At 34.9% G+C, this 72,089-nt stretch overlaps 5 protein-coding genes and 2 non-coding genes across 9 annotated transcripts; 3 read left to right on the forward strand and 4 right to left on the reverse strand.

Moving 5' to 3' along the window:
- The first annotated feature begins 5,598 nt into the window (after window positions 1-5,598).
- On the forward strand, window positions 5,599-15,118 carry APC2 (anaphase-promoting complex/cyclosome 2). 3 transcript variants are annotated; one of them, XM_029275088.2, is made up of 17 exons: window positions 5,599-5,969; window positions 6,038-6,130; window positions 6,217-6,451; window positions 7,225-7,517; window positions 7,630-7,701; window positions 8,239-8,483; window positions 8,895-9,311; window positions 9,422-9,623; window positions 9,820-9,934; window positions 10,025-10,107; window positions 11,368-11,487; window positions 11,620-11,708; window positions 11,782-11,863; window positions 12,197-12,388; window positions 14,124-14,192; window positions 14,307-14,483; window positions 14,679-15,118. In XM_029275088.2, exons 1-16 carry the CDS (start codon window positions 5,739-5,741, stop codon window positions 14,427-14,429), a joined length of 2,661 nt encoding a protein of 886 aa, XP_029130921.1. In that variant the 5' UTR covers window positions 5,599-5,738; the 3' UTR covers window positions 14,430-14,483; window positions 14,679-15,118. The 3 variants fall into 3 exon arrangements, with proteins under 3 accessions (XP_029130921.1, XP_029130920.1, XP_020237402.1); XM_029275087.2 differs by having other exon boundaries at window positions 14,682-15,118; XM_020381813.3 differs by having other exon boundaries at window positions 6,220-6,451; window positions 14,682-15,118.
- An 829-nt stretch (window positions 15,119-15,947) lies between these two features.
- LOC109816704 (uncharacterized) lies at window positions 15,948-19,610 on the reverse strand. Its single transcript, XR_014432844.1, has 2 exons — window positions 17,834-19,610; window positions 15,948-16,337 (listed from the first exon to the last, which is right to left on the reverse strand). It is a non-coding gene; the product is annotated as an uncharacterized LOC109816704 (transcript).
- Window positions 19,611-20,267: 657 nt separating this feature from the next.
- Window positions 20,268-22,419, reverse strand: LOC109816725 (thaumatin-like protein). The gene is made up of 2 exons (XM_083071356.1): window positions 21,975-22,419; window positions 20,268-21,304 (listed from the first exon to the last, which is right to left on the reverse strand). Exons 1-2 carry the CDS (start codon window positions 22,117-22,119, stop codon window positions 20,610-20,612), a joined length of 840 nt encoding a protein of 279 aa, XP_082927482.1. The 5' UTR covers window positions 22,120-22,419; the 3' UTR covers window positions 20,268-20,609.
- Window positions 22,420-26,591: 4,172 nt separating this feature from the next.
- On the forward strand, window positions 26,592-30,549 carry LOC109816702 (uncharacterized). The gene is made up of 5 exons (XM_020381788.3): window positions 26,592-26,848; window positions 27,082-28,901; window positions 29,398-29,599; window positions 29,692-29,885; window positions 29,968-30,549. The coding sequence occupies exons 2-5, from the start codon at window positions 27,113-27,115 to the stop codon at window positions 30,051-30,053; spliced, it is 2,271 nt and encodes a 756-aa protein (XP_020237377.1). The 5' UTR covers window positions 26,592-26,848; window positions 27,082-27,112; the 3' UTR covers window positions 30,054-30,549.
- Window positions 30,550-30,664: 115 nt separating this feature from the next.
- On the reverse strand, window positions 30,665-33,144 carry LOC109816710 (Concanavalin A-like lectin protein kinase family protein). Its single transcript, XM_020381796.3, has one exon. The coding sequence runs from the start codon at window positions 32,919-32,921 to the stop codon at window positions 30,921-30,923; it is 2,001 nt and encodes a 666-aa protein (XP_020237385.1). The 5' UTR covers window positions 32,922-33,144; the 3' UTR covers window positions 30,665-30,920.
- Window positions 33,145-64,154: 31,010 nt separating this feature from the next.
- TRNAR-CCU (transfer RNA arginine (anticodon CCU)) lies at window positions 64,155-64,227 on the forward strand. Its single transcript has one exon. It is a non-coding gene; the product is annotated as a tRNA-Arg (tRNA).
- A 672-nt stretch (window positions 64,228-64,899) lies between these two features.
- On the reverse strand, window positions 64,900-69,214 carry LOC109792417 (ribulose bisphosphate carboxylase/oxygenase activase, chloroplastic). Its single transcript, XM_020351830.1, has 7 exons — window positions 69,020-69,214; window positions 67,952-68,280; window positions 67,550-67,655; window positions 67,370-67,455; window positions 66,163-66,635; window positions 65,227-65,545; window positions 64,900-65,131 (listed from the first exon to the last, which is right to left on the reverse strand). Exons 1-6 carry the CDS (start codon window positions 69,197-69,199, stop codon window positions 65,265-65,267), a joined length of 1,455 nt encoding a protein of 484 aa, XP_020207419.1. The 5' UTR covers window positions 69,200-69,214; the 3' UTR covers window positions 64,900-65,131; window positions 65,227-65,264.
- Window positions 69,215-72,089: the final 2,875 nt, after the last annotated feature.

The raw sequence follows: 72,089 nt of genomic DNA on the forward strand, positions 1-72,089 counted from the left end.
CTAAAAAATTACTTTTTTGGTGTAAAAAAATCACTTTAAAGTATAAAGAAATAAATAAATTATAAAATAAAATTATATTTATATGTTCAAATAGAAAATCATGTATAGTATTAGAGTTGATTTAGTAGAGAAAATTTAGAATGGATGCACAAGTTTATTATGGTAAAAATAATTTTAGGTAAATAAAAAAAAATTATGAACTTATAAATTATAAATTACTTTGTTATTAAATGTTACCTGTAAATGATTAAATAATTATGTTTCTTAAATTAAAGACTGAATTTTCCTTTAATTCTAATTAAAAATACTATTTTATCATTATGGAACTTATACATCCTTATTTAATAAAAAAATTACTATAAATAGTTTGAAAAATAAATTATAAACTTTTAAAATAAGATTTTATATTAAATAAATTTATTTTCATGAAATAACTTATATGTAATATAGTTTAAAAAATTATAAGTTCTTTAAAAGTATTGAGAACCACATTATTTTAAAAGAAATATGTTTTAAAAGAATAGGAAATAAAATTTTGAATATTTCTATAAACATCCATAAACATCTTAAATATCTACTAATATGCATTGAGAAATCTCGTGTACACACATTATTTGAAGTTTACAACATTTGAATAATTCACATATAAAATATAATAGGTTCGTAAATTTTACCCTAAAATAAAGGGTACAATACTGATAATCAAGCAGTGGTCATGCAAGACGATTTAGCATAGCATTTTCTTTCCTATATTTTTTTTTTCAACTCCAAACTTTAAAGTTTAAATTCTATAAATAATATCTCCGAAAAGGATTTTAAACTCTTATTATGTGATGTATATATAAATAAGATATGAATATTTTATAGGTGATATGACAATCACATATATTTTCTATGTTTAGATATACAATCCAGTCATCAATTTCTTTCCTTCAACTTTCTTTGATCTTAATAAGCATATATCACTATCAATCTTGAAACTCGTTCATAGGTTGTGGTTGCTTCAATGCTCAATTCAATCTCTTCTTTTAGAATCAGTGGGGAATGACAACTAGCTTCTTTGCAAACCACACACATCTAACAAGTTTTTATTCTACTAAGTCAATAGTTCTATACCAAATTAGAGAATCAATCATATTAATATTTCAATAATTTGCAATCACCTATCTATATGATATTTTAGACTCGAGGGTTATTATAATTTCCTAAGCTAGAATATTGTAAGTGGGGTCTAGTCTATGTCACGTGTTAAAAATTGGGGGAAAATGCAATAGCAAACACACGGTATAATTGACAATTCATCTTTGCATAAAGTTTGATTTGACACCAACAATATTTCATTTTTTTTTTTATTTTTATTTTTGCAAATTAATGACTATAATTGGTTGATTTTGATAATTAACCACTGCACAATAGATTGATAAAATATATAATAATTGAAGTTAAGGGAGGCATTTTGCACCACTTCATTGCCCCTTCTGATTCCTAATTGGTTTAAGAATGAAATTAGACTTGATAATTTGTTTACTTTCAGAAATGATAAATTGCTGTTTTCAAGTCAGGAAAAATATGAATACTTATTGGACAATTACCATATGTACAATTGGGGCAAGAAAAAAAGTTAGGCAATTTGCATTTGGAACATATATTTGGTGTAGATGTTTGTTTATCAAATACTTGTTCTAGAATCGCTGAAATTCTAAAAATAAGTCCAATTAATTAGTCCCAAATGAAAAACCAAATACTAGTATTTTTGAATCCTAATTTACAAAATCTATTATTCTGATTGGTATTTGCAAAATAGAGAGGCAAACTCATTGTGTCTTAGTGCTACAGCTTATCTAGTTTAGGTTAATCCAATATTTTCGATGAGGTCCAGTTTGTTCACTGTCTTCCCCCCTCTCTTAAATTTTTTTTGTCGAAATGAGCTAAATATTCTTTGTTTTTGCCCCCTCCCGGTCTTGTCTAGTTAAATCGAACATTTTCTGTAGGGTCCAAAAATTGTTGCTCTTATCTGTCTTTCTTTTCAGAGAAAGAATAAGAAAAAACAAAGTGACTTTCCCCTATTATAAGTGCCAATCTGTGTTCCTATTTCCTTATTTTATGGATATCTAAATCAATGCCAGTAATAAGTAAATAAAATTGAAAATTTTGAGATATTTAGTTAAATCTCTTTATTTTTATTAATTTGGATTTAGGTTTATGTTTTTAAACAAAATTGTTTATGGATTCTTTTTATTCGAATTAGTCAAAGTTTTCAATTTAGATATGTTAACTACATAGATATATGTTAACTACATAGATACATGCATAGTTTAAGCATTGTTGGAACACAAAATATTTTTTTTTTTGGATTTTAGTTCTAATAACATTTATTTAATCAAATTAGTTAAGGCTGAATTATGAAATTGTTTAACATACCAAAATCTCTATGTATTTTTCAATAAATATCATACAATTGAATTTATGGATATAAATGCTTAAACAAATTGAATGAGCAATGCATGTGTTTGCAACAATCATCATATCCTTAAATTTGAAAATGAGTAATTGATTACAATACACAATGATCGCAATGTAGTACATAAATAATAAAATAGACTAAAACTATCCTAACTATGTAAGAATAAGAAAAAGAAACTAAGAAAGAAAAAGTTGGCCTATAAACTATACTCAGTCATCTCGTGTACGGAAACCATGGAAGTGGGCATCGGATGTAAGGGAGCGCGTAAGTATCAAGTTTCTAACCTTTACGAATGAGTTTGCCTCATTTATTTATAGAGAATAGGGAAAAATGGTTATTTTTGCATTAGTTCGACGTTGGAAGTATAACCACTCTACACTAGGCAACGTGGGTAATCCCTCTCAACTGTTGTTAACTTCTCGCAACTGCTTACTACGCTTTTTGATTATCGAATAATTTCTTCGAAGCCCTTAGCTTTGACTTCGAGAAACGGTTATTATGCGCAAATCTCCTATGATATATAACTGTTCCGTTCTTTACGCAATGTGGGTAACTCCCTTTAACTGCTTGTAACCTCCCTTCGACTTATCAAAAAAACATCTTTTTTAGGCCTTCAGATATAGTTCTGGGAGGTAGTTACTCTGTAGGTTTTATGCGATTCTTAACTTTTCTACATTTCGTGGGTACCTCTAGACCGTTTTATAACTCGTTACTCGACTATTGAAATTGGTTACTCGGGGGCCGTTTATATGATAAGATGATCGAAATTTGCTTCATGTCTTATGCCACTCGCATGTCTTATTTGACACATCTATGACTGCTCTCCCAATTATCGAATCACTTATTGAGACTATTTTTTGACCCTTTGTACAAATTCCTTGCTAACAAATTGTACATGATTTTTTAGTGTATTGTATCCTTTCATACATGCTTGTATTTAAGATGAAATAGGAGATTTGTATTCCTACTAAAAATCCTTAAAGAAATTGGTGATTAATTATGACTTTGTATGAAATTGTGACTTATCTCAATATAATTTTAAGTTGGTAGCATAGGTGAATCACTCAAGTTTAGCGTTATAATAATAAAAAAAATATATATGAATTACATGAATGGTTAGAATATACTTGAAAAAATAGTGAAAATTAAATTATGAATAATTGATTATTATTGTAATTGATTATAATGGTAATAAAATTTTATTTAGATAAATTTACCGAAAAATAACTTTTAGATATTTAATTTTATTTCGACACAATAAAATAATAAGTTTTTATGTAGTAAATCATCTTAAAAAATTTTGTTAAAAAATAATATAAGCTTCAAATTTTCAACTTCATAAAAAATAGTTTATTTTCCAAACAAAAATTGTAATGTAAGTTAATGACTCAAATATACAATTTGTTTTGCAAACAACATTTTTTCCCCGTGAAAAACAGTGAGAGTAAAAAAATTAATCTTTTTCAAGCATACTCTTATTACCACAAAAAACATTTTGCAATTTTTTTTATCGTTACAAACTTTAAAAAGTGGTATTTTATTTTTTATAAAACAAAGGATTTCAGTTACTAGGCTAAGATAAAACAACATAAAAAATATACACTCAACAATTATAATAGTGAAAATAATGGTAATAAAAACGATATTTTTGATAATTTGAGAAGCATACAAAACGAAAGACTTTTAGTGAATAATAAATTTGAACACTGTGTGCTGTTAATGTTAAATTTTAAGGTTGATATTCCACGTAATTTTTTTTTTGTTCTTACATTTGTTTATTTCTATTATCGTACATTTGTACATTATGTTATGCTATTTTATATTACAAAATAAAAATAATAACTTTTGTTTTAATATTGTTATTAAAACAATTAAAAATATAAAATATAATACATTGCTTCTATATTTTTTGTTTGTTTTAATTTATAGTGATTAAAAACATTTTATTAACTTGTTCTTTAAACGTTAAATTGTTTTGATATATATATATTTTTTTTATATTTTAAAAAAGTAAGTGGTTCATGGGCCTTCACCTTTAGCCTTCAAGGAGTCAGCCTACCAAATTCCAATCCACACTTTATTTTTTTTGACAATTCAACCCAGTCCAATTTTTATTTTTATTTTTTAATTTTTGACGAGTCAATTCAAAAATGTTAAACAGATCTAAATGAATAACTTTAACACCTTATTTGGTTGTACGAAAATGGATGAGTAAAAATAAAAAATAAAAAATAGGTAAATTCAGATGAATAATAAATAGAATGAAATTTAGAGTGTTTAATTTAAGAAAAATAAAAGATAAATGATAATATTGATTATAGAGGTGAACTTCAACTTCAATAGATTGTTCTAATTAATTAAAGTTGGTCATGAACATGTATATTGGCCTTGCTTGATAACGGTAGTTCCACGGCTTAGGGTTTATTGTTTATTTCCATTCAAAGCAACAAAGAAATGAAAATAATTATTGAGCTCCATCACTTTATTATTTTCATTATCAATTCACTTTATTTTTCCTGTATTCATCTCCACTATTTCTCACTGTATCAAATAAAGTACACATAATATCATAATGTGTCATATGTTTAACAATAGGTTTGATAGTTTTATTTTCTTCTTCTTTTGCAATGGAAACTCATTTGACAAAAAAGGAATTATTCGTTTTTTAGTAGTATAAATTAGACATAATATTAAGTAATTTAAAATGATTTACATACATTATTCAACCAACTTAATACCACGAGACCCTTTAATAATTTTGTCATCATATTTGTATAGAAAAAAGTAAATCCAAAATGTCGATATAATCTCATTTTTCTTATTCTTTTAGCTAAATGATTATTTACACCATGCAATTACATAACAAAGCCCAACCAAATTATAATTGGCCAAAATCACATACATTAGTTAGCAAATTGTTAATATATTATATGACTATTTATTTATTCATTTATTTTGTATTTAAAAATTGTTAAAATATTTTTATTATAATATTTTAAAAATCAATTTAAATAATATACTCACAATCAACAAATTAAAAAAAATGAAAAAACATATTAAATTTAAAAATAATCTAAAACATACTTGGGATTTTACAAAATTAACATGTATATCAACTACAATTGTTGGTAAGAGGGAGCTACAATTGCATAGAAGAGGGAAACATGAAACATTGTATATGTGCTTGTGTGTTCAATTTCAAACATTGGCAGTGGCAGTGAGCACTTTTCTGAATTGAGTTCACATCACTCACTCTTGTAACTCCTAAAAGGCAATGGAGGAACCCAACTCGTGTTTCTTCAACCTAGAAGTTTTGAATTCCCTCACCCAAGACTCGCTGTGCGAAATCATCGACAGCTACAATGGCTTCTGCAACGCTTCGCAATCCCTTCTCGCCGGAAACGGCGATCTCTCCGTCGGCCCCGACTTCGTTGCTCACATTCACGCCCTCTGCAAACACCGCCTCCATTCCCTCGTTCAGGACCACTTCCTTCGACTCCTCGAGGTACCCCACAATTTATTTCCCAAACAGTGCGCTAAAGTTCGAAACTTTATGGACTCTCTTGGTCGCAGGAAACGTTTGAGCGAAATGGGGCGTCGAGATTTTGGCGCCATTTTGACGCCTACGCTCGTGTTGCGGGTTTGAGCAAGAGCGATGACCTTGATGTGAGTGTTTTTGAACCTTACTAGACTTTTTATTTTTGGTGTGGTGGTGATTGTTTAGTAGTGGTTGTGCTTGTGAACGGTTGAAGCAGATTGATGAGGATGAGATTCAGAGTGTGTTGTATAATGCTTTGGAAGAGGTTACTTTGGAGAAACAGTATCAAGAGAAGTGTTTGTTGATGCTGGTGCATGCTTTTCAATCTTACAAGGACCAAATGTCGGAGGATAAGCATGGTTTTGAAGGAGAACGAAGTTACCTTACCTCTAAGTATCAATGGATTGTCTCTTCTGTACTTATGGCCACACTTCCCCGGCATTTCCCTGGTTTGTTTGCAGTTTATTGTGTTTTTGTTAGGTTAATGAGGGCTTTCTATAAGTGAATTGATTGCTTTGTTTATAGAATCTTGTTTACGAGTCTCTTGGTTTTTACCATATGTGATTTGGACAAAACTTAAGTGCAGTTCTTTGGGTATAGTTGGTTTTGTTCTCTAATTAAAATTGGAGTTTTAACTCAGTAATATGCATTTACATTTAATGCATACTTCAGTAATATATATTTACATATATTACCAAGACAAAACCTTGATTTTGATTGGAGAACAATATTGACCATGCCTAAGGAATTAGACCTAAGTTTTGTCCATGCAATTTGACATCAAAGTTTGCTGATTTTAGCTCTAATATACTGGCTAACATAGGTCAGTTCATAACACAACATTTTAAGCTCTTGATTTTTTTGGATTTTGCTCTTCTAGAGTATGAGTAAAGTAAGTAATTTGTATTGCTGACGAAACAATCAACAATTGATGTTCCAATACATCCACAATTTGTTAAGCATATGCATGTAATATTGACTCCTCAATGATCGAGATTTGTTACCTTACCTTCCAAAATGAGTTGCTCACTTTAGAGGAGCTAGATCCTTTTTTTGACCTTTGTAAAAACATTCTAGTTGCTTATAAGTTGTGCTTATTAGGAATACAGTTATGGCCTTTCTTGTTGTCATTAATTTCTCTTGTTTGACTTTTGTTTCTTGACGGGCTTACTGATTCCTTTCTTTTTGGTCTTGTATGTTTTTTCCCATTTGCTGCTATTAGTTATACTGCATTGGTATTTTAAAAGAAAACTGGAAGAGTTAAGTACGATCATGGATGGGGAGTTCTGTGATGATGCATCTCAAAATAAGGATGGCATGGATTTAGATGAAAAGGCGAAAATATGCAATAAGGTTGGTGAAATGGATGTCGATGAGTGCTATAATGACCATAGGTTCTCGGAAAACAGTAGACTGGTGAAGAACATTGGAAAAGTTGTTCTTGATCTTAGGAATCTTGGATTTACTTCCATGGCTGAAGATGCTTATGCTTCTGCCATATTTTTACTACTGAAGGTGAGAAGTTTCTTAAGTCCAAAAGCCTGGCTTTTCCTGTTTTTGTTGCACTTATGTGTCTGTGTGAATCTATCTTTGGATGACATTTGTTTTTCACTCATGTGAATGACAGGCAAAAGTATACGATGTAGCTGGTGATGATTTTAGGAGTTCTGTTTTACAATCTATTAAGAGCTGGATACAGGTTTGTGGTGCATATAGAAGCACATCACTGACTTGAACGCAAATTAACTGCAGTAATTTATTCTTTTTCTAATCCTAATTATTTTTCAAATTTGAATTACTATTTTTACAACTACAGTGAAACAAAATTTTGATTCTAAATATATTACAAATGTGAATTTGTTTCCAATAGTAATAATTATTGTTGTGGTGCTTCTCACCATTTAGTTAGCAATTTATCAGCTTTAGATGTTGGGATTTGATAAAAGAGACTGGTTGATAAAATGATGCCCAACCCCCAAAAGATTTCCAAATATCCAATTTTGTCAAAATTTTATGCCACAAACTAATCTCCCTTCACTTGTTTTCTTAATAGCATTTTTTACTTTGTAGTCTTGTTGCATCCTAATTCTTGTAGAACTATGATTTCTTTCCCCATGAGATATATCAAGTTCATTTAAATATATCGCATGGATTCTGTTAACTAATTTTTTTTATGATGCTTTCATTTGGCCATTCATTTGAGATATATTAAGTTCATTTTACTGGAATCATTCAGGCTGTTCCTCTTCAGTTTCTGCATGCGCTTCTTGTCTATCTTGGTGACTTTGTTAGTTATGAGAGTACATCATCAGGTCTTAAATCACCACTGGCACCACAACCATCTTCATGCTGTCCTGGAATTGATACTCCCTCTGAAGGGCTTGTTAGATGGAAGTTGCGTCTGGAATATTTTGCATATGAAACACTACAAGATTTAAGAATAGCCAAATTATTTGAGATAATTGTTGATTATCCTGAGAGGTACTTTGTTAATTATAATTATCTTCTGTGTATTAATTACCCTCAAGTCTTGTTAGCAAATTGAATGACCAGATCAATACCCTTGACTGAAACATGTTTACTGGTTATAGCTTCCTTCCATAGCAGAGAGATTGACAATTGTTATATGCTTTAACCTTGGTTTTGGTGACTTTGTTAGTTATGAGTGTTTCTGCATGACTGAACAATAAATCTTGAATTTGAGTTATCAACTCTTTCTTCATACAGTTGCATGCTTTAACTTTGGTTTTGAATAACTTTCAATCTCCAACATTAAGCACTAGTGCCATTTGACTTGTCACAACAAATTAATTCTTTGCTAGATGGTAGCTTGTTTGTTCATGTCATGTCTTCTGATAATTTATTTTGCTTTCTCTCTACCAATATTGGAAGCTCTCCTGCGATTGAAGACTTAAAACTGTGTCTTGAATACACTGGACAACATTCAAAGCTGGTGGAGTCATTTATTTCAGCCCTGCGTTATCGCTTGCTTACTGCAGGCGCATCAACCAATGATATATTACACCAATATGTTTCAACTATTAAAGCACTTAGGACAATAGACCCTGCAGGTGTTTTCCTTGAGGCAGTTGGTGAACCCATAAGGGATTATTTAAGAGGAAGGAGAGATACCATAAAGTGTATAGTGACCATGCTGACAGATGGGTCTGGTGGAAACTCAAGTTCATCTGGAAATCCTGGAGATAGCCTTCTTGAAGAGTTGAACAGAGATGAAGAAATTCAAGAGAATGCTGGTGTTGATGATGATTTTAATACTGATGATAGGCAAGCATGGATCAATGCCTCACGGTATATTTGTATTTTGGATGATGATCAGCTGTTTTTAATTGTTCTTTCTGATTTAGCCTGCATGGCATATTATAAATCAAGGTTTTTTTCAATTGGGCTTTTCCAAGCAGATGGCAACCTGACCCTGTGGAAGCAGATCCATTAAAGGGAAGCAGAAACCAAAGGAAGGTTGACATACTTGGGATGATTGTTGGCATTATTGGTTCAAAAGATCAATTAGTTCATGAATATCGAACTATGCTTGCTGAGAAACTTCTAAATAAATCAGATTATGATATTGATTCAGAGATCCGTACTCTAGAACTCCTCAAGGTACTTATTCTAATAAAAACTCATGAAACCTGTTTATATGATGGGTATGATGTTAATATATATATATATATATATATATATATATATATATATATATATATATATATATATATATATATATATATATATATATATATATGTTGTGTGTGTATTCATTCTTGATTTTGTATTGTTATCTAAGCATTTGTTTTTGTAGATACACTTTGGTGAGAGCAGCCTACAGAAATGCGAGATTATGCTCAATGATCTAATTGGCTCAAAGAGAGCCAACAGTAACATTAAAGCTACCATAAATCAGCCATCTCAGACAAGTAATTTCCCATGTTTGTGATCATTGCCAACGACAATTATAACTTCATAAATTTTGAAGTCCTTACAAAACATTGGTGTTGCAACCTCAGGTGTCGAAGTGGGAGACAGTGCAATTTCCATGGATGTGATTTCTGCCACCATCATATCTTCTAATTTCTGGCCTCCGATACAGGTTTGCAAATATGTGTTCCTCACTGTCACTATGTTTGTGTATTACATGTTGAGTTACTCGGTTCCTAAACTATGGAAATATCAAGTAGGTCCTTAAACTATATATTTTTTTTTAATTAGGCTCCTAAACTAAATATGTAGGTCCCTGGTGTTAGTTTTTGGTGGCTTTAAACCGCAAAAGAATGACAATTTATGGCGGTTTTTAAAAACACTATAGACTCAATTAAAGTTTACACGATCAAGGACCCAATTAATGATTTTAGTTTAGGGATTTCTTTGAAAATTCCCAAATAGTTTAGGGACTAGTTGAGCAATTTAACCTATATTATATTTAGTCTCAGTGATAAGGCTTCTCATAGGAAAGTACCAATAAATATTCTTCTTCAATAATATGATGATTATTATTATTATCTACTATTCTATATACTCTTCACTATCTAGCAGTACCTAATTACACCTTTCTCCAATTTAAGGGTTAACCTTTCTTATTTTAGCCAGGAAATGTAAATCATTTTATGTAATTTATCCTGACCTTATCTTAGCAAATCGAATCCAAAATTTGCGCAAACTTTCCTTTTCCTGCTATTATCACTCATTGGTGGTCCTTTACCTTTTGCTATTGTCACTCATTTTTCATTGTTTTCATCATTATGTCGAGGCAAATTTATATTCTCCAAATGTGTAAATTTACTACTCATGCATATGAAAAAAAAATGCAGCAAGATATTTGAACTTTTCTTTCAAAAAGGTAAAGTAGAAAATAAAAACATATAAATCAAATAAAGTTTAGTGTTGATTCACTTGATTGGGTCATTTCAAGCTGCTTAAACAATTTCAGTGTTTTGTGGTATTCTATTTCAGTGTTGTTTCAGGTAATCTAATGGAGATTTTCTTCAAATTAGTGATAGTTGCTTTACATTTTTTATATTAGTTTTCTTTTCTAGAAAGTTCAGTTAGCACTGCCTTTCTCTTCTGTTTTATTTTGAGTCATTTTCAACTTGAAGCATAAGAGCATGTTTGGACACAAGGGAGTGCTTTCGAGAGCTTATCTACTGGAAATGAAGAGTATTTTCTAGTAGAAAAACTCTTAAAAACGCTTCTCAATTTGCATCTAAACAGACTCTAAAACAAGTATAATATGATAACATAATATAGTCTTATTTAATATAACAAATTGTCTGACCAGAATAGATTTTTAATGATTTCATTGTTGTCCTGCAAAATTGTCTCTGTACTATATTAACTTTGGAGAAAATTACAGGATGAGCCCCTTAACCTGCCTGAACCTATTGACCAGCTCCTGTCTGATTATGCAAAGAGATTTAACGAAATAAAAACTCCCCGTAAGCTGCAGTGGAAAAAAAGTCTTGGAACCATCAAGGTTAGTTGCTCAATATTTGTTCTCTGCAGATTTTTGACACAATTTTTGAACTTGATGAATATGTTGCCCCTTTCCCACCTGTTACTGTTTTACCTCTATTTTCTTCTAATATTATCATTTTTAATGGTTTAGCTGGAGTTGCAGTTTCAAGATAGGGAAATGCAATTCACAGTAGCTCCTGTTCATGCATCTATCATTATGAAATTTCAAGATCAACCAAGGTATCGTCTGCAATCTATACATACCTTTAGTCTGTTGTTTGATTGTATAATGATATTATATTTCTTCTTTCAGTTGGACCTCTAAAAACCTTGCAGCTGCTATTGGGATACCTGCAGATGTTTTAAATCGGAGAATAAATTTCTGGATAAGCAAGGTAGGTCTGATAGGTCAGTTCTGCAAGTTTTTGTTGGTGTTATTTTTGGTATTACTATTTTGCAGCATGATTATATTTAGTTTCTGTTGACAAGTATTATTATCATTTTTGAGTTAGCTAACTTATGATGTTTTTTTCATAACAAAAGTTTTCATTTATTTTATTGTTGTTCATTTATGTATGATGATTCTAATCTTTCAATGACATGACTTGCTGTTCAATTGAGTACATGTTTCACGGCTATGAATTTTCTTGTTTAAAACTGTAGAAGTCTTAACTTTAAAAGTGAAGTTGAAACTAACTACTCTCGCTGTCTTTTTTTTTTGTACACAGGGAATCATTGCAGAGTCACAAGGGGAAGATTCCTCTGATCATGTATACACCATTGTGGAAAACATGGTTGAGACAAGTAAGAACGGAGGGAATACTGGTTGTACTCAGGAACTTCTAGGAGGCGATGAGGAGGAAGACAGATCTGTGGCCTCCGTGGAAAATCAACTACGTAAGGAAATGACTGTATATGAGGTATGTCAGATAAAGTAAAGTAATGGTTAGATGATATTTGTGACTTGCTTTCATGTTTTTAATTGGTTAATTGTTAACAAAAAAATTAACTGCCAAGACTTGAGAATCCTTGAATTGTATATTACTATATTTAGTTGCACGAGACTTAAAAAGATTTTATCAATAAATATTAAGTATTAGTAAGTGTAATGTTATTAATTTATAGAATTATTGTCTTAAGTTTGTTATAGTGAAGTATATGTTTTTTTGATTATTGATTATTAATCTTGTAGAAAATTAAATAATTATAAGAAATAATAGTTTAATTTAATTATTAATCTAATCAATACATAAATTAAAAGTAAACATATTTGTAAGCATAATAATTCCTAATATATCATATCTTTATGAAGAATTCTTGATATACAATATTTTTAGTAGTGTAATTCTTGGATATTTTATTTAGTGATTAAAATTTTTAAACCAAACTTGCTTGTATCAAAAAAAATTCACATGTACGTAAATTTTTATATATAATTAGAAAGTTGTCCATCCTGAGGTTGTTAAAAAATTAAAATGCTAAAATATATAATTAGAAGGCTATCCATTCTGAAGTTGTGGTCGATCCCAAAGTATTTGTGAGGTATTCCAAAGTCAGTGTACTCATGAATTTTTAACATGATATAAGAATACATAGAAGAAATAAAAATAGATTTTTTATTTCTCCAAAATTGTAGAAAGTTTCACTGGAATGAAGATATATTTCACTAAAATAATTTTAAAAAATTGGAGAGAGAGAGACTTGAGTGGAAATGAACTTTCATTAGAAATGTTTTCACAACTCAAAACATCCAGGCAGATTTACCACACACCCTAGTTTCACATGAAACCCTATATATAGGTGATTTCCCGTCCAAATTTGAACAAATTCAAATTTGAAACCTCTCCGATTGCCTACCTGTTTAGGGCATCACCATCTAATGCTAAGGGATTTGCTGGTGCTCATTGTGTAGAGAAATTCTTCATCCCAAAGGTTTCCATTATAGTGCTCCAAAATGGGAAACATACATATGGGACGATCTCCTTTGCTTTCCCGTAGTTTTGGTTTACAAAATGGCTCTGGTAACCTGCTAATTTGAAACCCCACATCCCCATTTTGCATGGAAATGTATGCAGCGAGAAAGAAAAGACAAAATGAAAACACCACTTTTTTTTCCTGTTAACATTCCAAGGCCATGTTGGAAAACCCTGATACATAGGGTTGCGGAAGCACAAAGACCAATGTTGTGGACTCATAGTGACGATTAGAAGAAGTTCCTTTGGTTTTTTGGTGACCAAAAACACATAATTTTTTAATCTAATATGCTATAAATGGTTCTGCAAAAGTTGATTTTTTGGTTGGTTTGTTACTGTAGTGACACGCCTCAAAAGTTGCTGTTTGTGCTTCCTCAATTTGTTATATTATAGATTTTAATTTTAATCTTTTTATGTTGTAACAATTTTTAATGGACCATTTACAACAAAAGGGCTTCCATTGGGCAGGAGAGTTATATAATGAAGGAACATTATGGAGAATGGATGTTCCCTGGATAAATAAACAGTTCTTTTTCATTATCATATCAGCCTGTTGTTCCTAGTTTTTGCCAATGATGATGGTTTTGGCCTGCACAAATTTCTTTAATTTATGCATCTTGAGGTATTTAAACACTGCAATGCACATCATTAAAGATATCTAACTTCTGTAGTTTCATGTCAGAAATTTATCCTGGGGATGCTCACAAACTTTGGCAGCATGGCATTAGATCGAATTCACAATACTCTCAAGGTAAGAATGGTTTTTACAGTTGTACCCCTTGAAAAGAAAGTGTTACACCTATATAAATGTTTGGACACAGATAGCATGATCAGTTAGATTAATTACATGATTATGTTATCGCAGATGTTTTGCATTGCCGATCCCCCATATGACAAGTCACTCCAACAACTACAAAGCTTTTTATCTGGTCTAGTCTCTGAGGAGAAGTTAGAACTTCGGGATGGAATGTACTTTCTAAAGAAGTAGTTTGATTATGGAGTTGAAATGAAATCATTCTGATCATGAGTTTTGAGAAAAGAGGTGAAATTTCTAAATGTTTTCCGGAATCTGAATATAATGAAATTGTTGTATTTTTCTTTTTATTAACTTAGTCCTCAGCAGTTAGCACAAATTTCCTTCATTGCATCAATCCTAACTTTCAATGATTTTACTGACGTGTTCATTTTCATACACAAGACTCATGAATAACTTTATCTTTCGGATTTACTGAACCAGCAGCTCGAGCTCCATTTTGGTGGCATCTTTGTGTTGACATAGGAATCTGCTTACTCTTGGCAAGAGTTTGTTTTCAGACTTGGTTGATTATTCGTGTCAATTTATTTTGATTATGCAATAGTATAATCAATATGAAGCTTTCATGAAGTTGGTCGGATAACAGTCCAAGATATGCCTCCACTCTCGAGATAACACAAATTCAAAGCACCCCAAAGATCCAGGAGATGTGGATTTGAAGACATAATTGGCTCCTTTGGATTTCATCGTGTGCCACTCCTGGTTTTGCCAACCTTTTTCCAAAATTCCTCTTATATTATCTATTATCTATTCTCGACGAGTATCTTAATTCTTACCGGAATGTAAATTTGTATTATTTACTACTAACTTAGTGTAGTAGATAGATAAATTGAATCGAATATGAAAAAAAATTTATACGGCTCCGTGACCTAGTAGTGTTTACATAAAAAAAAAATATTTCATATGGTACTTTTTTCATAACCCAATTAGAATAAAAATGTGCGAGTCAATTTCTAATGTTTAATATCCTATACTTTACGAACCAAGTATAGTTAAGTGTAACAAAAAATGGTTCACGGAACTCACATACGACTAATTTAATTATAAAAAAAAGACCATTTGTATTTGTCATTGGCATTCTAGCCAAATAGCCTATAATTTATGTACATAAGGGATTGGTGGCAATCATTTATGTTCTTCTTGCATACGCACGACTACTTTGTTTCAAGGTGTCATTATTATTTAGGGGGACTGCTATTAGTACCCATCTAGACTATCTTCGAACAAACAACTGGAACATTTTTAAGGTTGATCATGCAACGAGTTAATTGTAAGACGACCCCGTTCAATTAATCGATTTCTCCAAATGTATGGAAAAGCTTTCTTCAAGAGTCAAAGACAAGATCAAATGCCAAACACCTCTATTAGGACTTCCTTCTTCCTAGTTCATATTGAGGTGCAAGAGTTATTCATCAAACCTAGGCCATCAAGGGTTAAAATAAATTAAAATTCAAAATGCTTACTTGCTGACGTTTCGTGGGTCAAACTGTGTTCCTTTATAACGACGATAATATTAGTTATTAGGGGCTAAGTAATTCCAGTTTTTTATATTGAATGTGATCAATAAAGTAAATTTATTATAGTGAAAAAATAATAAAATAAAATGTTGAGAGAAAGTATTTATTTTGTCTTGAGAAGAAGGTTTTAATATGATTTTGTTGACTTGTTTATGATAAAATGAAGCATGCAATGTTGAATTGCAAACTAAGGTTCCCATGTTGGCTTTATTGCCGCGGAACTCACAAAAAATGAAAGATAGTAAAAATAAAGTTGGCTTTATACATTGAAAAAATGAAAATGTTTATTAAAAAGATTGGTTGACTTATTAAAAATTGCTTATTCTTGCACCGTCTTTTCATATATCTAACATTTCTTTTTTTTCTTATAAGTAGAAGATATTACAATAATGACAGTGAAGAACAAACCCAATTTCTCTTATATCTGTCCTAATCCTAAATTATTAAGCTATTCTTAATAATTATTAATTACACATATCTCACATCTTTGTCTTCATGTATGTCCTACTGATAGATATTTGAATTGCTCAGGACCATTCAATTCAAACTAAGATACTTGGGATGCCTGCATAATTAAAAGAAAGAAAAGATGCATTAGAATTTTTTTATAGGTAAATGTCAATAACTAATTGTTATGTTAGTGATTAATTTGGATAAATTACACTTTATGTTAGTCATCTCCAATAGAAGGTTATTTGAAGGGTTCTTAGAAAGATTTGGACCTTACATTCTTTTTTAAGAGCGTAGTGATGTGATTCTCACATTTAGAATGGATTCTTTTTTAAGAATCTACAAAAACCAAGATCTTACGGTAAAAAGGAGAAAGCTCTAAATATGTGGAGTTCATTGTAGAACTCATAAAGTAAATTAAGAACTCAAGTTAGGATCTTCCATTGAAAAATAAAATAAATTAAGTTCTTAAATATTACATGATATTTAGGGGTCTACAAAAAGGGAATTAGAAACCCAAAATGAGTTCTACAATTAGATATGCTTTATATGGTTTGAGTCTCACTCAAGTACTCAACAATACATCTTCCCATGTTATAGAATTTGACATTTTGCATCTTTGTAGTTTGTTCCAATATTACCATAAAGTCACTAATATTTTAATCTATTTTTAATGCTAGATATACATTAAAGATATTCATTTCAAAAAATATGATATAACCACAAAATCTTAAAATATCTTTTAAGTCTATAAATTTTTGTTTGGGTATTTTTTATTTAATTATTAACGCTTAAAACATTTACTATTTTATTTAACTTAAAAGTTTAATTGTACTTTTTCTTCCAAAGTTGTATAATCTTGTACATTTAAGACTTGTTTTTTATTTTTTTATAAAATTTTGCACCCATATTTTCAATCTTTTGCGAATTTTTTCTTTCCATAAATTGATTGTCCATTCCATTAGTTGATTGCTAATATAGAATGAGATGCTAATATACATGTTGTTTTGACATGAATCAATGCATAGTGATGACCTTGATGTTGTTTAATATGAGGGTAAAATGTGTATTTTAATTTTCTAATGTATAGGGACAAAATATGCAATATTTTGAAAGTGTGTAGATAAAATGTGCAATATTTTAAAAATATGGTAAAAAATGCAAGAAAATAATAAATAGTAAAAATTATAAAAAAAAATTAAAATTTACTTTCTTTAAATTTTGTACTATTCTAACTTGCAAATGCTACCCTTTTACATGTAAAACCATTTCATTATCAACCGTAAAATATCATTTTATTCCTAATTACACATCATTGTATTGGTAGTCAATATAGTCATACCAATAGACAACCAATGGAACATAATAACAAAATTCATAAAAAATTAAAAATATGAATGCACAATTTCTGAAAAAATATATTGTAGATTAAAATTGACAAGATTGTGTAACTTCGATAATAAAAAAAAAATTACAATTAAGTTTAACTTAAAAAAAATGTGTGATTTTTTCACCCAAATTAACCCGATGCAAGAACCAAAAACAAAGGCATGCATAGGCAGAATGAAATCTATTTATGTTACATCTTAAAAGCAATAAATAGTAAATTACCTCTCTACATGATCATCATCATCCATGTTTTCTGAGAAATCATAATCGGGAATTGGAACATGCCCCGACTCTATACTACTAAGATCTTCCAAAAGAATTGCATAATGTCTCTTCACTTCCTCCACCGATTTATTGCCAACTTCTTTGGCAATATTTTGCCACCGATCTGGGGTGTCTTCATCATACAAGGCCAATGCCCTTTCAAATTGTTTGTTCTGCAATCTTGTCCAAGTGGGAAAATGTTCTTTGTTGTTGTTCATCGAGTTTGAAGCCATTGGAGAGCTTTTCATTCAATTGATTGAAAGAGTATAAGAAGAGAATTGAAACAATTGTTGTACTTATCCTTTATCCATGTGTAAAGATTTACGTTGGTTTTGGCTTGAGTATAGGGTCAGTCGCGGCTAACATATATAAATAGATTAAATGAGTCACAGATATGAATTCTGTTAATATCTCAAGCTCATTGAGTTTCGTGGAAAAGATAAATATGAGAATTAATGTTTGATGACATGCCAATGATGATAACCCTAAAAGATTTGAGTAAATCTGATTGGTTATTAAGTATATTTATAGCACTGCTATTCATTAGGAAAAAACAAACATACAAACCTATGCATGGAAATGGATGTCTTTTTTATATATTTTTTTAACAAATATCAATTAAAACTAAAAATGTCTAGATATGTTATTAACAGAGTACTCGTTCTCATTAATATGATGAAATTGTTTTGGTACAAATCAGCATTTTTTTTAATATTTATTTGCCTTCTATCAAATATCATAGCATAAAATTGTTAGAACATATGTCATTCGTAAAATTTTTGTATTGCAATTTTGGATATATATTAGTGTAAAGTTTTTTTTTTTAAATTTTAATATAAAATTATTATTTTTAGCTTAAATAAGAAAATCATTTCATATCATATTCTCATGCTTCCATTATTTATGAAAAGAAAAACTTAATTTAACTAGGTTAGGGTTCAGTTTTTCCAAGTTGAGAGTAAGGACAGAGTCGGATTAAGGTTACTGTTCCACCTCAACCCTAAAAACCTATACTTTTTTATAATGATTAAATATAAGTTAATTACTTAATAGTTAAATGATTTAGATAATAATAATAATAATAATAATAATAATAATAATTAAAATAGTAAAGTTACAATCATATATTTAAATATAAAGTTATAATCATATATTTTTTTCTTTTTACATATTACTTAAATAAAAATATAATTAATAACTAAATATATGATTTGTTTAAAAATATATAAGTAAATTAAATTTTAAAAAAGTGACGTGGGTTTTTTTGTTGGTTTTCTGAACCCAAGAAAAAAAAAATCGGCGAATATAAAGTTGAGTTTGAAATTGTAAATCCATCGCATAATTTTTTTCACATATATGCTTTTGTAGTAAACAGCTTTTTACTTCATTATAAACATGTAACTTTATTTTACTCTATTTTCTGATTTCATTTCATTCATCATTGAATATTAAAACAAAACTTTTAACAAAAAATTTACTTCTAGCTATGTAGGTGTACTCAAATCGAATGTGAAAACGATGCATTGCATGTCCTTTCATTTTCTTTCTTTTCCACTGACAAGATGCGAAATCATGGAATAGGGATCATAATTATATAAAAGAAAAAAAAAATCAATTTCCATGTATTTTTTCGTTAATATATATTTTTTTAAAATTCATTACCATAATTTATATCAAGTTTTCAACAAGATCAGCTGACTGAAATAGGTCGTGGATTTTAATCATTTCGTCACCAATTCAAGAGTACTCATTAGTGCCAAAATGGGCTTTTGCAAAGTGGCCTCTACCACTTGTCTACTTCTGCAAATTCGATGGCCATAATTCTATCAGGCAAATAGAGTATTCTGAGTGTTGTTGATTTCTTAAAAATAATTTTCGGACACTCAAATTTATTTAATTAACACCTGATGAGAAAAAAAAAAGAAAAAAAAATATATAGGGTAAGTGATAGTATAATACATTATAAAGAAATTAATAAAAGTTATAAAAACATTAATTAGATATTTAGAAGAAAAAAAATGAGTTTCTAAAAATCATTGCTCGATTTCTTTTTTCATATTTCACGTCATATTTATTTTTGGCATTTATCATACTGATATTTTAATAAAGTGATAACGTATGTTGAATACTTTTTAGACTTAAACTAGTCCTATATTTCATAGGTTAGGCTAGTGTAATAATGGCTACAAAAATGGTGTGCAAGTGCCAACTGCTATTTGCCTTCCTTTTTCCTCCCTGAGACAACTTATAAGCTTTATGAAATTCAACCCAAAATAAAGTATATTTAAATACAAATTTAGAAGAAAAAAAAATTTAAGAATTTTTTATTCAAAAATACTCTTTAAAAAAAATCTCAAAAATCTTTTTAAACTTTATCTAAATAAGCTCGTTATTCATACACATACAACAAAATTCACACCAAATACAACTATAAGAGACTCAATTAACAATCTCATAATTGAAATAATTGGTCATAATTAATTAATCAAAACCTAGAGGATAGATCACTAATATTTTTTCCTATATACTATAAGGACATCCCAATCAACACTCATTTTCTATGCATGAAAGTTAGGAATTAAACCCTTGTTAACATGCATGTCTAAAAAATTTAAGTATCTACGAATGATGTCTTCGTTTAATATAGAGCACTAATAAGACAATAGATTTCTAAACAAAGAGAATCACAGTTCAGACTGAAGAACAACTAAAGACTGAAAACATGACACATTGATCAGTGTAGAGGACAAAACGTAATGACATAGCGAGGTGCCACACAAGTCTTGAGCACTGTGGAATCATCATTAGCATAGCTATAAGCTCGAGGGCAAACGGTCTTGAAAAGACGAGCAAACACAGTTGGCTTGCATGTTTTAGCAAACTCTCCAGTGCAGCAATACCTATCAGTTTTTGCAGCCAAACATGCACTCTTGCACCCCACAACCTTCCCATTACTCTTCACAACCAATGCAGAAGGGCAATAAACATTCAAGTTAGCCTCACACCCCGCAACACCACAATTGGCACCGGTATCAGCACCAGGATCAACACCAACACATAAGGGTTTCATGGACACTGGAAGGTTAAAGCCATCAACCAAACTAACATCATAGAAGTGCAACTTTGATTGAGAGGTTCCAAGGGTCATTTCCACTAGGGTTGCAGGAGGGACTCCACCAAGGCCATTGCATTGTAAAAGGCCTCCACAGTCACCTGTTTGACAAAAACCTTTGCCTGTTTGTTGGTCAAAGGAACAACCTTGTCTGCCCCAGATTCTCCCTGACCAAACCTTGGGGACTTGGACAACAATCTCTTCACCGCTTCCGAGGTGAAACCCACCATCTTTAGGTGAAGGGTGTGCTCCATTGCCAAGAATTCCAGGCCATACACTTTCTTTGCAGTTGTTTACAATTATGAGTTGTGTCCCATCTGTGTAACATATATAACAGCATCAAGGACGTTAATTAATACCGGAAAACATATACTTGATAACACTTATTTTTATTTTTCAAAACGTTTTGCTTTAGTAATTAATCAAATTAACTGAGTGTTTGCAACCTGATTAAGAAATTAGATCTAGAATGTGAAAGCTATAACAACTATTAGCTTTTCTTAGTAAACATGCAAAACTACATCCAAGATGTAAAAGTAAACACACTATTTGACTCATGTCAAATGGGATTTTAGTATAAGTATGGCTATGTTTCGATTTGATTAGATGCAATAAGCAGTAAATTTTGTGTTAAAGTTAAAAATTTTATAACAAATATACTTTTAATTAAGGTAAAAACATTCAAACATAAACCCAAACACATGCAAATGTGAGTCATAAGTAAAGCACCTGATCAGTATATGACGGAAGTTTAAGTAAATATACACAAATAGTTTTATATTACATGATCTCTTATAGAGTTCTCAAGAATGTCAACTAACTAGAGTAAGACAGAATAGAAAATAAATAGAGAGCAGGAATTGAAGCAAAAATGTAACATAATGTAACGAGGAAGTTCAATTCATGGTAGTAATGAAGTAATAATGAGTTGTGAAGCTTTGATGGAATATGCATGTGACTGTGAAGATCAGGGAAGAAGATGAGAACCTGTGAGGGAGATGGAGACCAGAATGCAGAAGAGAATGAAGGATGTAGGCATTGTATTTTGGAGAATGGAACCGTTAATTTGTGCTCTTTCATTCCCTAATAGTGCATAAAAGCAAGGGGAGTGAGGTTCCTTCATTTTAGCCATTTTCTACTAATGTTTCAAAACCGTTTCCCACTACTTTCACCTCTTTTTCTTCATCACGTACCAATTAATACTTCTAAAACAATCAAAAATTACGAAATTATGTTATTCTATTTTTAATTAGAGACGAAATATTAATAAGAGAATTTTTTTTGACAGTAAAATAATATAATTGTTGGTAACTACTTTTGTTTCAAACAAATCATGAAAAAATATATCCTACTTTGAGCCTCTTCGTAACCATTAATGTTTTTCACAAAAACAAAGATAAAGCATTAAAACGATTGTTGTACTATAGCTCATATTTGCTAAAGACGTAAGTATTAAAGAGGATCATGAAATACGTGAATTAATATTCTATTATTCTAAATACTTCATTAATATTAGAAGAAAAGAGGATATTTATTTAAAACATAACAAATAAAATATAGACAAAAATTGTTTTTCTTTTCTTTTATGTTTTTCCCCTACTAACCAACTTAAAAATCATCTCATTTTCTAATCTTTTTCTCTCTTTTATTTGTTTTTTTTTATTTCTTTCTTAAACCAAACAAAATATAGGCTTCAATTAGAGGAAAATATTAATTCAATTGAAAACCAACAATGAATTTACGTGTAATTCTTTGAAGAAAAAAAAAAAGAGTACTGAAGTTTTAGTGTTACAATTTAATTAAATTAATAATATTTAATATTTAATTAAGATTGTTTAACCATTAAAAATTAATAACAATTATTAGTATGATATTATTGAGAAATATATAAAAATTAATTTAATTGTAAAATAAAATCATATAGATTGGTTTAATTTGGCATGAACGTAATAAATGAATAAATTATTTAATTTTAATTATTTGATTACCATCCATAAGCCATTTAAGTAATTAATTATATACGAGAGTGTATATTTTTATTTATATACATGAGTGCATATGTGAACTCAACGAATTTTATTGATTATTAATTATTATATTTATAACATTTAATTTATAGGTTATATTTACTTTTCAAATTACTTTATTCTATGGATGAAAAAAATTCTAATTTGCAAGTTAAAAATAGTATTAGATAATTTCATTTTAAAATCATAATATTATTTTAATATTGTTATATAATGTAAGTTTTCTGTTTTTCATATGTATTTTATAATTCACTCTCACTAAAAAAATAGTTTAGTCTTCTCTATTTTAGCTCAGATAATAAACATGTTAAATATTTATTATATAAAAATAAAATTTATAAAAAATTATATTTATAATTAAATATTGCATTTAAATATATAAATTATATTTAAATTTGTAAAAATAAATATTTTTAAACATATGAATTGTATGTAATTTTTTACAGTAACATATAAATTATAATTTAAATTTATGATAAATAATTTATATTGTAGCATAACATTATTTTTATTTATTAATTTTATTTTAAAAATATTAAAATTTAATTTATAAATAATTATGATAAATAAAAGCTGAATTAGATAAGAACTTTAAAAATTTCTAAAAACTTTTTATCAAAGAATAACTCTTAAAAGCGTTCTCATACAAAATGAAAGTTTGTATTTAATATATAAAATTGATGTATTATTTAATTTCTTGTAATTGAGTTTACTTATGCAATTGAAGGTATTCATTATTGTTCTTAATTCTCATAACATGATATCAAAAGCAAGTTAATCCATTAGCAACTTTCATTAACAATACAATTTATAAATAGTGCTCATTAAAAATGCAATTTTAAATTTTATTCAATCACGATCCATCTTTTGAACTAATTAAATCACATTTAAATTATATTTAATTTGTACCAAATCAATTCTTAGAATCAACAAATAGTGTGCTTTGACAAATGTGACCATTTAAGATTTTATTTGTCTACATTCAATCTTTTAGATTAATTAACTCTCGTTTAAGTTGAATTTTGTACTAGACCAGTCTTTTGAATTATCCGACTCAAATTGACATCCTCATGTTAAAAAACAAACACTTAAAAGGCTTCCACCAAATACATAAAAGGAAATACTTTTCTCTATCATTAAAAGTTGTCTTGTAAGAGTAGATTTAGAATGTTTTTGGATATAAATCAATTAGTCATGTCTAACATGAAATTCACGTTTGAGATAGAAAAATTACTATATGTAATTTTAATTTAGATTTAGATGTAGAAAATCACGTCTTTAATGTATGATCAAACACATAATTAGACACATGCGTAGGTTTCATTCATATACATTGATTATTGTGCAATTGTTTATTTGTTCATGATGTAATTGAAATATCTATATATGTTGATATTATTGCTTACCATCCAAGCTTCTTTGCACAAATCCATCCTTAGTTGCAAATGTCACTTGAAAATCTTACACCATTCTCTCCAATATTATGATCATTTAGTACATTTAATTTATTCAATCATATATTTGTCTTTTGTGAATCTTTCTTTTTATATCATTCCATACTTTATACCACATTTACCGTGGTTAGTGCATTTAGTTGAATATTTTCATTTTTTAACCAACAACCAATCACCATGCATATTTTCTTTCCTATGATTTAATGACATTTGTAATATTTTGTAGGGATAAGTTTTTCATGGGTACTTATGTTGCCCCTATTCAATGCTCCTTTATAGGGATGATAATGGGATCCAGTGGAGGCGGATAGTAGTATACTTGTCTCTATCAGGTAAGATAAAAATTCGTCCATACTTATCCCATATTCATGCGGATACCTGTTAAGCGAATATTTATGAACTTTTTAAATATATGTGGAGACGCATGAATATTCATGGATAATTATGATTTTTTTAAGAAATTAAAAAATAAAAAATCATATTACAAATAATTTTAAGTTTGTATTTGATGTCATTGAAATATTAAAAATAAAAAATTAATAACTTTTAAACTTGTATTTAACATTAATTTTGTTGATATTAAAAATAATAAAAAATATAAGATAATCAATAACTTAAAATACATCAATTTTATAATTTAAGAAATTTTATTAATTAGGTACCTACAGATACGAATACTATCATATCCACCCCACCCCATTTATAAATGGGTAAAAAAATACCCGTACTTATTATCCATGAGTATCCATTTAGACTACCCATTTATTATCCATAATAAATTTTATTACAGATACCTGCAATTACGAATATTTTTGTCATCTCTACTATTTCACCCTCAAGCATCACAACCTTTAGCTATATCATGACCTCATTATGCTTCCTCTTTGCACATGTTCCAATGATATGACCAAAGAGACTACAACACTTGCACATCAGATGTAGCTCTTCATATTTCACATTGAACCAGTTATTGCGAAACCATAATCTTCATACCACACCATTTGGTTCAAGTTAGTGCCCACACACACTTTAGCAAATCACCCTTTATACATATTCAAAAGCACTATTCCATCCAAGATGATATTATTTCTGTTTACCTTGATTGGCCTACCCACAATAGATGATATAGCCAAAAATACCATTCATCCAAGACAAGAAAATCATATTTTAACTAGAGTGTTATTACTTTTCACCTTCAAAATCACAAGGTTTGAAGTTCTTGGCCGAACTATGAAATAATAAACAAATATCATCTTAGGCCTTCCTTTGATATTTTTCTCTCGATCTTCCACCAAATTGAAATTCACCATAAAATAAGCTTCATTATTAATGTCTAGCACATCCATCAACTTGCCTTCAACTAGACTCTCATCGTGAGGAAACTAATGCTTTTTCCATCAATTTGACAATCATAACATTTTTTTTTTCATGAAAGCCATAGTTCCTGAAGTATATTTTCATTAACGTAACATTTTGATTTTAATTTGTGACTATTCACTAGTTCAAATTTAAATAGATTCCTCTAAATAAGGTCCATATAATCTAATTTAATTTTTATTAAAGATTACAAGTATCAAACTATTATAAATAATCTTGTTTAATTGTTTGAATTAGATAAAATTACTATAAATGATAAAATTCTTTCTAAATATTTAATATAATTACATATTCAACTTGAAATTAAAATTACTTATTATCAAACTAAAAAAATTACATGTGAATTGATTCACATATTAGATCATAAATTTTAATTAACCAATAACTTGTCATGAAAAAAAAAAATCTTGTTGACACTAAAACGGTCCTTTCTATCTATATCTAGTGGTTATAGTGGTAGAACAAAAAGTCTTTGTTTTCTTAATCATAGGAGTATAAGGACCATGGTCTTACTCATGCTTTGTTTAGTTTGATGGGAGAAAGAAAGGGAAATTTTAAAACTAAAATTAAAGGAAAAATAAATACATTGGAATTTTATTTTTTTATTTTATTTTCAACTAGGTAAAGAAATGATTATCTTTTTTCTTCTTCATGATTTCGGGTTACTTGACATTTGATTTGATAATTACAAGAATAAAAATAACAACTAATAATAATAATAACATAAAAGCATGAAAGTTGGCTCCGGAGGAGAGGCACAAATATCGGTTTTCCCATTCGGTGGCAAAACAAACCGGTCCGGCCAGCTCTCTTTTACCGCTGAAACCGGATCCATTAACAGCAAAGCCAACTCAACCGGATCCCACTCTCAATGCCCTAACCGGTCCGTCCGGTCACATCTTCACGGTTCTCTTCTCTTCTTTTGGACTCGGTTCGTTTTCTCTTCCTATTCCGTCTCTCCCCCATCGATTAAAAAAACAAAAAAAGCGATTCATCAAACCGGGTATGCACTTTTCTTTTCCCTTCTCTCTCTTTTTTGTTCTTCAATTTCCGATTTTTTTTTTCTTTCAAAACCAGACCCAGAATCTGTAAGGATTTGATTTTGAACAAAGACTGAAACTTCATAACAATTTGGCTCTGTGGAAACTGAATACAGATTTGGGTCACGAGAAAGTGATTGCTTTTGTTGCCCTCACACTAACATGGCTGTTATGTTATTGTTATTAATCTCCGCAGTGGTAGTGGTTGGTGTGATTATAGGGAAAAAATGGGCTCAAATCTGGAACCAGTGCCAATTACATCCCAAAAGCATGACCCGGCATGGAAACATGTTCAGATGTTTAAGAATGGGGATAAGGTGCAGCTAAAGTGCATATATTGTCTGAAGATGTTTAAGGGTGGCGGGATTCATAGGATTAAGGAACACCTTGCTTGTCAGAAAGGGAATGCATCCACTTGTAGCCGTGTCCCCTCTGATGTGAGGCTTCACATGCAGCAGAGTTTGGATGGGGTTGTGGTCAAAAAGAGGAGGAAGCAGAAAATTGAGGAGGAGATTATGAGTGTTAACCCTTTGACCACTGTTGTCAACTCAGTTCCCAATCAGGTGGATATGAATGAGGGGATCCAGGCTATTGGAATTGAGCACAGTTCTAGTCTGGCACTGAATCCTGGTGAAGGAATGAGTAGAGGTATAGAAAGGAGGAAGAAAATGAGAGCCAGCAAGAATCCTGCAGCAGTTTATGCAAACTCTGAGGGTGTTGTTGCTTTGGAGAAGAGTGCATTGTTTCCCAAAAAGATGGACAACCACATTCATATGGCAATAGGCCGGTTTTTGTATGATATTGGTGCACCTTTTGATGCCGTGAACTCAGTCTATTTTCATGAAATGGTTGATGCAATTGCTTCAAGGGGGGTGGGTTTTGAACGGCCCTCGCATCATGAACTTCGGGGTTGGATCCTGAAGAATTCTGTGGAGGAAGTGAAGAATGATATAGATAGATGCAAGATGACTTGGGGAAGGACTGGCTGTTCCATTTTGGTTGACCAATGGACAACAGAAACCGGTAGAATACTGATAAGCTTTTTGGCATATTGTCCTGAAGGCATAGTCTTTTTGAAGTCCTTTGATGCTACTGAGAATTCAGCTTCTGCAGATTTTCTATATGACTTGATAAAACAAGTAGTAGAAGAAGTTGGAGTTGGGCAAGTGCTGCAAGTGATCACGTCTGGTGAAGAACAATATGCTATTGCCGGTAGACGGCTGAGTGATACTTTTCCTACCCTCTATTGGAGCCCTTCTGTAGCTTATTGCATTGATTCAATACTCGAAGATTTCGGAAATCTTGAGTGGATTAGTGCAGTGATCGAACAAGCTAAATCTATAACAAGATTTGTGTACAATTACGGTGCAATTTTGAATATGGTTAAAAGGTATACCTTAGGGAATGATATTGTGGATCCTTCTTTCTCACGCTTTGCTACAAACTTTACCTCATTGAAGCGGATGGTTGATCTTAAACACAATTTACAGGCGTTGGTCACTTCTCAGGAGTGGGCGGATAGCCCATACTCAAAGAAAACAGCAGGTCTTGAAATGTTGGATTGCCTAAGCAATCAAACATTTTGGTCCTCGTGTGACATGATTGTTCGTCTAACGGTTCCTCTCTTAAAGATTCTGAGAATAGCTGGTAGTGAGATGAGACCTGCAATGGGATACGTTTATGCTGGAATGTACCGGGCAAAAGAAGCAATTAAAAAAGCTCTTGGTAAGAGGGAGGAATATATGGTGTACTGGAATATTATACATCATAGATGGGAAAGGCTGTGGCATCATCCTCTTCATTCTGCTGGATTCTACCTTAATCCAAAGTTCTTCTATAGTATTCAAGGAGATATACATGGTCAGATTGTCTCAGGGATGTTTGACTGCATAGAGAGATTGATACCTGATACAAGAGTCCAAGATAAAATTATCAAAGAGATAAATTTATACAAGTCTGCTGCAGGAGACTTTGGGAGAAAGATGGCAGTCAGAGCTAGAGATAATTTGCTTCCTTGTAAGAGGCCAATGACCCATTCTCCTAGATAACATTAGTATATTCAATTGCTATTTTGTGATTTAACTTCCCAATATTAAGTAACTTCATTGAAAAAATAAATTAGAATCAATACATAGTACGTATAAAAATAGTTATAGTATGGGAGTGTTGATGTCAAAACTGATAAGCTGAAAGAGGACAAAAATTCACTTGTGTCAAGGCTTTACGCTTTGACATGATGAACAATGCTATAGAAGTTGAAGTTGAAATTTTCTTTGAATGCTCTGCACAAATAACTTTAATCACTGTCAGCATAGTTCTTTTCAAATCCTGCACCGATGGGTTATAACCTGTCTGGATTTACACAAACAACAGTTGGGTTCTATGTGTGACTTTTGTGCATGAGAATTTAAATTTGTATCACACAAGACATCCATTTGAGTTTTTCCCTTCTTACTTTCTCTCATGACTTCTTTTTAAACTGCCTCGTCACTTGCATATTATTTTTTTTCAGCTGAATGGTGGTCAACATATGGAGGAGGTTGCCCTAATTTATCGCGGTTAGCAATTCGTATTCTCAGCCAAACATCTAGTATGATGTCCTGCAAGAGAAACCAGATTCCTTTTGAGCAAACAGTCAACACAAGGAATTATATAGAGCGCCAACATCTTACTGATCTTGTTTTTGTTCACTGCAACTTGCGATTAAGACAAATGTGAGCTTGAATTGTTGTATATTTAAATTGTTTTAATGCAGTTGCCAGTTGAAGGGAATTATAATGTATTGTTTGGTTTTTCTTTCTTTCAGGTTTATGAGTAAAGAACCAGATTCTAGTGATCCCCTATCATTTGACAGCATTAGCAGCGTTGATGAATGGATCAGACCAAGGGATTTATATTTAGACGAGTACGGGAACTCAGATTGGATGGCACTGGATCCATCTTCTGTTAACACAATGCTTTTAAGGCCTTTAAATGATGAAACTGAAGAACTGGGTGAAGGTAAACTGCATGTACTTATAAAGGATATGGAAACTGTGCGGTAGAAAATGTTATTAACTAACATGTTTTCCGCTGATTATAGGGTTTGATGATGATGAGATTTTCAGTGATGGGAAAGATAGTGAGGATGAAAACACTGGAGACAAGTTGGTGAACCTTAGCGAATGATCAGTAGAATCATGCTTTTGTTCGTGGAATCTGTGCTGATAGCTTTCTACATTATTGCCTAATGCAGGAAAAAGTGTAATATCCACATGTTTCAATTGTTTCCCAAGTGCTTGTTGGCAGAAGTTGATCTTGGAAATAAATGGAGGGAAACTGATGAGGTGGAAAAGAGGGGGCATTCTATTTATTGTTAGATATATGAACCGGCATTATTGCAATGCTCTTGTACAGTTACGTGTTCTATAGTTAATAGTCATGCTGCATATCTTGCACTACTAGTAGTGTGTACAGCTCTTGCAAACTGAAAATAAATGAAAAGGAAGGAAGGGAAGGGGCTAATCGAACCTTCAACTTTTCATTTTTGCCCGGGATTTGTCTAATGAATTACTGTAATAGATGATCCCAAATCTACAAGCTCATGTGTCCTGATTTTCCGCTTCTTTAGGAGTGGGATTAACGTGGACGTTATTAAAGAGTTTATGTAGTGCGTGTTTTGTAACCATCGTGAATCAAACTATTAATTGTGAACTTTTTTTTTTAATATAAATACATTTAATCTCAGTAATTTATTTATTTTAATAATAATATATTTGACAGTTAAAAATATCTCTGTATAGGTGAAATAGAGATTACATATAAGAAAATTAAAGACTTTAATTACTTTTAATTAAACAAATAAATTTAATTAAACATTGAAAAATCAAAACCTAATAATTCAACAATATATTAGGGGATACAATCCCCACCAAAAGAAAAAATTACCAGAGAAAAATTGGGTAGGGACAGGTAAAGAGAAGAGAATCTAATCTAATCTAATATAGTGCAACATTTGAATGACACTTTTTGTATGTATGTGTCCCCCTAACTACCCTACCGGCCACCGGAAAGCGATAAAGAGGACACGTCATCACCCGCCGACGACCACGTATTCGCCCTGTCGCAAAAGGAATACGAATGCGCCAATTCCCCACCGCCTCTCTTCCCCTCCACCACCACCGGAGGCGGCGCCACCTCCCCCTCCAGGTACCTCACCACCTGCCGCATGCTCGGCCTCTTCTCCGGCGCCTCCACGGAACACAGCAACCCCAGCCTTAGCACCAGCAGAGCCTCCACCTCATCAAACACCCCTCCCAGGCGCGAATCCACCACCGCCAGCGCCGCCCCCACGCGCCACCGCTCCCACACCCACTCCACCAGCACGAGCTCCTCCGGCAACGCCTTGGCCTCAATCGGCCTCCGCCCGCACGCCACCTCCAGCATGAGCGCCCCGAACGCAAACACGTCGGAACTCGCCGTGGGCTTCCCCGTCCGCGTGAGCTCCGGCGCAAGGTAACCCAACGTCCCCACCACCCTGGTCGTGCTAGGGTTGGAACCGTGCTCGTAAAGCTTCGCCAACCCAAAATCCCCCAACCTTCCGTTCATTTCTCCGTCCAACAATACGTTCCCTGCTTTAACGTCTCTGTGAATCACCGTTTGCTCCCACTCCTCGTGCAAGTAAACCAACCCCCAAGCCACGCCTTTTATTATCCTAAACCTCTGCTCCCACGTTAAAATCACCCTCGGTTCATCGAATAGGTACTTGTCTAAGCTTCCGTTTCGCATGAAATCGTACACTAGTAAAAGTTCGTTTTGCTTCCGACACCAACCCAGTAACTGTACTAGGTTCCTATGTCGAAGCCTTCCTATGGTTGAAATCTCCGACACGAACTCTTGCATGCCTTGTGTCGACTCGTGCGATACTCGCTTCACCGCGACTTCGATGTGGGACTTCGGGAGCACCCCTTTGTACACACGCCCGAACCCACCGAACCCGAGCAGGTTCTTGTCCTTGAACCCTTTCGTCGCTTTGTCTAGCTCTTTGTATGGGAATCTGTGTGGACCAATATCCATTTCCCAAGCTTCGATCACTTCCGAGTTTCTCATCTTTCTGAAGAGGTACAACGCAGCGAGTGTTAGAACCAAAGCGGAGAGAGAAAGTGTGAGTCCTAAGATTAAGGGCTTTTGAGTTTTGCTTGATGAATTTAGTGAAGGGAGGTTTTTTAAGGAGAGACTCTTGGCCTCTCCGTTTATTTTGAAGCTCCAACCTAAGATATAGTGGGAGCTAGCGAGTAACCCTGTTGAAGAAGAGAACCCCACGTACATGGAATCTTGGAGAATCGGTGAGAGGTCTACTTTGTATGACAAGATTGGTGAAGTGGGTTTGGAGGAAGTTGGGGAGAGTCTAACTTCCAATTGGTGTTTTGATGAATCGTAATCGACCCATGCTTGAGTTACTTCACCACTCTTCAAATTGAGGCTTTGCTTGTTGGTGGAGCCGTTGTTGGGGTAAAACGCCGCTTCCACGGATTTGTTGGAGACCATGTTGTTGAGGTTGATGCCGACGTGGTTGTCGTTGATGTCCCCGAACTCGAAGTCTTGGACGGTGTCGAATTCCACTGCGAAAAGGTGGTTTGAGAAGTTCCCCACATCGCTTGGGTTGAGGAGGCCCAGGTACTGGCTGGGGTACGCGTCCGCGAGCGATGTGGAGCGCGAAATGGTGAAGGCGAAGCCGTGGCCACCGAGTTTCGGGTACTGAGGGACGATCGCAAACGCGAAAGCGGTGGAGAAGGAGAAAGCTTCGGAGGAGTTTTTGGGCTTGAACTGAATTGGGGTTGGATAAAACGCGTGCCCGATTACTCTCCGAGTCTCGTTTGTCAACCGGAGTAAGCCCTTGTGTTCAATCACTGCTCCTCCGTTTAAGGTTATGTTTGCGGAACCGTCACCAAACCCGTTGAAGAATAGCTCTTGTTGCTCAGATTTAACAGGGTTTGTAGCCAGAGCAAGGATCAAAACAGAGAGAGGTAAAAGCACAAATGTTTTGGTTTTGGCCATTTGTGACAAGTGCAGGTAAATATGACACTGACACAAGTTGTTTCATGTGCCTTGTTTGTTTGAATTTGAATGAAGAGGAGCGAGTGTTATTAAGTAAGCAGAAATAGTGCGGTGTGTTGTGCTGTGTTTGTGGGTTATAAACAGAAACGTGGTTATTGCTCTTTTGTTTGATTTCCTTCACATGTTTAGTGTTTTCAACGGATGGGGACTTAACACAGTACCCATTTTGTATCTCATCATTACGCACATTCACTTGTATGTTGCTATCTTCTCCTATTGTCCCTTTCCCTTAAAATTTGTTATCTACTATGCAATCGCATTTATTGGCTTGTACGCTTGGTTTACATAATTAGTTGTGCAGTGTATGGCATTGACATGTGATGATATCTTTATAATTTACATGTATCAGATATCTTTTTTCTTTTGCTTTTTAAATTCAAGTGTTACTGGAATCAATGTAATGGAAAGTATTTTAGCTTAATATGATTGTTATTTTGGATTATATGTTCTTTAAAGTGTTTTAGATATAATTAAATTGAGAGTCAGCGTCAACTCAGCAAAGAAAGCTGTCATTTTCCGAGCCTTGGCTTTTATTTTAAGTGAGACAACATCTGTCTGAATATGCAGGTAAAATAACATAAATGGTGACTGTGTGTCTGGTGTGGATAGGTTTGGCTTTTGAAATACACACCATTTTTTATTAGCTTGTCAAAATGGAAACCGACTTTTAGGTAACACTAAATATATATGTTGAACTTGATGTAGAAATTGGCCAACAATGGCATTTATGTTTTGAAAAAGTTGTGTTTGTCAATTTTTATAAATTCAAATGGAATAAATATAGACTTTTTTTTATCTGAATGAGAATGAAATTTAGTATGAAATGATATATAAATTTTATGCATTTTGCTCAATAAATTTAGACCCCATTAGTTGATAAAATACTAATTATATTATATAAGTAATTGATAATAATTAATATTATCTTGGGCAATATGATAACAATTAATGTGCAACTAAAATGAGATATTTTTTTGCTACTAAAATGGTAGAATAAGTGTAACATTATTGTTTTGAGTTGTTTATTTCAATTCTGTGAATGTTTTCGGAGTGTTGAGTTGAGTTAAGTTGGGTCAGCTTGGGAAGAGTACTTAAGGTTTTCTTAAAACTAGAACCTCATAAGTTTCAGTTTTAGAAAACCTAGAGAGAGGCTAGTGAGAGTTTTCTTTGAAGAACCCAAGAATCCGTCCTCTTCTTCTTTCTGAGAACTCTCCTCCATTTCCTTCTTGTAGTTGATCCAAGCTTGTGGAGATCAAAGCTTGTGGAGCTAGAATCCCACCTCGGATTCATACGAAGTTTCCTTCTCTTCTTTATCTTATAGATTGGTTCTTTAAGAGATAAGGGAAGTTTTGTGGTTTAAAATAATTGATGTTGAATGCTTGTTTTTAGGGTTTTAATTCATCAATTTCATGTTTGAACTGGTGAAGATTATGAATTTAAATTTGTTATGAAGGAGTAACATTAAATGGTATTCGTGGGTTGATTGGTTGAATCTAGATGTTGGGATGGTTGCATGTGTTGTTTTAGGCTGTTTTGGTGATTACTATGTGGTATGTATTATATATATATTGGATTGTACATTTGGTTCTTGCTAAATTTCAGGTGGAATGGTTGAAATTGGGTTCAACACAAGTGCAAAATCTAATATCGAATTAGTTGCACCTTCAAGGTGTCGAGCGTGACTTTAAAAAGGGGTCTTTGTCTCACTCACACTAGGCGTAGGATTGGTGGTGTCTAGTGTGAGGAGAGAGAATCATCTCGGGTTGAAATCACACCGAGCATGGGTTGAACGACATCAGACATAAGGAGAAACTCATCTCTACTTGGGTTTTCGTTAGGCGCTAGTGTGTGTTGTGTTGGGTGTGAGTCAGGCAGAGAGCCCTTTACTTGATTAGGGTTGAATGTGGGTGTTGTCACGCTAGATGTGAGAGTGTGGGATACTCTCTACCTCATTCACACCGAGCTCGAGTGGTTTTGCACTAGGCATGAGCGACACAAAGAGCTCTTTGTCTTAATGGCGTCGAGTGCCTAGTGAGCAACGTTGGGCATGAGTTGCATGTTGAAAAGTTGTCATGTAAATTGCTTTGTTAATTGAATGATGATGAAAAAGTTGATAGATGATTGAGTTGTAAAGTTGCATGTGTTGAGTTGATTATAGTTGTTACCTTGTTAAGTTATAAGGCATGTGGTTGAGATACTGTTAAGTCTCAATTATACCTCTTTTTGAATGAGAATTATTGTACAACTCTACTCATTCTTAGCACCATTGCAAGATAATTGTTCCCTTTTTGATTCATCTTTTGTGCAGATATAGCTAACCCATTTTAGCTAACAATACCTTAATACACCTCATTTTTTGTGCAGGTATTGAGCTAGAGATTTGAGGATTGAAGATCTTTGGGATTGGAAACATAAGGAGCCAAGGAGCAGAGCAGAGTGGATGCGCCGGGCGCAAGATGACGCCGCGCCGGGCTTGAGAAGAACAGAGCAGTGGACTTCTGGAAGTCATACATGCGCCGGGCGCGAGACTCCACCACGCCGGGCGTGATCGAGGCAGAGAGTACCTCAATACTCTCTGGAACGAATTGCGCCGGGCTTAATAGAGAATTGCGCCGGGCTTGCTCTAAGGTAGAGAATGCTTGAAAGCCTCTGGAAGACACTGCGCCGGGCGTAAAAGTAATTGCGCCGGGCTTATAATGAGGCAGAAAGTGCTCAGAAGACGATGCGCCGGGCGCGAAGACTTAGGCGCCGGGCGCGAAACCCTAATCTGACCTCCCAGGCTCGTATTTGAAGCCATTTTCGAGGGTTTCTCCCTCATTCACACATTGGACGAGTTTTAGGAGCTGTGGAAGGGATTCCCGGAGCTTGGAGCTGTTCGTGTGTGGGTCTTTCCTTCGGTTTCTTTATTTCCCTTTCATCTCTATTTTGTTTTGCCCTCACTTTTGAGTGGTTCTATCCATTTTTTGTGGGGTTAGATGTAACCAACGAATTCTAGTGTAATCCTAACGTTTTCAATGATATATATATATATATATATATATATATATATATATATATATATATATATATATATATATATATATATATATGTTGTTCATTCATTGTTGTGTTGTTTCTATCCTTAATGCTTGTCTTGGATTGATTCTCCTTGCATGATATAGGTTCCATGGGTATTGGAAAATAACCTTTGAAACTAGCTCTGAAACAAATGCCTAGTGGGAAATGTATCTAGGAATAGAGCTTGGCCCATTAGTAGTCTTAAACCCTAGCCCGTAATGCGGGTGTAGATATTGGATACTCAAGGGATTGATATTCAATATCCACACCTAGGCTCTTGCTCTAAGGGATTAAGTTTGAGTAAACTATTGGGTTGACTAAGCAATGAATTTAACAAGAGATTAAGGATTCATTAATTTAACGTTTGGTGAAATCTGACCCCACAACCTCACAATACCATAATATCATTTCTATCTCTTCCACTCACAACAAATATTTTTATAGTTTAATTTTCCAGTAGTCATGATCTTAATTCCACATTCACATGACAAACTACAATTTGGAATGATTCTTTAGTCACGAATAGTCAATAAATGCTTATATTACCTTCTAATCCCTGTGGATACGATATTTTTACTACTTGAACGGCCGGTATACTTGCCGTGTTTGAGACCGTTAATAGAATTTAACTGATTTCTAGATTTAAACAAAAGTGTTTTAACGGAAATCTCAACAAGTTTTTGGCGTCGTTGCCGGGGATTGGAAGGACAATTTAGTATTTATAGCTATTTGTGACTTGTTCCTTTACTTTTATTGTTAATTTTGATTTTAGCAAATGAATTCTTTGGGCTGACTTGTGCACTCTAGTCTGTTGTTTTCTCTTGTATGCAAGGTACTATCCGAACCAGAGGTACTGCTTCTTCTGAGCCATTGTTGAACGATCCTGAGATTGAACGCACTGCAAGGAGGAATAACAGCAACAGGAGGAGAAGGAGGACTAGAGCAAACCCAGTCAGCCAACCAACCAATCAGATCCCTGAAGTTCTTGTCTTTGACATTCCTGAGTTCAACATGGAAGGTGAAGGTGACAATCATAACCGGAGGCGCACTATAGGTGATGCTTTCACCTACACTAGCCCGAGGGAATTCTCTAGCATTGTGAGGCCTACCAGGAATGACAGACTAGCAGAGATGAAGCCTGCACTCCTACAACTTATCAGCTCTCACCAATTTTCTGGCCTGGACCATGAGGACCCACATACTCATCTCTACACTTTTTATGAGTTGTGCGGTTCAGTTGGAGTTTCTAGGGCTGATGAAGAGGCGCTATTCATGAGGTTGTTTCCATTTTCTCTAAATGGGAAGGCTAAGGCTTGGCTTCATTCTCAGCCAAACCAAAGCCTAGCCACGTGGAGGGATGTGGAAACTAAATTCTTAGCCAGATTCTTTCCCCCGTCCAAGAACACTGAGGCCAGAACTGCTATTGCTACTTTTGCTCAAGGTGCGGATGAGCCACTATGTGAAGCATGGGAGAGATACAAATCACTGTTGAGGAGGTGCCCCAACCTTGGTTTTGAGGTAGAACATCAAGTGCAAACCTTCTGCAATGGTTTGCAACCTCAAACCAAGATGATATTGGATGCTTCTTTTGGAGGGTCAGTCATGTTCAGAACTGCTGAAGAGGCTATCACAATCATTGAGTCCATGGCTTCCACAGACTTTAAGAGCCAGCATGGTAGAAGCTCTTCACACAAGAGAGGAGTTTTGGAGCTGAGTACCCAAGATGCGGTGTTAGCTCAAAACAAGATACTTTCCCAACAAATTGAAGCCTTGAACCAACAAATGGCCAAGCTTCCTCAACAATTTCAAGCTATGCACGCTAATAATCCTCCTATGCAACAAGTATTGGCATGTGATTTTTGTGGAGGTGACCACCTTAATGGTTTTTGTGCCGGTTCATCTAATTCCCAAGGTGAAGAAGAAAGTGATGAAGCTGTTGGATGCCGGCATGATCTACCCCATTTCTGATAGTGCATGGGTGAGTCCTGTGCAAGTGGTTCCAAAGAAGGGTGGCATGACGGTGACTCGGAATGAGAAGAATGAGCTAATTCCTTCTAGAACGGTCACGGGGTGGAGAATGTGTATTGATTATCGGAAGCTCAACAAGGCTACCAGAAAGGATCATTTTCCACTCCCATTCATGGATCAGATGCTTGAGAGATTAGCTGGCCAAGCTTATTATTGCTTTCTTGATGGGTATTCAGGCTACAACCAGATTGTGGTGGATCCGGAAGATCAGGAGAAGATCGCTTTCACTTGTCCTTTTGGTTTCTTTGCGTATCGGAAGATGCCATTTGGACTGTGCAATGCTCCTGCAACATTTCAACGATGCATGCTAGCTATATTCTCCGACTTGGTGGAGAAGAGCATTGAGGTCTTCATGGATGATTTCTCCGTGTTCGGGTCTTCATTTGACGAGTGCCTAACCAATCTTGAAGTGGTGCTTAGAAGATGCTTGGAGACCAACCTTATCCTCAACTGGGAAAAAGGCCATTTCATGGTGACCGAGGGGATAGTATTAGGGCACAAGATCTCTCACAAGGGCATTGAAGTTGACCCAGCCAAAGTGGAGGTAATAGAAAAACTCCCTCCACCCATCAATGTCAAAGGTATTAGGAGTTTCTTAGGGCATGCTGGCTTTTACAAACGATTTATAAAAGATTTTTCAATGATAGCCAGACCCCTAAGCAATCTCCTAAACAAAGACACTCCTTTTTGCTTCAATGATTCTTGTATGAAAGCTTTTGAAACTTTAAAAGCTAGACTCACCTCTGCACCCATAATCACTGTACCAGATTGGACACTAGATTTTGAACTCATGTGTGATGCTAGTGATTATGCGGTTGGGGCAGTCTTAGGCCAAAGGAGGACTAAACTTTTTCATGCTATTCACTATGCTAGCAAAGTTTTAAATGAGGCACAAATTAATTATGCCACCACTGAAAAAGAGTTGTTAGCCATAGTGTTTGCATTGGAAAAATTTCGGTCCTATTTGATTGGTTCCAAAGTGGTTGTGTTCACAGATCATGCAGCCATTAAGTACTTACTCACCAAGCCGGATTCCAAACCAAGACTCATAAGGTGGATTCTTCTGCTTCAAGAGTTTGATCTGGAGATAAAAGATAAGAGTGGCAAAGAGAATCTGGTTGCTGACCACCTCTCAAGGCTTATAAATGATGAGGTGACCCTAAAGGAGAAAGAGATCTTGGAGGAGTTCCCTGATGAAAAATTGTTCAGGGTGCAAGAGCGGCCTTGGTTTGCGGATTTAGCAAACTTCAAGGCAGCTGGCGTTATTCCTGAAGATTTCACATGGCACCAAAAGAAGAAGTTCCTCCGTGATGCTACCTACTATGTATGGGATGACCCTCACTTGTTCAAGAGTGGTTCAGACGGCTTATTGAGGAGGTGCGTCTCAAGAGAGGAGGCCAAGAGTATTTTGTGGCACTGTCACAACTCTCCTTATGGAGGGCACTTCAATGGAGAAAGAACAGCTGCCAAAGTGCTTCAAGCTGGATTTTACTGGCCGACACTCTTCAAAGATGCCCACAGTCATGCCAAACAATGTGACAGTTGTCAGAGGGCCGGAGGAATCACAAGAAAGCATGAGATGCCCTTACAAAATATGCAGGAGGTTGAGGTGTTTGATTGTTGGGGCATAGATTTTGTTGGCCCACTGCCTTCTTCCTTCACAAATGAATATATTCTTGTGGCAGTGGACTATGTCTCAAAATGGGTTGAAGCTATTGCTACACCCAAGGCGGATGGCAAAACAGTAGTGAAGTTCCTCAAGAAGCACATATTCAGCAGATTTGGCACCCCCAGGGTACTTATCAGTGATGGAGGTTCACACTTCTGTAATGCTCAGTTGGAAAGGGCTCTAGAACATTATGGAGTCCATCATAAGGTTGCTACCGCCTATCACCCTCAAACCAATGGGCAAGCTGAGGTCTCTAACAGAGAGATCAAGAGGATTCTGGAGAAGACTGTGTCAGCTTCAAGGAAGGACTGGTCTACAAAGCTTGATGAAGCTCTATGGGCTTATAGAACCGCCTTCAAGTCTCCAATTGGTCTCACTCCATTTCAGTTGGTGTATGGAAAAGCTTGCCACCTTCCTGTAGAACTGGAGCACAAAGCTTATTGGGCTTTGAAGCTGCTGAATTTTGACCCTCTCAGCACTGGTGAGAAAAGGAAGTTGGAGCTGCATGCTCTTGATGAATTGAGGCTACAAGCCTATGAATCATCCAAGCTTTACAAGGAAAAAGTCAAGAGCTATCATGACAGGAAAATTCTGAAGAGAGAGTTCAAGGCAGGCCAGTCGGTACTTCTGTTCAATTCTAGGCTCAAACTCTTCCCTGGAAAACTGAGATCAAAGTGGTCTGGCCCTTTCAGAGTCAAGGAGGTGAAACCCTATGGTGCCATAGAAATTGAAGATCCTGAGGCACAAAGAAGCTGGGTTGTGAATGGACAGCGGTTGAAACCCTACTTGGGTGGAGAAGTCGAAAGACTCTGCTGTATCCTTTCTTTCAGAGACCCTTGAGGTCTCTTCTTGTCAGGCTCGGGACAGTAAACAAGCGCTTCCTGGGAGGCAACCCAGAGTTCTGAACTGTGTTGTTATATGCTTTCCAGTCACTTGTGTTTTAGCCTTTAGTATGCTTGTGTTCTAATTATATACTATATTCGTTTTTGTGACTTGTTTTATGATTGTGCATAGTCTATGATATGTATGTTGTATTGTGTTGTTTGTGTTTGATATTATGTGTTAAGTGTGAATCATGCTTGAGCGGATAGATTTGAGTTGAATATGTTAGGAGTGTAAAGAGTGGAAAAGCCTAGGTGTAAGCTTAAATAGAACTTTTCACGCCGGGCGAGATATAGACACGCCCAGCGCACCAAAGTCATTTGGTCTCTGCCAACACCCACGCCGGGCGCAATCTCTAATTGCGCCCGGCCCAAACTTCATTGTGGCACTGGAACGACCAAGCCCGGCGCATTTATTGGCGTGCCGGGCGCATTAATAGTTAGGTTCTCCAGGGGGTAGGCAGGCCCGGCACGCGTAGCGCATTCACCACTGGAAGGTCTGAGCATTAATTGCGCCGGGCTTACCATCTGCCATGCCCGGCGCATTAAATTTTGGCACGTAGTAACCCTAATTGCGCCGGGCGCAGAACGGCACCGCCCGGCATCATACCAGATAAGGCCAACCTTTGGTATTCTACTTATACCAAGCCCGGCGCGACAATTTAGTGCGCCCGGCGTGACGGTTCAGATGCCCAATAACCTCCCTCCATTTCAAACGAACCTCACACTTTCCTCTCAATATCTCGCGCCTTCCCTCTCTTTTCTCTTCCATTCTCTTCACTCTCTCTCAATCCACTCTCTCTACACTCCTCTGATTCACTCCCCAAGCATCTGCTTCTCAAGGGTGCACTTCACTTTCCCTCTTCCCACTAGGAACGCATCACTCAAGTAGGTGCTCACATTGATTGTTCCCTTTGCGTTTTCCTTGTTTTGGGTTCATGGGGTTCTGATAACCGGGGTGAAATCGCGCCAGGCGAGGTGCTTCAAAACGGCCCGTTCAAATTCCAGAACGGCCCGTTTTGGATTTTGGAACGGCCCGTTCCATGTCCAGAACAGCCCGTTTCGGAATTTGGAACGAACAATTCCAATTCCAGAACGGCCCGTTTCGAACTGAAGAACGGCCCGTTCTGATCTTGTAACAGCCCGTTCTGGGCCAATTTTTGAAAAACGTTCACACAACACAATTCATTTTTACGCCCGGCGCTGTTTGTTTCAGAGAGTCCCCTCTACTCTGCGCCCGGCGCAATTCTGTTTTGCGCCAGGCGCACTTGCTTCCAGAGAGTTTTCTACACTCTCTGCGCCAGGCGCATGAAGTCCTAAGCCCGGCGCAATTCCCCTCTGAAACCCATATTTTGGTTGTTTTTAGTTCCTTTTTAAATTCTAGTTTCAGTCTAAGGTTAGCTCTCTTGGAGTGAGTTGCACTGGTCATTATTGTATTTTGTCTGCTCATGATTGTCTGCATGGAATTTTTGCTTATTTTCTGTAGATGGCTTCCTCCAGTAAGCGCCCCCGTGCAGGGAAATCGGGTCAGCCCTCGCGCCGGCCGAGTCGACCCTATTCCGACCTCTTTCTGACAGAACGCAATGAGAAGCATTTCGAGGTCACTAGTGCTCGGAAATTTATACTGGAGAGGCGAGTCGAGCTGGAGCCAAATGAGGCTCCCGAGTTTCAAGCTGAACTGCGCAGGCGCCGATGGGAAAAGCTCGGTTCCTATCCACTTCCGGCTAACATAGCTGTGGTCAAAGAGTTCTACACTAATGCTCTGAGACAGGAGGGCCTTGCCCCATTCACTAGCTATGTCAGGGGTGTGCATGTCCCCTTTGATGCTCGGACGATCAATGAATTTTTGGGGACTACACTGAGGGACGATGAGCAGAATGAGTACGGCAACTACAGCCACACTACTATGGATCCTGATGTGGTTGAGGCTGCCATATGTATGCCAGGACGTGGGTTCCACAGGAACCGAGCTCAGCAACCTCTGCACGTGAAACGCATGGATCTTCTACTGGTGGTTAGAATTTGGTCAGCTTTGGTGCATGCTAACATTCTCCCGTGCTCCCACGTTTCTGACCTGTACTGGACCCGGTCCACGCTTATGTACTGTATCATGACTTAGAGGACCGTGGATCTGGGGGGCATTATTTGCATGGAGATCGCTGGCTGTGCCAACTTCGCACCTGGCTCAGCACTAGGACATCCATCCCTCATCACCTAGTTGTGTCAGCTTGCCGGTGTGGATGTCCACTCACCGCCTTTTGAGGGTCCTGGCAGGGCCATTGACAGCAGATACATCTCTGCCTATTGCCAGGACCGCGCTCCACCAGCAGTCCCTGCCCCCGAGCCTATTCATGCTGCTGGGCCCCAGGAGGACGTGCCTATGGATGATGCTGCTGTCCCAGACCCTCCCCTCACTATCCATCAGCGTTTTGACGCCTTGGAGGGTCGCATGACCACATTCATGCAGCGCCAGGAGGACCGCCTCGATACTTTTATGCAGAGGCACGAGGGCCAAATGGAGTCTCTCCACCGTGGACAGACCTTCATGTTTGATGCATTCAGGAGTTTCACGCTGCACTCTGCCCCTGATTACCAATTCCCCACCACCGCTGATTACCATTCTTACACGGGGTGGCCTGGGGACCAGGCCTCTTTCTTTGGGGGGGGTGGAGCTGCCGAGGATGCTGGTGTTGCTGCTGCTGCTGAGGAGGGTGGAGCTGACCCCGGACATGATGATGACCAGGCCCCATGATGGATACGGAAGGAGCTTGACTTAGCTACTTTTTATTGTTTTTCTTGTCATTTATGTTTTAGTCTTTCCATTTCAGTGTTGTACTATTCATGTTTCAGAACTCTGCTTTAGTTATTATATTTAGTTTCTGTTGGTGATTACTCTAGTTGGTTCCAATTTTTTTTTTGTTAATATTCTGCTTTAGCATGGGTTTTAATATTGTGGATACTTGCTTTGCTTGTGGTTGATTCTGGATTGTGGTTTGCTTGATTTTGGTGGTATGTGTACCTTAAACAGTTGCAAGTCACATTAGATCTTTAGTTCATGACCAATTGCATACGGGTTTCAATGTTGATCATAGAACTGAGCTGAGTTTGATAATTTGTGGATGCATAGCCGGGTGAGGTTTGAGCCTAAACACTAGTGAGTGAACTACGCTTATGTTGCATGATAGACTTTGCTTGAGTTTCCCTGGTGGTTTACTTATGTGTGTACTTAGGTGATCAAGGCATTCATATTGTTCCTTATTTTGTTAACCTCCTAAGCCAAAAAGCCATTTTCACTTCTCACTTGACTCATACTTTCCTAAGCCCAAACACCACACCTTCTACTTCTCCCAAACCATGAAAAATTAACCATAACCGTTGCTTTGGTTAAGAGAGCAAATTGATGACATCAAATAAGTTTGGGGGAGTTGTTAAATGGGAAATTTTGGGGAAAAAGGAAGTATGTGATCAGCCATTCAAAATATATATATATATATAAAAAAAGATAAAGCAAAACAAAAAACAAAAATATTAAGATGCAAAAGTGTAAATATGCATCTCATAAAGGCTAATGGCTTGGATCCGAGAAAGGGCATGTGTGCTAAATTGTTGTATTGGGGTATGGAGAGGGATATCATTGTAAAAATTCCAATTGCTCTCTTAAGCCATAGCACCTTCAATCCTTGAAAAACCATAAAACTGCTAATGCTTGACCCTTCTTGACCCAGAATTGCCCTAATAAAGACCTTGTGATAAGTGCCTGCATTTGTTTTACCACTGGTTTCATTTGGAAACGAAGAGCAAAGTTGAATCATGTGGCGTGAGTAGTAGATATGAGAGAAACACTCACCCTAATACACTAGTGTGCATAGAGAGAAACACTTTCCTAGTGAGGATGTATACACAGATAGTCATTACTCTTCTCAGCTCTTTGATCTCTTTTGAAACCTTTGTTTGCACCTTGTCATGTTCCATTGCAACAATTGTGACTGAAGTTCATCTGAGGTTCATGCTTGCGAAAGGAAAATACAAGTGAACTAGGATGTAGAACTTGACACACTTGCATTGCTTGTTATCTGCTAGATTAATTACCTTTTGCTTGAGGACAATCAAGGTTCTAAGTTTGGGGGAGTTGTTAAGTCTCAATTATACCTCTTTTTGAATGAGAATTATTGTACAACTCTACTCATTCTTAGCACCATTGCAAGATAATTGTTCCCTTTTTGATTCATCTTTTGTGCAGATATAGCTAACCCATTTTAGCTAACAATACCTTAATACACCTCATTTTTTGTGCAGGTATTGAGCTAGAGATTTGAGGATTGAAGATCTTTGGGATTGGAAACATAAGGAGCCAAGGAGCAAAGCAGAGTGGATGCGCCGGGCGCAAGATGACGCCGCGCCGGGCTTGAGAAGAACAGAGCAGTGGACTTCTAGAAGTCATACATGCGCCGGGCGCGAGACTCCACCACGCCGGGCGTGATCGAGGCAGAGAGTACCTCAATACTCTCTGGAACGAATTGCGCCGGGCTTAATAGAGAATTGCGCCGGGCTTGCTCTAAGGCAGAGAATGCTTGAAAGCCTCTGGAAGACACTGCGCCGAGCGTAAAAGTAATTGCGCCGGGCTTATAATGAGGCAGAAAGTGCTCAAAAGACGATGCGCCGGGCGCGAAGACTTAGGCGCCGGGCGCGAAACCCTAATCTGACCTCCCAGGCTCGTATTTGAAGCCATTTTTGAGGGTTTCTCCCTCATTCACACATTGGACGAGTTTTAGGAGCTGTGGAAGGGATTCCCGGAGCTTGGAGCTGTTCGTGTGTGGGTCTTTCCTTCGGTTTCTTCATTTCCCTTTCATATCTATTTTGTTTTGCCCTCACTTTTGAGTGGTTCTATCCATTTTTTGTGGGGTTAGATGTAACCAACGAATTCTAGTGTAATCCTAACGTTTTCAATGATATATATATATGTTGTTCATTCATTGTTGTGTTGTTTCTATCCTTAATGCTTGTCTTGGATTGATTCTCCTTGCATGATATAGGTTCCATGGGTATTGGAAAATAACCTTTGAAACTAGCTCTGAAACAAATGCCTAGTGGGAAATGTATCTAGGAATAGAGCTTGGCCCATTAGTAGTCTTAAACCCTAGCCCGTAATACGGGTGTAGATATTGGATACTCAAGGGATTGATATTCAATATCCACACCTAGGCTTTTGCTCTAAGGGATTAGGTTTGAGTAAACTATTGGGTTGACTAAGCAATGAATTTAACAAGAGATTAAGGATTCATTAATTTAACGTTTGGTGAAATCTGACCCCACAACCTCACAATACCATAATATCATTTCTATCTCTTCCACTCACAACAAATATTTTTATAGTTTAATTTTCCAGTAGTCATGATCTTAATTCCACATTCACATGACAAACTACAATTTGGAATGATTCTTTAGTCACGAATAGTCAATAAATGCTTATATTACCTTCTAATCCTTGTGGATACGATATTTTTACTACTTGAACGGCCGGTATACTTGCCGTGTTTGAGACCGTTAATAGAATTTAACTTATTTATAGATTTAAACAAAAGTGTTTTAACGGAAATCTCAACAGATACATGTCCTATTTAAAGATATATAAAAACTAGAGGAGAGTAAGTGATGACTTCGAAAACCAAATATCCCATTGTGTGGATATGAGATGTGGTGCTCTAAGAGCCCAAGTGTTGAAAACCTTCAGGTGAGTTGATTGCTGAATGGTACGATGTGTGTTGTCTCCTTTAGATTTTATGCAACATCTGTGTGTGGGTGTAGACCCCTAAAATTGTCCGGGTCGGAAATAAAGCTTGAAGACTCTCGAAGACTGAAGAAGGATCAGCCAGAAGGACTCCCAGAAGGCCCAAGGAGGGTTCTCTATAGGTCTAAGAGGTCTTAGGATAGCTAAAAATAGAAAATAGGAGGAATTGGGACCAATACGGGCTGCTTGGGGACCAGTACGGCCTGTATTGAAGTTTTGAACTTCAATACGGCCGTACTGGACTCAATACGGCCGTATTGAAGATTTGTGAACTTCAATACGGCCGTATTGAGTTCAATACGGCCGTATTGAAGAACAAATTCTCAATACGGGCCGTATTGACCCCAGCGCCCGTATTGCTCCTATTTCCTATAAATATGGCGTCATTTGACGTCAATACACACTTTTTCACTCAGTTTTGACTCCCTCCTTGAGTATTCTGGGGTTTTTGAGCAGTGTTCTGCCCTAGAAATCTCTCTGGGAGTCGATCCGACGAAGTTCTGGAATTCCGAGCACTTAGCTTGGAGATTCGAACCTAGTCGAAGGGAAATCCTCCGGATTTCCGTAGTCAAAATTTTATAGGAGGGAGCGAGCGGGCTTGTAGAGCGAGGGAACGCCAAAAAGCTTCCCAGTTTTACGAAATATATAAAAGCACGCTTCAAAGGTTTTCTTCTTAAAATCCTTCCTTTTACTGCTTTCTGTTTGTATATTTAACTGTCATCATGTAGATAGTTAATTTATAATCGCTTATAATAAATAGGGGTAATTTAGTAATTTTACGCTGTTATTTTAGAAATAATCTGTCATAGGGAACCCGAAAGGGGCGCTGTGGGGTGCTAACACCTTCCCCACGCGTAACCGACTCCCTTACCCGACTCTGGTTGTAATGGCCGAAGTCGATTTTTGAATCGATTGCCTTATCCTTTTTTCCAATGTTTTGAGTAAAACATTGGTGGCGACTCCAAAGAACCCTCCTTTTGCGAAAACCACTAATCCATGGAGGGTCCCGCTTGGGATTAATATGGATTGGTGAATCATTTAATAAAATTGCTCGTTTGACAAGGTCTCAGTTTGAGAATACGTCATTCTAGCAATCCATATTTTTAAACAATTAAACGAGTCCAACCATCCTTCGCGAATGCCGAAAGCCCGTTTCGGGCCGGTGGCGACAGATGGCGACTCCGCTGGGGAAGCTTCGAGAGTCAATCCCATTTAGTGACAGATTGTTTTTAACAAATAATAGTTAAAATTACTTTATTACCCCTTTGCTTGTATAAAAACATGCTTTATATATTTGGCTTTAAATAACTGTTGTTTGTTTAAATTTCCGCAATTGTTTGAAATAAAAATTGCACACAAACCTTTGCACACAACAGTTCCCTCTATACCCGGGGGCATGAGTGGTAATCCATAGGGAGTGGATGTTAGTACGGCCGGTTGAATGGGTCTATAGGAGCCTACGAGACCGTTGTCGGAAAACATCACTCAAGGTGATAACCATGAACTTGAGTCCGACGGTGCGTTGGAACTTTCCATCGACCTACGATGAGAGGAATTGGGTCCCTATAATGGGGGCACCTTGGGGGCCTTTGACCAAGTGAGAACAGTTAGATCCTCCTTGAATATGCACTTTTCTGCAGGAGACCCCTACCTCGTGATTCGCTCGTGACTGTTCGTGGATGAGTGAATTGTTTGTGCATTGATTATGTGACATTGTATGAGCATACATTGCATTATTTAAACATACAACATTCCTTTTTTTTAAATAAGAATAAATGGGAATAAGAATCTTCCATTACATGGTGTTAACATCTACCTTCATCACATTCACATAGGTAGTTTCCCTTTTCACCCAAAAAATAAATATAAAAAAAATACAAAATACCCAAAAAAGAAAAAGGGTTATTTATCCAAACCAAGCAATATCATGCATCATCTTAGGAACATCCTAAAAACATGATAATGCTTAGTTGAATAAACACTATGCATGCATATTCAACTTCATCATCTCATATCATGCATATAGATCATGGAGAGATCTAGGAGTCATTCATACATCTCTCCTAGTAATTCATTAATAAACATTAATAAAAAGAAAGAAATAATCGATGCGTATGTTCAAGATGGATCGCACGCCATTTGTTATTAAGTGTAAGCCAACAACCGCGCCAAGCGAGCGCACATCAACTCCGTTGTTGGTAATCAAGACAAACAAAGGGGAAGGTCCAACACCATTAAGGATCACAGTTCCAAGGCCTTTCCCTTGCAAATCAAATAAGGCTGTGCCGTGGATATACGACATCCACTCTTCTGCCGACAGCGATATCTCCAACATCGCTGGACTTGGGGGCATGACTAGGAGTGGCAGGATCTACACTCCCGAAGATCTTCATGATAAAGCCCCCAAGAATAAAGAAAAAGAAGAAAAGAAAACCGAGGAAAAAGAATCTGAGGAGGAGACAGACGAGCTGTTAAAGTATATCCGATAGAGCGAGTACTCCATCGAGGATCAACTTCATAAGACGCCAGCAAAGATTACGCTGTCGTCGTTGATCCGAAGCTCCGAACCGCATCGACAAGATCTGTTGAAAGTCTTGAACGAGGCATACGTGTCGCACACTATCTCCAAGACGAGTTTGAGGGGATTGTTAGTCACATCAAGGCTAATGATCACCTCACCTTCATCGATGAAGAAATCCCCGCCGAGGGATCAAACCACAACAAGCCCTTGCACATCTCTATAAAGTGCAAGGAGTATCGCATCGCTAAAAGTCTTGGTAGATAATGGATCTTCCTTGAACGTAATGCCAAAAAGAACGCTCAAGCAATTGGCAATCAAGGGAGTCCAAATGCGCCCGAGCAACATGATCGTTCGAGCCCTCGATGGTTCTAAAAGAGAAGTGGTGGGAGAGATCAATTTTCCAATCCAAATTGGACCCACTATCTTCAACGTCGAATTCCAAGTGATGGATATTACTCCTGCATACAGCTGTCTCCTCGGCCGACCTTGGATTCATAATGCAAAAGTTGTACCCTCTACGCTCCACCAGAAAGTCAAGTTCATAGTGGGTGACAAACTGGTGACCAAACAAGCTAAAGATGACATACTCATCAGCAAGCCATCCAACATACTTTATGTGGATGCAGCAGAGGAAGCTTTAGAAACCGCCTTCCAAGCATTGGAAATCGCCAATGTTGAAACGTTTCCCCGAGAAATGAAGAAGGTAGCTCATACGCTCACAAAGAACGGATACTTGCCAAGACAAGAATTAGGCAAGGACTCCCAAGGAATCCCGGAGCTACCCATTATCAAGGACAATCCGGGGAAACAAGGGTTAGGATACAACCCTGTTAAAGATCAAAGAACGAAGAGGAATCAAGATCCTTCTCGACGTTCTTTAAGCCAGATCTTTAGGAAGGCTGGTTCACAAACGTCAAGGCCAGCTGTCGTCATCAAATGTCCTTTTCCTTCTAATAGGGATGTGTAAATTCAGTGACTATTAGAGATCACTCCTCGGGGACAGCCCGACCCCCGAGCCTCGATAGGGCACATGTTTCCATCATGATTATAATAAAATCATTCTTCATTATTTCTTATTGCTTCTTTTCTCGCTTGCAATAAAATTCTAGACCGCATTATTTAACCCTGTTTGAATAAGCATAAATGAGGTTAAAATCATCTTGATAACAATAAACCCACATCATTTTTATGTGGAAATATGCATGACAGCTTGGAGCACCTTTTCTTGGCCTCAATAAGTGCCATCATGGATAAAGAAATCCTAAAGATAATAAGCTTGGCAGGAAACCCAAAAAGGGGACTGCGCAAAAATAAGAGCAAAAGACCCGCTAGGAATCCCATAAAAGGGTGACCTAGGCAAAAATTAGGGTTACAAAATGAACAAAGACAAAAGCCCGCTAAGACATCACGAATGGGTGTTTTAGGCAAAAGTTAGGGCCGTCAAAAAAAAGAAAAAAAAACAAAATAAATCCATGATGGTACCATCAATTGAATTCAACAAGGGGCTCAAGAAAAGCTATTCAAGTTGTCAAAACACAATCATTAATAACAAAGATGTGCTTAAACTCATAAGTGTTTAATCGAACAAGCCTAAACACATAAGCCTACCATGGCCAGCCATTCTTACAAAAAACCATTTTTCAAAAAATAAAATAATCCCCTCTAAAACACAAACTTTTGAAAAATATACCCTTTCCTTCTTTTCTCTCTTGTCCCAACGATTTTTGAATAATCTAGTGGAAACATGGAGATATAGTGGTCAATAGGAGGGTTGACACATCTTCTAAAGAAAGGGAAGGATCATTTGGTTGATGACACCAAATCTCAAATATAATACGCATCATTCCTCGGTAACAGAAATCGGCAGAGCACAGTCCGTCTGGAGGAATGGCAAAATCCAAACACAAAAACGCATCGGTTAATTCTTTTGAAAAAAGAATCAAATAGAATTAGGTGCATCATACTGCATACATGCATACAGATGATAGGTGTACTGGAAGATCACTTATTCTCTGTTTATTGAAAAAACAAAAAATATATAAACTTCAGAAAAAACAATACGCCTGTATCATGTTCAGTACGCCCGTACCAAAATTAGGGTTATGAACAAATTTTCAATTCAATACGGGCATACTGAAATGGATGCGGCCGTATTGGCCATAAAGAAATTTTCAAAGACCTCGTCATGAGGCAACTACATAAATTAGAAAAAATAGGAAGAATTGCTTGTGTATGACAGCAGCAAACAAAATGCAAAGATTCAGAAAATCAACAGCGTCATACAAAATAACTGAGCCTGGAGAGGCTTGCCGAAAGAATACTCTCAAAATAACTGAGCCTGGAGAGGCTTGCCGAAAGAATACTCTCAGAATAACTGAGCCTGGAGAGGCTTGCCGAAAGAATACTCTCAGAATAACTGAGCCTGGAGAGGCTTGCCGAAAAAAAAAAAAAAAATATATATATATACTCTCAGAATAATTGAGCCTGGAGAGGCTTGCCGAAATAATACTCCTACAAAATAACTGAGCCTGGAGAGGCTTGCCGAAATAATACTCTCTCATAATAACTGAATTTAATTTCTTTAGCACTTTTAATTTCTGTACAGCAAAAGCCAAAAACATAAAAAAGGCAAAATACAGAAAAAAGCCAAATCAGAAGAAAAGGCAAAATACAGAAAAAGCCGAAAATGAAAAAAGCAAGGATATAGAAAATCCAACAAAAAGATTGCACAGAATAACTGAGCCTGGAGAGGCTTGCAGAAATAATACTTCCTCAGAATAACTAAAGCCTGGAGAGGCTTGCAGAAATAATACTCCCCCAACTGTACAGAATAATCGAGCCTGGAGAGGCTCGCAGAAATAATACTCCCCAAAGGGAACCTCAGCTCATGAAGCCAATATCCAACAAGAGCTTTCAAAGCAAGATCGTCAAAATCTCCCAAAGGAAATACGATCATCCAAGTAATATATCCAAGTCAAAGGACTTCAGACTTCCTCAGTGGAAAGTAGCTCTCCGACTCAGGCATTGAGTGAGGCTAAGCCTGTAGAGGCTTCCTAAATAATACTCTCCCGATCAGACAGAATAATTGAGCCTGGAGAGGCTCGCAGAAATAATACTCCTTCAGAATAATCGAGCCTGGAGAGGCTCGTAGAAAGAATACTCCCTTCAGAATAATTGAGCCTGGAGAGGCTCGCAGAAATAATACTCCTTCAGAATAATCGAGCCTGGAGAGGCTCGCAGAAAGAATACTCCCTTCAGAATAACTGAGCCTGGAGAGGCTCGCAGAAAGAATACTCCCTCAGAATAATTGAGCCTGGAGAGGCTCGCAGAAAGAATACTCCCTTCAGAATAATTGAGCCTGGAGAGGCTCGCAGAAATAATACTCCTTCAGAATAATTGAGCCTGGAGAGGCTCGCAGAAAGAATACTCCCTCAGAATAATTGAGCCTGGAGAGGCTCGCAGAAACAATACTCTTCCTTCAGAATAGTTGAGCCTAGAAAGGCTCGATTCCCCAGAGATATCTCAAGCTTACACTCACGGGCCAAATTCCCCAGTGAAAGCTATCAGAATGCGATCAGCGAAATCCCCAAAGGAGGCCTGATCATCCAAGAAAAATGTCTAAGGACTTTAAACTTCCCCAATGGAGGATAGTTTTCCAACTCAAAAGCGATGAGTGAAGCTAAGCCTGAAGAGGCTTTCTAAATAATACTCTGGGATGAATAAAAACTTCAAATCCCCAATCGCCTACTAAAGAGGCATCTCTTCAAAAGGAAGACCAATAAACTATTCCCCAAGTGGAATTTGGCTCTCAGCCTAACAAATGAACGTCAAGATGATCTGCCTAACAAAAGAGGCCAATCAACATCAATCCCCAGTGGATGATCGCCTATCCAAGAGGCATCCCCACAAAAGGGGAAGAAAATCAAAAAGATTAATAAAATTCCCCAAGCGGAATTTGGCATCCCGCCAAAACATCGAACATCAAGACTATCTGCCTAACAGAAGAGGCCAGTCAAAAAATCAACATGTCAACATCCCTAGCGGATAACAGCCTACACAGAGGCTACAAAACCAGAAAAGTCAAAAAGAGTCACCCGAATAAGGATAACCGGGATACTCCACCAACGTCGACAGGACGTCAGCCAAACATAAGGCATCGCTCATTTCAAAAAGAGCATCTTTGTGTCTACACCCCAAGGAAACAGAAATTCCTCAATGGGCACCAACCATACAATGCAAAGTTGGGACACAAGAACCTATGAGTAACTGCATATCCCCGAGACGGATCCCTGCGTTATCCAGCCCTCAGCGGCATCAAAATCAAAATCAAACCGTCGAAACAGCATCGTGGACTGTGGAGACAAATCAATCACAGATCCCTGGAGAGGGCAAACTCGCCATGCCGAAGTGATCAGAAACACGGAGGCAGACCCTGGAGAGGGCAAACTCGCCATGCCGAAGTGAACAGAAACACGGAGGCAGACCCTGGAGAGGGCAAACTCACTTTGCCAAAGTGATCAGAAACACGGAGGCAGACCCTGGAGAGGGCAAACTCAGTACCGAAGTGTTCAGAAAGCACGGAGGTATGCAACTTTCGGCTCGGGCGGCGAGTAAAGTTGTATCTGGAGAGACAGTACTCACAGCTTCCGGCTAGGGCGTCTAGTGAAGCTACCCTGGAGAGGGCAAACTCAGTACCGAAGTGTTCAGAAAGCACGGAGGTATGCAACTTTCGGCTCGGGCGGCGAGTAAAGTTGTATCTGGAGAGACGGTACTCACCCTGGAGAGGGCAAACTCAGTACCAAAGTGTTCAGAAAGCACGGAGGTATGCAACTTTCGGCTCGGGCGGCGAGTAAAGTTGTATCTGGAGAGACGGTACTCACCCTGGAGAGGGCAAACTCAGTACCAAAGTGTTCAGAAAGCACGGAGGTATGCAACTTTCGGCTCGGGCGGCGAGTAAAGTTGTATCTGGAGAGACGGTACTCACCCTGGAGAGGGCAAACTCAGTACCAAAGTGTTCAGAAAGCACGGAGGTATGCAACTTTCGGCTCGGGCGGCGAGTAAAGTTGTATCTGGAGAGACGGTACTCACCCTGGAGAGGGCAAACTCTGTACCAAAGTGTTCAGAAAACACGGAGGTACGCAACTTCCGACTCGGGCAGCGAGTGAAGTTGTACTCACAGCTTCCAGCTAGGGCGTTTAGCGAGGCTAACCTGGAGAGGCTACTCAACCAATTTTCCACCGGAAGACGCTACAAGTCAGAAGGTTGGCACATCACCCGGACAATTGGGTCAACACCTTTACTTGTCAACCGGTAAACTAAAAGGCCGTTTGACCAAGTAAAGGGGGGGGGCAGCTGTAGACCCCTAAAATTGTCCGGGTCGGAAATAAAGCTTGAAGACTCTCGAAGACTGAAGAAGGATCAGCCAGAAGGACTCCCAGAAGGCCCAAGGAGGGTTCTCTATAGGTCTAAGAGGTCTTAGGATAGCTAAAAATAGAAAATAGGAGGAATTGGGACCAATACGGGCTGCTTGGGGACCAGTACGGCCTGTATTGAAGTTTTGAACTTCAATACGGCCGTACTGGACTCAATACGGCCGTATTGAAGATTTGTGAACTTCAATACGGCCGTATTGAGTTCAATACGGCCATATTGAAGAACAAATTCTCAATACGGGCCGTATTGACCCCAGCGCCCGTATTGCTCCTATTTCCTATAAATATGGCGTCATTTGACGTCAATACACACTTTTTCACTCAGTTTTGACTCCCTCCTTGAGTATTCTGGGGTTTTTGAGCAGTGTTCTGCCCTAGAAATCTCTCTGGGAGTCGATCCGACGAAGTTCTGGAATTCCGAGCACTTAGCTTGGAGATTCGAACCTAGTCGAAGGGAAATCCTCCGGATTTCCGTAGTCAAAATTTTATAGGAGGGAGCGAGCGGGCTTGTAGAGCGAGGGAACGCCAAAAAGCTTCCCAGTTTTACGAAATATATAAAAGCACGCTTCAAAAGTTTTCTTCTTAAAATCCTTCCTTTTACTGCTTTCTGTTTGTATATTTAACTGTCATCATGTAGATAGTTAATTTATAATCGCTTATAATAAATAGGGGTAATTTAGTAATTTTACGCTGTTATTTTAGAAATAATCTGTCATAGGGAACCCGAAAGGGGCGCTGTGGGGTGCTAACACCTTCCCCACGCGTAACCGACTCCCTTACCCGACTCTGGTTGTAATGGCCGAAGTCGATTTTTGAATCGATTGCCTTATCCTTTTTTCCAATGTTTTGAGTAAAACATTGGTGGCGACTCCAAAGAACCCTCCTTTTGCGAAAACCACTAATCCATGGAGGGTCCCGCTTGGGATTAATATGGATTGGTGAATCATTTAATAAAATTGCTCGTTTGACAAGGTCTCAGTTTGAGAATACGTCATTCTAGCAATCCATATTTTTAAACAATTAAACGAGTCCAACCATCCTTCGCGAATGCCGAAAGCCCGTTTCGGGCCGGTGGCGACAGTGGGCAAGGTTGAGAAACACATGTATAAAAGGACTAATTGAGTTAAGTATTGGGTTGGAGACTTAGTCTCTAACCTAGTATTGGAGGGATGCAATACTTGGAGGATAGTGGCTTATTGATGCAAGTTAATATCGTGGTAAACTTATATCCAAACTGTTCTACTTTGATAATAGTACTAGACTTCCTAGTTTAAGTGGAAAACTTGAGAAATCAAATTGAGTTGTTAGCTGACCTGATTGAGATAAGTCACACGTTATGGTTCAGTAGGGCATAACCACTTAAACTACTTGCCCTGAGTTGTAAAAGATCTTTGTAATTGATATGCATAACAACCCATTAAATGTGATAAATGTGTTGTTGTGTTGAATATGTTGAAGTTGATTAAGTTATTGTGTTGAGTTTGTTGTCATGTTGTGAATTGTTACATTTTGACATGATGGTGTGATTTATGTGTTGATATGGTTGTATTACTAAAAGTTGTTTAGTTTTGATTATATGTTGAACTTTTTTCACAAGCTTACTTGATGTTTTTCTTATGGTTAGAATTACAATGATCATACTTAGTATGAGAGTAAGATAGGATAAACAGGATGACTTGTGCAACTAGTGACAAGTCACATTAGAGGTGGCCAGGTTTTGTTGATGGCTACTCCGATGTAGTCAAATCTAGTATAGATGTGATCGATGCTTAGGTTTATTTTGCGCTTAGTCGTATATTTTGTATATAGTATATATGTACAAAAATTATTATTATGTTGTCTATTCCCTACATATAATTGTGTACATGATATTAGTCATGAGTTGCATGATAAATCCCAAGTTTATTGTTGTTGTTTGCTCTTCTACTATGTAGTAGCTAAACGGTACCAAAAGTGTAGTAACCAGCCAAGTTGTTACAATAAGAAGACACTCCCAATACTACTGATCAAGGCGCTAATGACTTGTTAGGATTGTCATTGAAGGTCCACTTAGAGGATTACTACCCAAACTCAAACCGCAAACAATTCCACCTAGTTCTAACTACTCAACTAGCTCTTATGAGCTAGGAGATCTCCTTAGGGAGAGTTGCCCACCAAATGGGGAAAGTGATGTCAATGGGATTTGAACTTGTACATGAGACCTTAACTACTTATGTCAACTCGCATTAGTATATACACAAAATATTTTATTTTTTCTTGATTTTTAAACTAACTTAAACTCATTAAGAATTATTTGATAATGTTATTGCATGACGATTGATATGAGAATTTTTGACATATTAAAACAAAAATATGCAATGATGACTTAAACAAAAATATGTAATTGATATGAGATTTTTTGACATACAGAAACAATCAATACTATTCACAATTCTCTCTTTTATTCATTAAGACATTTTTTCATAACAAAATTATAATGACTCATTAAGTATTGGAGCAATCAATACCTTGTATGCAGATATAAATAGACTTAAAGTGGAAATAACTAATATTATGTTTAAATAGCTTATGCAAAATTTTAGATTTAAATTTTATTGCTTGTATAGCATATAAAAAATGATCTGAAATATACATTTATCTAATACAAAAAGAAAATGAAACAAAATAAGCTTAAAAAATTAAAGGTGAAAAAACTTAAAATATTGAATTTACAAAAAAAAAAGTTTAAATATGTTTTTATCTTTAAATTATGAGTTAAATTTATTTTTGGTTAATTAATTTTAAAATTAATTTTTTTAATTTATGTATTTTTTTATAAAAAAATCCTAACAATATTATATTGACTTCCAAATTCAATTTTTGAATTAATTTGATTCAAACCAATCAAATTTATATAATTTTATTTATGAATTAACCGTATATCTTAACTTATATTATATTATTTTGTTATATAAAATATGTGTGCGAGTGAAATTACAATTCCACATGGTTATGAATTCTGTGAAAATGGATTTATTTTACTATCTTAGTGTATCTTTTTGTCCACTCTACCGATCCAAATTCCTATTTCAAATTGATCATCTTGTCCAGAATCTAGTAAGGCTCTTCGTGCCAAACTTGACTATCTCGACTCAAATTTTAGTGCTTGCTCTAATGCTCCTTTACGTCATAATTGAAAATGGAGAAAAAAGAAGAAGAAGAAGAAAAAAAGAAATAGAAAATTAAAATGTAATTTTTTTTAAATAGATAGATATAAAAAGAGATAAACAGAGAATTTAACTTCACTTATTTGAATAAGTAAACATAAATAACTTATATGAAAATATTTCTATATATTAATTAAAAAAAGGTTTTAACCTAAATAGTCATACTTTTCACTCAATTATTTTTTTCTTAACATTAAAATATTTTATTATTTTAATTCTATTAAACCATTTAAGAAACTAAAACAATAAAACATATTAAAAAAAAAGGAGAAGAAATCATCTTCCTCATTTCATATTAATTTAAAGGGGAGGAAAACTTTCTTTGAGTCCCATTCTTTTTTCCCTCTTTTTCATATTTATTTTCTCAATCTAAAAGTAAAAATTTAATATTTTTGCAAAATCTATATTCTTTCATTTATTTTTTTTCTCTGTCTTATAGTCACAAACAATGAGTAAGATTTTTTTCAACCTTCCCATTAATTATCTCTTCTACTTTCTGGCAGATAGCAATACTACGAAGTCTACTTGTCGTATTTCCATGAGCCTCAGTCCAGGCCAGTCTTGACATTTTCTGGAGTTTAGGCAAAAATGACAAATAAGAGTCTTTTTATATATAAATATTTCAAAATACAAATATTTATAACATAAAAATATATATAATTTAATTAAAAATAACTAATTTTTATTAAATTAAAAATATTATAATGTTGATAAATTTTAAATATTATATTATATATTTTTTATTTATTTTACTTATATACCATTCCGAATTATCTAAATTTTGATAGAACAAGAGATGTTGCATCTTTAAATTAGAAATATTAAAATATAACTTTTTTTGTGGATTAATTAAAACAAAACTTGAAAGTAAGCAACTTTTTTTTTTTGGGATTAAAGTCAAATTTGTAAAGATAAAAGTTAATAGTTACAATAAGATAATACCTTTTCTTATATTATAGATATTCTGCGAGTGTGATAATGACAAAAGATAAGAGATAACATTGATACAAACATGATATATAGTTAAAAATGGTTAATAACATTATGAGGTTATTACATCATAGGTAGTTAATAATAATATTGTGAAGTTTTTATGATGTACACATGATTAACTACATATGTAAATAGTGATAAATCTATAAAAAAATTCTTTAACAAGAAAAAATAGTCTTTAATATTTTCATAGAAAATAAATATTATGTTATTATTATTATTATTATTATTATTATTATTTTTATATAAAATGCATGATTTCAATGTATGTATTTGTGTAATTGACTATTTGTCTCACAACTCAATTTTAATGTGTGTATTTAGTACTGAATATAAAAAAAAAAATTAATAAGGTGAAGTGATAAAAGTAATACCATTTTTCTCTTTTTCATTTTATTGAAAAAAAGTATATGTTATAGAGACAACACCTGTTTTTTTGTTTGTTTTTTCTTTTATAATGGAGATAGTTTTTTATTTAACATAAGTAAAATAAAAAATGTTGTGTGTGTGAGGTGGGTTGGGGGAATTGATAAATGTTAACCTATACCTGTCCCTGTGTAAATGTGATTAACTTTCTTTTACAAATGGTTAAAAGTAAATTAGCAAAATTTTATCAAAGTATGTGATTAATAGCGTTACATAATAACTAAAATGTCTTGTCTAGTAAATGATTAAAAGTGTGGGTTTATTGAAATGTTTAATACTATTTTGTTTTTAATATAAAAAATAAATCTTTATGAATGAAAATAATATTAAATTAGTTAGTTTTAATTAATAATGTATGAGACTTTTTTTTTTAAATATTCATAGAATTAGATAATGTTAGTGATAGACCGATGATTATATTTAATATCACTACTCACAAGTTAAGGTTTTCTCTATTTTTGAATATAAGAAAAAAAATCCAATGTTTGTTATTTTTAATATAACTGAATTTTAATTAATTTTATTTTATTTAATGTTGTCATTCTCAAAATATTCTTTCATTTATTTAAGATTGTATTTTCAATTTCTCTTCTTATTTTTATATTAAGTTTCAAGAAAAGATAGTTTAAAAAGATATATATAAGATTAATAAAATTAAATAATATAAATAACCTTTTTTAATTAACGTGATTTTTTTTTACTTATATTCATAATAAAAGGGAGTAATTTCTTTTCTATCAAACAACACAACTTATAATATTAATAGCTTAATAAATGTGTACACATTTATAAAAAATAAGTGAATGACTTATTAATAAACTCATAATAAATTAAAAATATAAATAGATATTATCAATTAATGTATTCAAAATTATACTTATATTTTTTATAAATAGAACAAAAAATAATATTTATATATGTGATTAACCACATGTATTGTGTGAACACTGAACGAATAATTTTTATATGTATGATCATTATTCTTTCTACATTAATATCTATTGATTAATGATTAAGTTATAAATAAATATAATATCTCCATTACATAAAATTAATATATTTTATGATATTTTTTTAAAATTTAATGTTATATTAATTTTAATATAACAATATATTTATTTTATTGTGTCTTTTGTCTCAACTAATATTTTATAGGGTTAAATATATTTTTTTGTTCTCTGAAAATTAACTCCAGTTTAAGTTTCTAAAAAAAAATTCTTCTTGATTTTAGTCCTCTAAATTTATATATTATTTATTTTTAATCTTTTTTAAATAATATTAATTTTTGTTTTTAAAATAAGTCATCTTATCACTCAAATCACTATTAGTTTTAACGATATGAGTTTTTTAATTTAAAATATTAATTATTTTAAGGTTAAGTTAAATTTTAGGATGAAAACTAATTTTACACTTAGTTTTTACTATTTACTCTTAAACCTAGGTATATAAGTTTCAGAAGTGCTCTATTTTATTTTTTTTTCTCTGTTTTGTTTCACCTTTTGTGGAGGAAAGCAAGGGTCTCTTGATTTTGAAATGCAATATCTTAATGTTCGGAGAAGGAGAATAATAAACATTGTTTAGAAAAATTCGCACACTAAGAGTTTCAAGAGTCATCGGAAGTGAAAGGGTGTGACCAAATATTGGAAATTCAGAGCTTACAAGGTTTTCAACAAAGGCATGAAATTAAATGTTTATGGACTTGGGAATGATGATGAAAAAAAAATTATTTTGAGTTTGTGATAAAATTTTGTTAGAGTATATTGGCAGACTCGTCGTTTAAATAGAAAAAGTTGTTGGAACCTCTATATTTGTATTTGAGGGTGAATAATGAAAAATTTTAAGTGTAAAATTATTTTTATCCTAAAATTTAACATAACTCTAAAATAATTAATATTTTTAATTAAAACAATTTCTTAACAGTAAAACTAATAGTGATTTAGATGCTAAGATAACTTATTTTAGATGTTGATAATGTGTTATGAAAATAAAGATAATAGTAAGGAAAATAAAGAAGATAATATGAAAGAGAGAGAAAATAATCTAACTACTCTATTATTTATAGGAGATGATTGACCTATTTGTAAATATATATATATGATAGTTGAATAATTACATAAAAAGAAAATAATATATAACAAAAATATAAATCTATAACATTATATAAAGGGGATAAAAAAAGCTTTGGTTTCCATTTTTCTTTAGTCTCTTTTACCCTTTAATAGATAACAAATCACCTCTTAAATTTGTAACTACTTTATTCAAAATTTATAAACCGTCAAACCGCCACTTCACTTCTTATTATAATTTTTATTCTATTCATTTCTCCCGTATCTCTCACTTTCCATCTCTATCACACCCTATTCTTTTTATCTCTGGTAAAATCTTCGTCTCTCATTTTCACTTTTTTCTATTACGTATTTTTGTTTTATTGACTTCGCCATATTTTCCACATCTTGTGACACCCTTACTACCCCAACACATATATAAAAAAATTTATAATACATTTAAGAAGGTTAAATTTTCTATGTTGGTAAAAGGGTTCACATAAAAATTCGACAATCACATTAATAGAGATATAAAACATAAAACACAAAAGTTTTACAAATTGTTTTCAAAACAATATTACAGTGCCAAATACACCTAAATATTTCATCCTAGAAATCCTCTGCCCCGATGTCACATTATCAGAGCATTCCCAGAATTTTAACTGTTGGCATCCTAGAAGCCACTCGTAGCTGGATCTTCTTCTCCTAAAATATCCACAGTTTATACGGTGAGAAAAGAAAATATCTATATGCAAAGTACATACAAACACATCACAATATAATCTCATAATAACTCATTATTTAATAAAATATTCATAAGCATTTATTTATATATATATATATATATATATGTGTGTATCATAATTTATCAACCATTCATCATATTCACATCTCAATTCACAATTACATCAATCCATCACAATCCACTTGAACATTACAATTCATTCATAATCCACACAAATTTCACTATGTCAAGGTCACGCTACCCTTTTTTTCAACCTAGGGCCGTGCTCACCCCTGACATAACACTGTGCCAAGGTCACGCTACCCTTTTTAGTAGCCTAGGGCCGTGCTCACCCCTGACATAACACTGTGCCAAGGTCACGCTACCCATCAGCTTAGGGTCGTGCTCACCCCTGGTCATCAGTACCATAATCACATCTCATTCACATCTCAATCACATTCCCCACTTCTCATTTCATAACTCAAATTCACATCACGTACATAATTCCACATCACATACACATCACATACACAACAGATAAGCCCAACAAAATGAGGGTTTACACACCCCTCAAGCAATTCACATCAAGATCATCCATTCTTAACGAGTAATATAGCAATAATATTCATAAATTATAATAATCAATAAGATAATCAATTTAATATAACAGTGAAACTCATAATTATTCCAAATTCTAGTTCACAACATTTATGATTTCTTCTTTCTTCCCAGATCATTATTCCTACAATTTGGCATATCTATAGACCTCAACACATAATTTCAATAGAACTAATGATTCTTCAAATAAAATAATTATAAAATCATAATCCTAAGAAAATCTTCCTCTACCCAATTCCCTCATGTACTCTACATATAAATAATCCCCTTTTCCCCCGTACCTGGATGAATAGTAACTTGAGCAGAACCTCCTCTTCTTTTTCCTTAAACGGTAGTCAAAATTCGGGCAGAACTTTCTCTTCTCTCTCCTTAAATCGGGACCGGAACTAGGGTAGAACCTCCACCCCTAAGCTCCTTCCATCAACAGCAGGAAGTAGAGAGAGAAAGAAAAGAGAGAAGGGAGAGAAGATGAGAGGTGTGAGGATTTGAGAGGGAGGAGGGGCCTTTTTTATAGGCATTTTCGCGGACCTATCCGGAACGGCCGTTCCGAAAAGTGGAACGCCCGTTCTGGACCCTTCAAATCTACGCAAAATTTTCAACTGGAACGGCCTGTTCTGAAATCAGAACGGCCCGTTCCAAAACCCAGCAGAACGCCCCGTTCTTCTTCTGGAACGGCCCGTTCTGCAAGGAGAACGCCCCGTTCTCCTTCTGGAACGGCCCGTTCTGCAAGGAGAACGCCCCGTTCTCCTTCTGGAACGGCCCGTTCTGCAAGGAGAACGCCCCGTTCTCCTTTGGAGAACGGCCCGTTCTGGGCCCGTTCTGGACATCCCAAAAATACACAATTTTATCATTTGGAACGGCCCGTTCCACATTTGGAACGGCCCGTTCCAGAAACCAAAAATACCCCAAAAACTTCAACAAAATTACGAGAATGCCATTAAAAATTACGAAAATGCCATTAATACAAAAATACTCTTTATAATAAAAATTGGGGTGTTACACATCTCGCATTTTCCATCTCTCTCACACCCTATTCTTTTTTATCCTTGATACAATCTTTGCCTCTCTTTTTCATGTTTTTCTACTAGGTGTGTTTGTTTTATTGACTTTGTAAAAAACAAAAACACCTAGTAGAAAAACATGAAAAAGAGAGGCAAAGACTGTATCAAGGATAAAAAAGAATAGGGTGTGAGAGAGATGGAAAATGCGAGATGTGGAAAATATGGCGAAGTCAATAAAACAAAAATACGTAATAGAAAAAAGTGAAAATGAGAGACGAAGATTTTACCAGAGATAAAAAGAATAGGGTGTGATAGAGATGAAAAGTGAGAGATACGAGAGAAATGAATAGAATAAAAATTATAATAAGAAGTGAAGTGGCAGTTTGACGGTTTATAAATTTTGAATAAAGTAGTTACAAATTTAAGAGGTGATTTGTTATCTATTAAAGGGTAAAAGAGACTAAAGAAAAATGGAAACCAAAGCTTTTTTTATCCCCTTTATATAATGTTATAGATATACCCTTCTATTATTAAAATAAAATTTAAAAATAATAATTATTTTAGTAACTACTATTTTTTATTATTTCATTTTATTTTTTAAATAATATATAAAAACATGAAATACATCGTAATAATATATATATATATATGAAATAAAAAGTATAAACTTAATAAACGAGGATTATTACGTAATGTGGCGTATAAAAAATAAGTTGTATCTGTAGTCTCTTCATTACGTAAATTTTGTTATATTATGATAAAAACCAGTTTCTTATCATAACTTGCGCCTGTAGCTCAGTGGATAGAGCGTCTGTTTCCTAAGCAGAAAGTCGTAGGTTCGACCCCTACCTGGCGCGTATAGTAATTTTTTATTTTTATCCAACTTGATTATATTCAATATAAATAAATTGATACTTATAATTATATATTTCCAATGTACTCATTCTTTTAAAATATTCTGATCACTTTTAATAGTTTTGTAAAGTTTGAAACAAAAGTTAATAAGTGTGTTGTCTTATTTTCTGTTTTAACCAGTTGGCCAATTCTAAAACGTTATTTAAAGGATTTTTTTTTTTCTTCTTCTTTTTTCCGGAAGGACAAATTTTACAGCACACAATCTACTCTCTGTTGCCTTTGATATATACTTGAGTATCTTTTCAGTAGTGATAATATTTTGCAAAATTTACACACGTTTTAGCAATGTTATTTGGTACTCATGTGCATTATATTTGAAGGGAGACTAAAATTTGGTGGCTATGTTAGAAGCTTAAGAATATTTAAGTGATAATATAAAACAGTTTTTTCTTCCCACGAATGTTGCAATTTGTAATGCTCATGATTTACGACGTTTGCCATTCAATATTGAGTTTTGTTAATATGCTTAAAGAATTTATTTATCTATTAATTATGTTGAACTTTGTTAGTTCTCTTCGAGTTCTTTAAATCTTTTGTACTCTTAAGTTAAAAACTATATTTGATTAGATATGTATTAATATTTGCACGTGAAATTAAAAAAAAAATGAAGAATATAGGAGAAAAGGAAAAGGCACCAAATTCAATTTAAGTGCACACTCAAAATTATACAGGAAGACAGACCAATATGAAAAATATAGTAAAATTATCTCAAACTTAGCATCATCTCTTTGCACCTAACACATTGAGAATGCTAAGAATGTTACACGCAAGTGCCATAACAACTTCCAGCACTTGAACCAGTACAACCTTGGGGAACAGAAATATTTACTTGCTGGGCCACTTTGCCTGCACAAAAAACAATTCAAGATTTCAGACCAAGTTACATTTGAACCTAACATTATTGTTGCAAGTTGGAGGAACATTAAGGTGGAGATTCAAACCTCCAATTAATGCAGACCCTTAAGTTGAAGTGAAGAAACTAGAAAGTTCCCCTTTTGATAGCATCTTCGTTAGCATTACCAAGAGCAGCCTCGTTCAAGTACTTGTCAGCCAACTGGACTCTCTTCACATTCTCCTGTTCCTGGACAAGCATGTAGCCATACTGCAAGAGCGTCTCCAGATTCATCTTGGGCTGCTCAAAGGTTGGAGGCCCTTCTTTTGAGTTCACAAGCTTCTTCCCAACACCGTCAACACCAACCCCAGAAATCCACTTCCTCACTTCATCATCGTACACTCTGGCCCTCAGTGCACCAAAGAAATCTGCAGTACAACATAAGATGGAATATCATTAGCATATACTATTTGTACACCCCTTAGTTAACATACATCACATTCTACACCTTTTGATTTGACATCTTAGTGTAAAATTTATCAAAAAAATTGGATATATCTGCAGGTAGTCTGATAGTGTTTTAGAATTTGAATTTGAATCCCTTAAGTAACAAACATCAAATTGTGCACCCCGTATTAGTCATATTAAGTGTGAAGTTTACTATACTGAATATCTTTGAGGTAGTTTAATATCATCTTAGAATTTGAATTTAACTTAATCTTAACAATTAGTTTGTGAAGTGAGACTTGATCTCTTTAGACGATATTAGTTAGATATCCTAAAAGTGAAATTTACTGAACTGATGCATATCTCTAGATAGTTTGATACTATCTTAGAATTTGAATTTGAGTGTAACTCAAACTCAAGAACTAGTTTGTGAGATAAGACTCATATGCTACTTCTATACATTATTCGGCCATAAACATATGTGAATATGAGATCTCCAACAATTATGTTTTAATTTTAAAACTTATCAAACACAGAATATATATGTTATGTTTCATCTCATCTTAACATGTCTATGACCAAAGTGTTTGGTTCTTACCAATGGATTGGCCAGGGAAGGTGTCAACAAGCTTGACAACGTCCTGTTCCGCGACACCATCAGTGCGGAAAATTCCGGTGCAAACACCAATACGGTCTTCCCTTGTTGGTGCCCAGTAGAACTTCTCCATACGTCCATCACGGATGAGAGGAGCATACAATGTTGAGAAATCGTTACCGGTGACAACGATGGGCACACGGGGGTTATCTTCCTTGTTGTACATACCAGGAAGCTGCACATTTGTGGGGTTGTCAGCAATGTTCATGAGGGTGGCATTCACCATCTGGTTGTTCACAGTGTATTGGGTGGTTCCACCAAGACGACCAGCTCCTGCATCAAGATCGTTGATGAAGAGGGCGCACATCTTTCCCTTCTTGATCATGTCTGCAGCTTCACGGTATCTCTGTCTGATCAATTTTGCTGGCTCTCCTGCGTTTCCACTTTCCAACTCTCCAGCACTCATCATGATGGGGCTGTAATGGTTTCACAACATCGTTACTCATAGGTTTATATGATAGCTAGTTGTATAACAGGTTAATAAAAATCTTATCTAAATGCATTTTCAGTAGGGAAAAATAGAAGAAAAAAAAAGAATGAAAAAAGTTTTTCCATAAACTAAAATTAGCTTATGTATAAACTAATTTGTAGCAACTAGGAATTCTCTTCTATTAATTTCTCAAAAATCTTATTTTTAATTTATGTGGAAGATAGTTTTAATTTTTAAAGAAATTTATTTTATTTTATTTTTCTACTTTTCTTTCTTACAAGTGTCTATGGAGAAACTTATCTAAATACACCTTATGTGTATAAAATCCAATTGAAACACATCAAATGTTAAGAGTGTTGTATTTTTGAGTTGAGTTGTGAGGTTTAACACAATTCAAATCTTTGATGAAGCATGCATGAGTATAGCAAGACAAAAGTACTTTTTACTGAGTGATAGTTTGTAAAATTGATTTTGAAACTGAAGTGATTTATATTTGAATGTTTTTTTTAAAGCAAGTTATTACTATAATCTAATATAAAATTTTGAATCCAACACAAAAGCTAACTAAAGTTACTTCATGTGAAAATCAATTTTAGATCCGGAATCAATTCCTCTGCCTAAAACCAAACATGTAAATTTGTATATTTTGACATAGTTTTGGATGATCTAATGTGAATCCAAAATGCAAGTAATGGAAGAGCTAGTTCAGCAAAAACTCACTTAATTCCCATCTTGGCAAAGACAAGCTCACATTGGAAAGATTTTCCTTGTCCCTTGCCTCCCCAGATACCAAGAATGAGAGGAATCTGTAAAAATATTGAAAACAAAAATGAACGTGTCTCCCAATATCGCAAAACTCAAAGTTTAGTTTATGCAGAGAACATATTTCTAGTAACATGCCTTGATGTTGGGAAGGCTCATGAAGTTCTTGGTGATGTGAACAACAAGCTTGTCCATAAAAGCTGGAGCAATGTAAAATCCATCGATGCTGTTGTCCAAGTTGTACCTAAATTAAACACAATCACGATTGTTGAGGTCAAAATAGATGCAAACACTAAATAAAAGATAAACCTTGCATGGATGATGCATACCATAAGTCTATGACTATTATTGGTTTTATACTTCAATCAGAATTAGATTTTTACCACAATAATATACGTAATAAAGGATTTGTTAAATATTATCATATATTACTGAGGTAAAATTCTAATTCTGATTTGAAAACAATGCGATGACTTATTCTAAGTTTTGTCCTTAAATAAATGGTTTAGATTTGTGAGCATGTATGAGTAGTGTACTCACTGGCGAAGTCCAGTGCTAAGGTACTCGTAGGAGCTCATGACTGCATAGTGAGTTCCAGCTTCCATTGGAGCTTGGAAAAGGGAATCAACCATACCCTTCCCCCTTGTGATGTCTTGCTGGTCATCTGAAATATCGTAGGCCAGACCCCTCCACCTGTCCTTATCGGTCTGCTGGGTCTCCTCAATCTCTTTCTCTGCAGCAACAATTTTGAAGTTTCCAGAGGAAACCTTGGTGTTGGGGACCCTTGAGGCAATAACCTTCTTCAAGCTGCTTCCAAAGAAGGCTGAACTGGGAGCTGAGGCACCAGCTCCAGCTCCATTCAGGTTCAACTGCAACATCGCAGTAGCAACTCTTTCAAACTCTTCATACTAAAATAAATTCTATACTCAATACAATATTTGTTCTCTATTATATATCTTTGTTAATTTTCAGGATTTCAATGTGTGATGATATCATGCACCATGATGACTGGTATATAAACAAGCATCTCAAGCCACTTGATATCAGCCTCATCACCAATCATTTAAACTTAGCATGCAACAGTTTACAGAACCACTATATGACACGTAAAATGACGATTAAAGATAGTTTATCTATCAAATGTATATGGTCACATTTATTTAATTTTTTTAAGTCTACGAAAAGAAATTAATAATATTTGATCACATGTACTAATTTGACACCATATGATTTAAGACTGTTTAATAAATTTTCGCTGCCAAAGTATATAAACATGTGAAAAATACTCATTTGAGCCTACCCGTTTTCACATTTTCTTGACACTTTTCTTAGTTACACTTCTTTTTATATTTGAATTTTACCCATTCATCATTTAATCATTACCATTTTTAAGGTAAAAGTGTTTTAATCAATGATGATTAAGTGGAAAAAAAGTGTAAAGGGAATTGAGAAAAAAAAATCATGATCCTAATCATATGACGTGTGAAGAGAAAAGTAGGGGAGTAAAACTGTTGCAATGAAAAGGAATGTGAAATTAACAAGATTAGATAAACATGCATATATATGAAACAAGAGCACTAGTAATTAAAAGTGGGAAAGGCATCATACAAGGGTTCTGTTGACAGCTCCGACAGTGGAGACGGAGGCAGCCATGGAAGTGGTGTGGTTGGAGTTGTTGATAAGAGGAAGAAGGTAATTGAATTGCAAATTCAGTGCTAGGTAGCCTGTGACCAGAGGGTGTAACTTATAGTAGCTGCATGGTTGAGTGAACACAAAGGGATTAGTCATTCAAGCCCTGACATCCACACAAAGAAGATTGCCCTGCTGCCACGTGGCAACCATTGAGTGCCTGCAAGGTTTTTTGTCACTCTTGTGCCTACACTTTGCGGTTGGTATTCAAGCTTTTACTATCTCCACCAGTATTAAGGAGGTGTTATTGCCACACAAGTCTTGGAGGACTTGTCTCTTGTATTCAAATTCAAGCATTCATGGGTTATTGTCATTTCAGTGCTAGCTCTTCAATGTTGATAAGTGATAACCAATAATAATATTACTATTTTTAACGAACAACTACATTAATATTTGAGGTCGTGATTTGCTTGCGCATAGATGGTACTACTGACCCCACACTAGCCAACAGATCAAATTTCCAGTTTTCACGAAATTATAAGTGTTAATTAGAGTATTTTCAGGTGGAGAAAAATTGAACATGAATTATTGTTGAGTCTAAGATAATTTGATGAAGGGGATTGTGCCCTAAAACATCCATGGACCAGCGATGATAACAAGCTCCTTATTCCGCTACTCTCTCTGCCTCTTCTTCTATCCCTATCCTTGTCTCTTCTTCGTCTTGCGTGTGGCTGTAGTTACACTTAACATAACATTCTCCATATTGCAATTTTAGGAAACCCACAACTCCACCGCTTTTTACTTTAGTAATTGTAAAATCTATGTTAGAACATGAAAATTAATCTCCTGTATTTAAATTTAATTTTTTTTCATATTAAAATAATATTTAATTGGTAGAAATCATGCCTCAACTTCATCGTTGTTTCTTCATTCTGCCAAACGAGAACCAATTTTGGTATCTTGTATAAAGCAGTTAGACCCTAATAAAAGAAACTCAAATTTATGCACATTGCTTAATGCTTAGTTTTTTTCAATATAGAGAAGTATCTTACTTATAGCTTGACACGTGTCTATCGTACAAGACACAAATGTGTGTGGATTAGCTGCAGCTAGAGTGAGGGGAAGTTGAATCTCTGGCTCGATCTGCCCTGTTTTATTTTCCAGTCCTAACCTTACAAAATTAATTAATTAAATATAATTGAGTGTTTGTTTTGAGTTATCTTTATCTATTATTAAAATATAAAAGATAAGCATATTTTTAATAACATTTATTTCAAGGAATGAATTATATTTTCAAAAATTATATTTTTATGAATAATATAATTTGGAACGTTATTCTTAAAAGTATAAGAAAAATGTTTGATTCATTTCAATATTTTTAGAAATAATTTTTAAAAATTGAAATAATTTAAATAAAAATAGAAATTATAAAAATTAATTTTCACTATTTTTATGAAAATATTACTTGCCCATTTCTCCTTCATGATAATAAAATTTTCATATACATGAAAATATCATTTTTTAAAAATAAAAAATACTCAAAGATGTTATTATATAACATTCTAACAAATGTGATAAGATTAAAAAAAAATCGAGTCTTGGATTATGACGGCATAGAATTTGACTGCAGACAATCGAAGTCCACACGACTTCTAATTGGTGGCTTTTATACAAAGATTTGCACCATGCTTTTTATAACTCACATCACAACGGAGATATTTAATTTTCAAAATTAAGAATGAGTTTAAATATATTTAATTTTTAAATTTAGAATAATTATTCTCTCACCGTTTGTTTTAGTCGTTATAATATTTAAAAAGTTTATTTTAATTCCTCAAATTACCAATAACATTATTTAAAAGTGATAAATTGAGATAATTATACATTATAATTAGATTTAAGGTGATATTTTCATTATTAAGAATAATAGTAGATAGATTTTATATGATAATATTTAACAAAATTTTTAATAAAATTTAAATATAAAAATTTAAATATTTTTTTTTGAAATTACAGAAATTAAAAAATTAATTTTAAGTTTAAAGAACTAAAAATATATTTAAAAATTAAGAATGTTAGTATTTTTAGGAGAGTTTAGCTTTTTTTTTTTAAGTTGTTAAATTCCTAAATGTTTGGTATATACTTTTTTGTTTTTATTTAATAAATTTTAATTATTATAATGATAAATCATGTTTGTTATTGTAACGACTCGACTGGTCATTACACACGTCACTGAACACCGGAAACACCAAACAGAAAGAACGAGTATATAAATATAGGATCTAGAATATAAATATATACAAGGTCCCAATCCGACTAGAGTTAGAGTGTGCAAAAACAACCAAACAAAACAAAATACATCATCAGCTGCTACACCAGGTAGCTAAAACAATACAACATCAGCTAAGATCAGCTTCACCTGTCAGCTGCAGACTCACCACAAGCCACACACCTATCCCTGCTCTGCTCCCGTACATAGTACGATCATAGCAGTCCAACCACATGAAAACAACAAAGGGTAAGCTAGTATAAAAAGAACAACATACAACAAGATTTAAGTAATGTGAACAACTACAACTATCAACACATCGTCAGTCTACATCTCATCGATTATACAACAAACCAGCAATTAGCAAATAATGCGTCGTCACGCATATCATCTCGGAGATCTCTTACAACAACTCAGCCCTATGGACTACGACAACTCAGCCCTTATGGCCTACAACAACTCAGCCCTTATGGCCTACAACAACTCAGCCCTTATACAACAACTCATATCGACATACAACACAACATAACTTTACAACACAACCACCATCTTGCAACACATCAGAACATCTTACAACAATATTCATCCGATACAACTCAACATCAATCAAACAACATTATCTACTAGTCATCACATCATATTCATCCATTTCAACTCAACTCAGCATAAAACAACATAAATCAGTACATAGTAAATTCTCATCTCCGCGCCCGGCGCCCTCATAGTTGCGCCCAGCGCAGTACAACCAGAGAGCACCAGGGGGCCAGCACGCCCAGTTCA

This window comes from Cajanus cajan, chromosome 3 (genome assembly GCF_000230855.2).
Source record: "Cajanus cajan strain Asha chromosome 3, NIPB_CcT2T_4, whole genome shotgun sequence".
NCBI classification, from domain to species: domain Eukaryota; kingdom Viridiplantae; phylum Streptophyta; class Magnoliopsida; order Fabales; family Fabaceae; genus Cajanus; species Cajanus cajan.

Coding starts and splice junctions, on each gene's coding strand:
- LOC109816710 (XM_020381796.3), bottom strand. CDS start 32,921: ATGGCCAAAACCAAAACATTTGTGCTTTTACCTCTCTCTGTTTTGATC.
- APC2 (XM_029275088.2), top strand. CDS start 5,739: ATGGAGGAACCCAACTCGTGTTTCTTCAACCTAGAAGTTTTGAATTCC. Junction 9,624..9,819: donor GTACTCTAGAACTCCTCAAG/GTACTTATTCTA, acceptor TTGTTTTTGTAG/ATACACTTTGGTGAGAGCAG. Junction 9,935..10,024: donor AAATCAGCCATCTCAGACAA/GTAATTTCCCAT, acceptor TTGCAACCTCAG/GTGTCGAAGTGGGAGACAGT.
- LOC109816702 (XM_020381788.3), top strand. CDS start 27,113: ATGGGCTCAAATCTGGAACCAGTGCCAATTACATCCCAAAAGCATGAC. Junction 28,902..29,397: donor TAGAGATAATTTGCTTCCTT/GTAAGAGGCCAA, acceptor ATTTTTTTTCAG/CTGAATGGTGGTCAACATAT. Junction 29,600..29,691: donor AACTTGCGATTAAGACAAAT/GTGAGCTTGAAT, acceptor TCTTTCTTTCAG/GTTTATGAGTAAAGAACCAG.
- LOC109792417 (XM_020351830.1), bottom strand. CDS start 69,199: ATGACTAATCCCTTTGTGTTCACTCAACCATGCAGCTACTATAAGTTA. Junction 67,656..67,951: donor CTTAGCACTGGACTTCGCCA/GTGAGTACACTA, acceptor TGTTTAATTTAG/GTACAACTTGGACAACAGCA. Junction 67,456..67,549: donor TGAGCCTTCCCAACATCAAG/GCATGTTACTAG, acceptor ATATTTTTACAG/ATTCCTCTCATTCTTGGTAT.
- LOC109816725 (XM_083071356.1), bottom strand. CDS start 22,119: ATGGCTAAAATGAAGGAACCTCACTCCCCTTGCTTTTATGCACTATTA. Junction 21,305..21,974: donor GGTCTCCATCTCCCTCACAG/GTTCTCATCTTC, acceptor TATGTTACACAG/ATGGGACACAACTCATAATT.